The following is a 70968-nucleotide window of genomic DNA, read 5'->3' on the forward strand; positions in this document are numbered from 1 at the left end:
GGGAAGTGATTGAGCTCTCCCCTCCCCGCATTCCGGCTCATTCCCCTAGCAGCCCCCTACTTGGCGCGCCACGCCTGGGGAGCTTTTTTTAGCACGAGGGACAGTGAAACACAACATCTCTAGGCCACACTTCTTTTGTCCTTCAAAATGACAATTTGTGTGTTCTGTGTCGGTGGGGATTTGCTAAGGCTATGATGACCTGCTTGAGAAGAAGGTGCGGGAGGGAAGAGGCGCCGCCGCCTCTTCTGCGGGCCTTGTCGCAGAAGCGGCGCCAGAGAGGCAGGGTCGGTTTCAGCCGGGACGCAGCTCGGTCCCGGCAGCCGCGCGCTGCGGCGCCTTCCACCCTGGAAGCAGTCCCGCGGCGGGCGCCGCTTCCCCCTCCTCCCCTCCTGCATTCCGCCAGTCGAGGCCAGAGGGCTGGCTCCACGTTGCCCGACAGCCAGGGCTGGAGGGGGGGGTCATCGTGTGCCCGGGAACCCAGGCTCCTCTCTCGGACGCCAGGCCCCCGGAGCTGGCCGAGCAGAGCTTGCAGGTTCGGGCGCGGGACTGCAAGCCGGCGGTTGGGCCGCAGGGGGGCTGGGCGGAGGGCGTGGGGCCGCACCGCGCAGGCCCCGTCCGCGCAGGACGCGCCGCGGGCACCACCTCTACCGGCCCCCGCGGGGGAGAGCACCTCCCACCCGCTGGCTGCGGGGCGGAGCTCGGCGCGTCCTGGGGGTCTCACCGCCTCCCGGCCACTGCGGACGCCGGCGGGGGGGAGGGGGAGGGCTGTAAACGCGCGGTGGTGGCTGGCTGGCTGCGACACTGCCCCCTAGCGGGCGGAATGTTTCACTAACCCTCCCGGTTGAGGCCGGCGGGGCAAAGAAGAGAGCCTCCCTCCTTTTCCAAATCAAATGCTTTTGGGAAGGTCTTTAGCAGAATCCCTTCACCTGCGTGCTCCTTAATGCTTCACAGCAGCTCTCTCGTTAAAAAACAAAACAAAAACCCTACTTTGAGATATCGTTTACATACAGTAAATACCAGAAATTTTACATACTGTATACAGTTCTATAATTTTTGACAGATGAAAACAGCAGGCTAACCACTCTCCCAGTTCAAGATATAGCACGTTTCCATTACCCAGAAAGTTCCCTTCTGCCCCATTGCAGCCAATCCTTTACCGTCTCTTCCCTGGCCTCAGACAACCACGCATCTGATTTCTATCTCTATACTTTCTTTAACCTGGAATTTCATAGAAATTGAACCATACAGGATGTGGTCTTTTGTGCCTGGCTTCTTCTCACTCAGCACAATGCTTCTGAGACTCACCCACGTGGTTGTGTGTATCGGTAGTTCCCTCCTTTCATGGGAGAGTAGTACCCAATTGGGTGCATATACCACAAGCTGCTTATCCATTTGGACATTGGTGGGTGGATTGGGGAGGCCCAGCTGGGCTGGTGGGGAGGTATCCTCTGACGATGCTAAAGGACATTTGGGTTATTGCTGGACATCTGGACTGTTTCTGGTTTTGAGATTTAGTGAATAAAACTGCCTTAAAAATTCCTATGAAAATCTTTTTGTGGGGGCGCTTGGGTGGCACGGTCAGCTGGGTGTCCCATGTTGGACTCTGCACCCAGTGGGGAGTCTGCTTCTCTTCCTCTTCCTCTGTTTCTTCCCCTGCTCGCGCATGCTCTCTCTCTCTCAAATAAATAAATAAATCTTTTGAACAAAAGTCCTTGTGTGGACTTACGGGTAAAACACCTGCAGTGGCTGGGATGGCTTGGTCGTACAGCGTCGTTAGGAAGCTGTGTGTCATGAGCACACTACGAAGGCACACACAGGAGTTGTGTGTTTCCACAATGTCAGCTTTTTTCAATCATAAAGCAAGGTTAACAATTATAAAGCGGGTTTAGGATTCCAAGCTCAATGACATTTCACCATGTGATTAAACCTGGCTTCTCACACAGCACACAGAGCAGAGCACAGGACAAGCCACACAACAAGCAAGATAACAGAAGGGGGTAGGAAGTAAACAAACCAACCGGGAAGTCCGTCTGTGGGCGCGCAGTTGAGATAAGGCCTGGGGCTGGTCTGGGCCAGCTCTCCGCACTTACTGCTTCTGATGTTTCAGCAGTGATGGATCTCAGTTCCGAAGGGAGATCAATCGGGGGGAGGCTTGGGCAGGAGCTGCCTTTTTTAAGTGATCAGACATAGAAGTCAGGTCTGAAGAGTCTGACAGTTTGCTGCTAAAATCCTTCCCCTTTCAAAGGGATTTCATGTGCCGGGCTCCTGCAGACTTCCTCTGCTTCCGCTCGTTATCTGTTCTGGGGCCTCAGGTGTTGCTGGTCTCAGCAACACCTCCTAGCTGCAATACCCTTAATGGCTTGCGTCATTGCTTGACACAGGCCCTTGCTTGACATGAGTGACCCCATCTCGCTCTCTATACTGCCAAACTGTTTTTCAAAGTGGGTATACTATTTCATTTTAGAGAGAGAGCGCATGTGAGGCTGGTGGGGGTGGGGAGAGGGAGAGGATCCCAAAAAGGCTCCATGCCCAGCGGGGACCTCAACCCAGGGCCGGCTCCAACTCACGACCCTGAGATCACGACTTGAGCCAAAATCAAGATTCGGCGCTTAACCGACTGAGCTACCCAGGAGCCCCAGTTATACTATTGTAATATTACCACCAGCAACGCATGAAAGTCCATTGTAGTCCATTTCTGCATTTTCTTAAAGGTAAAAAGCCAGTTTCTAATTATGACTGTGTCCAATTTATCAAAAATTTTTCTTGGTGGTTTATGTTGTTTTGCCCTGGGAAATCTTTGCCTACCTTAAGATGAGGTCACAAAGATATTCTCCTAGAATTGTATAGTTTTAGCTTTTTACTTAGGTCTATAATACATTCAAATTAATTTTAATTTTCATATACGATGGGAGGTAAGGATTAAGGTTCATTTTTACCACCCACCCCCCACGTGGATATCCAGCTTCTCAGGCACCATTGAGGACCACTGGTCCAGGATGATGGTAGGTCTTGGAGACTTAGGCAACTGGTGAATGAAGGTTCTAGTCTCTAGACAGGGAATACAGGAGGTGGAGCAGATTTAGGGGGAAGATTTTAATAAGTTTGTTTTTGGCTACCTGGCACTTGGGAGATTTCCAGGAAGGTGTGCGGAAGGTAGTTGAACTTTTGAAGCTCAGAAAAAAAGGTTCGGAATTGGAAAAACGGTCTGGTTGTCCATCAGCACGGGGAACAGTGGTTTCTAACTTGAGGCCTCTGAACCCAGGAAATTATATAGGGAGTTTCGTGTGTATGCATGTATCGGTATTATTTTTCCTGGGGCACAGAATGGTTTCTAGTTTCAAAAGGGTCCCGGGCCTGGTCTTTTGGAGCACAACGCTTCTGTAAGTGGAGAGCTTACTCCTTATTATAGTTGAGAAATTCTATAATTAGTCCTTGCAGAGTTTTAAACCACATGGAAATAACCACACAATTTATAAATGGAATGTTACAGCTGAAATGCACCCAAGAAAACCCCTATTTTTTTTTAAAGATTTTATTTATTTATTCGACAGAGAGAGAGACAGCCAGCAAGAGAGGGAACACAAGCAGGGGGAGTGGGAGAGGAAGAAGCAGGCTCACAGCGGAGGAGCCTGATGTGGGGCTCGATCCCACAACACCGGGATCACGCCCTGAGCCGAAGGCAGATGCTTAACCGCTGTGCCACCCAGGCGCCCCAGAAAACCCCTATTTTGAACCCCTCATTTTCAGATGAGGAAACTGAGCTCCAGGAGGTAAAGGCAGTTTCTCCAAAGGTGGAGCCAAATTAGTCAGGGGAGGCTAAATGCCGTAACAAACAACCCCCGAATCTCAGTGCCTTACCATAATAAAGGTTTATTTCTCCCTGGTTGTCACAGTCCGCTGTGGGTCAGTGGGCAAGGGGGGAAGGGCTCTAATATACCAAAAACTATTACATTGCACACTTTAAATGGGTGAACTCTATGTTATGTAAATTATATCTTAATAAATCTGCTTTAAAAAAACACAAAAAAACAAAACCAAAAACCCCAAAAGGGCCCGGGACCCTACAAAGGCTAAGAACCACTGGAAGACAGTGGTGGATCCATGGGAACACTGTCAGGGCAAGACGAGACCTGGGTTCATGTCTCCCGCTGTGGTCCAGCAGCTGGAAGGTACTGTCTGCCGCGGGGATGTTTGGCTCTCTAGCTGCCAGGGTAATGCTTTGTCATCCTTCAGTTTCTTTGCGTCTCATTGAAGTCTTTCCTGCTTTACTGTACGTTTTTAATCAAAGTAATATACATGTACAGTTTACGAAGTTCAGATGGACACCAAAAGCTTACATGAGAAACAGCAGCCGGTATGAGAGCCTTTCCTAAGCCCGAAGATGTAATGGAGTAAGGCTGAAGCCCTCTCTTCTCTGGGTCAGGGCTCCGCCTCCCATCTTCCCGTTCTCCAGTCCCCTGCCTCTTCCTTTGTCCCCCCTCCTCTTCCATCTCCCTCCTCCTCCGTGCCTCCATCTTGAAACAGGACTAGATTCTGTGGGAAACTGGAAGGCAGGCGTAGCACCTGTGCGGAAACTATCTTCGTTTCCTCTGTTCTTGGTCCGCATGGGGTGGGACCAAAGTTCTCAGGTTGTGCAGGCTCAGGAATAGCTGAGGTCTTGGCGCAGGTCCTCCTTGGTTTTCCTGACTCGAAAGTGGCAGGTCAGCTGTGTTGCAGTGCTCCCCAGGTCCTCGAGGGGCCGGAGTCGGTGCCTGGGGAATGAGCTGGCTCCGGTGCCAGCGAGGTGTGTGACCCTGAGCAGGCTGATGATTCCTCTCTCTGGCTGTCCCGGCGTCCTCCTGACTCTTGCACCCAGCTCGCAAGCCTTCAGCAATGGCGGATGTCCTGTGTCCTCTGCCATGTCCTCAGCTACCTAACAAAGCAGCTCATTCTCCTGCGCCCACGCGTCTCACAGGATGGGAGGAAGCAGCCCCGGCATCAGGGGAAGGAATGTTTGGATCTTGCCATTTGGATATACTGTTTGGTCCAGAGGACATTCTTATCCCCAGTAAAGATTTGAATCAACACATTTAATCTGAATTACACAAATACTGGTTAATGTTTGGACAGAGAATTTTCCAAAGCAAACTTCACTAAGCTGACAATTACTTGATCAATGTTCTTTTTAGCATACAGTTTTCTTTTTTAATGAACTACTCTTTTTTAAAGTTTCCTTTTTTAAAAGATTTTATTTATTTATTTGAGAGAGAGAGAGAGAGCACATGAGCGGTGGGGAGGGGCAGCAGGAGTGGGAAAAGCAGACTCCCCAGGCAGGATCTTGGATCGTGACCTGAGCCAAAATCAGGAGCGGAATGCTCAACGCCTTGAGCCACCCAGAAGCCCCTTAATGAACTATTTTTAATACGGTTTTTAAAAACTACTAATTAACGGCCTGTCTTGGTTCTATTAACATCTTCTGCTCCTGTGTGATACAAAGTACTCAGACATTCGGGAGTGTGTACGTGGAACAGCCCAAGCTGGGACCTCCCACGATTTGTATCTCCAGCGCGGGAGCCTCATCTTCTCTCTAAAATAGGAAGGGAAACCGCCGAATGTGAAGCGCGTGACTCCAAGTCAAGACTCAGCTCAAACCTGGGTGATCAGCTGTGCGATCTTGCTTTACTCACTTCAGTCCCCTGGGCCTCATTTTCCCCACCTCTACAATGGGGATAAATACCTATCGCCCACTACAGAAGAGCTCTTTGTAGCATATCAAAATAAGTAATTATTGCCATAAACCGTAGTAGCGTTGCATAATCACTCATGTAAAGCTCCTGATCGCAGCATGTAGTGAGAGCCCCCGGAACGTTACCCTGTAGTCCTGCAGTTAACCATCATCGTTCAGGAAACGAGTTCTGTTTATCCGCTCTGACCACTGGGTGGCACCACAGATTTGAGTCTGTGACTATTTCCTTCTCCAAGGCAGCTTTTGGGTTTGAACCACAGTTTTTTTTGTAGGTCAAAACCAACCAATTATCAGCCGTTTCATATAGTTCTACCTTAAGCTTGCAATGCGTTTTGCCCTAGGCTGTTTCGTTTTGCCTTTTTTTTTTTTAAGATTTTATTTATTTATTTATTTATTTATTTATTTATTTGAGAACGAGAGAGAGTACGTGAAAGAGAGAGAGATCATGAGCAATGGGGAGGGACAGAGGGAGAAGCAGACTTCCCGCTGAGCAGGGAGCTGGATGTGGACTCGATCCCGGCACCCTGGGATCATGACCTGAGCCCAAGACAGATGCTTAACTGACTGAGCCACCCAGGCACCCCTCGTTTAGGTTTTGTCTCAGCTATACCCTGAGCCTTTTTAGGAACTCGCCCCCTGAAGCTTTTAGGAAAATTGGGCTGTGTCCCTGTTTGAGCCTGTGGAGAACTCGCTGCCAGCTAGGAATTGCTGCTAGACTCTTCGGGGGTCAAAGGACCCATCCAAACTGGAAAGAGAGAGCCAGAAAGAGAGCGTCAGAGTTAAGGACAGAGCCAGACACACAGAGAAGTCATAGGCTGGTGATCACGGGATCTCATTTGCAGAAGCAGAGGTCCCCCATTCTACATTCTACACACCATGCCCAGATGACCCTGACCTCTGTTCCTTGCTTCCCGTTCCCTCTCTCTCTCACGAGGGATGCCGGCCTTGTACCCCCCAGCATTGTGAAAGAAGTTGAGAAACAGAAAGATCTCAGATCATTAACAGAATTGACTGGTGAACCTAAGACGTGGGAGTGGCTCACCTGAAGGCTGGGTGAGGCTCCTGGCTCCATACTTCTGGACCGGGGTGGGGGGTGCAAGTCCTCAGGCAAAAGAGCCCATCCTATCTGACCTAAAGCTAAGCAAGGCTACATATTTGTATGTGTGGGGGGGAGGTCCTTTGGGCCATCTGTCCATGGCTCTCCAGCCAAAGGGACCCCGGGTTTTTCATCTATAGATGAACTTGGATCTGTTGAAGGAATAGGAGCACTTGATGACTAGCTTTTCCATATTTGTGCATTTAACATTGTTTTTTCAGAGACAAGAGTTCAGATGAAAAAGTTTGTGTGTGAAGAACTCAAGTGGATTTCTTAAAAAGTGGCTATCTTCGAGAAATATAAAAATGGTTTCATATTAGGAAATCTATGCATATAATTTACCATACTAATAGATCTAAAGAGAAAAATCATGATCACCGCCCTAACTGCTGACATTTCAACAGTTTCATCTTGATGAACACCCTTCATACAGTAGGAATGGGTGTATACTTCAGTAACATGATAACGGATCTTTATTTTGGTATCAAAGGCAGCATTGTCCTTAATGGGACACACTAGAAGCTCGCCCCAACTTGAAGTCAGGAACAAGAGAGATATGTCCCTTTTTACAGCTGTTATTTAACATTTTTATGGATGTAATAACCCAATATGATTTGATACGAGTAGAACATAGAGCTACAGAAATCAGAGAGGAGGAGGAACCATTATTGTTATTTGCAGATGGCATAATTTTATACCTGGAAAACCCGAAAGATCTGACTCAAAACGTATTAAACACCAAATGCTGGCGAGGATGTAAGGCGGCAGGAAATCTCATTCATTGCTGGTGGGAATGCAAAATGGAACGGCCACTCTGGAGGACAGTCTGGTGGTTCCTTACAAAACTAAACAAAGTCTTACGGTACAATCCAGCAGTTGTGCCCCTTGGTATTTACCCAAACGAGTTAAAATGTACCACATAAAAAGCTGCACGTGGACGTTCATAGCAGCTTTGTTTGTCATTGCCAACACTTGGAAACAGCCAAGATATCCTTCACTAGGTGGACGGGTCCGCAAACTGTGGCATACCCAGACAACGGAATGTTATCCAGAGCTAAAAAGAAATGAGCTCTCGAGCCATGAAAAGACACAGAGGGAGCTGAAATGCGTATTGCAAAGTGAAGGAAGCCAACCTGAGAAGGCAACTGTATAGCGTTCTCAGAAAGGCCAAACTACAGGAATAGTGAAATGATCAGTGTTTCCTAGGGCTGCTGGGGAGGGAGGGAGGGATGAATAGGTATTTATAGGATTTTTAGGGCAGGGAAACTGTTCCGTATGATATTATAAGATAGATACATGTCATCATACATCTGTCAAAACCCAGAGAATATACAACACACAGAGTGACCCCCTAATGTAAACTATGGGCCTTGGTTGATAGCATGTCAATGTTGGTTCATCACTTACAAAAAATGAACCATTCTGATGTAAGAGATTGATGGTGAGAGAGGCTGGGTGTGCTGGGGGAGGGGAAGAGCAGAGGGTTTGTGGGGACTCTATACATTCCATTCAGTTTTCCTGTGAACCTAAAATCGCTCTAAAAAAAAAATCTATGAATTAAGAAGAAAGTATTACATACAGCAAAATGGTTCAGTAAGACGTTGGATTTAAAATTAGTATTCAGTGGGGTGTCTGGCTGGCTTGATCGGTAGAGCGTGCAACTCTCAATCTTGGGGTTGAGATGGGGCCCCACATTGGGTATAGCGATTACTTAAAAATAAAATCTTTAGGGGCACGTGGGTGACTCAGTTGATTGAGCGTCCAACTCTTGGTTTGGGCTCAGGTCATGATCTCAGGGTGGTGGGATCCACCCCATGTTGGGCTCCACGCTCAGCATGGAGTCTGCTTATCCCCCTCCCTCCCCCTCTGTCTCTCTGCACACTCTCTCTTTCTCTCTCTAAACGAATAAATAAAATATTTAAAAAATAAATAAAATAAAATCTTTTAAAAATAATCAGAAACTATAGATTTCACATTTACAAACAACTAGTTTAAAAACTAATGGAAGAAAATAATCTACATATACTAACAAAAACAATAACAGAAACAAACAATAACACCCCCAAAATGAAACAGCTGGGAATAAACCTAATGAGATTTATGCAGTACATTTATGAATAAAATTTTAAAATTCTACTAAGGGATACAAAAGATGATCTGAACAAATGGAAAGACAGCTCATTTTTAGAAAGTCCATTTATTCTAGGTTGTATAATTTTAAGGAGTCCCATAAAAATAGCAACAGGAGCTTTTCTTGGTAACCAAACAACTAAGACTATCCAGGACCAGATTTATTAGAGATTAAAATGTCTTATCTTATCGAGCTAAAATAATTAAACTAGTGTGATGCTGGGCCAGCAATAGACAGATCAGTGGAACAGAAGAGAAAGTACAGGAATAGAATTCGAATACAAGGGAATTCAGGATATGACAAAGTTTCAAATCAGTGGAGGGAAACTATTCAATACGAAACTGCTGGGCAAACAGGACGGTCATCTGAAAAGCAGGGTTCTATCCATGCCCTCTACGTCCCAGCAAAATAATTCCGAGACCGACCAAATGTTAAAAGATGAAACCACAAAATACTGAAGCAGCAATGGGAGAATGAAAAAATAACTTTGGGCATGGGAACACTTCTCAGTATGGCACAGCACCTGTAAGCCTTGAGAGAAAAGGAGAGAACAGCGCTACATACAAGAAAAGAAATTCACTATGCAAAACACAACATAGTCACAGGCAAAGTCAAAAAACGAGGAAGGAATCATGGACATAGCAACAGATTCATACTAAGAGAAATGTAAATTAGAACTCACTGAGGTACCATTTTTACGTATTTGTTTAGGAAAAATCATAAAGTCTGGCAATAGGTTGTCAGAGAGAGGAGGAAATGAGTATTTTCCTATGTTGTTGGTGGTTTTCTCAATCAGGGCAATCTCTGAGGAGCGCAATTCCCTAATTTCCATAACAATGACTATTCTTATTATTTTTAAAGACAAGGTTTGGTTTTATATATATTATTTCCATGCGTTTACTCATCGTTCCCTCCTTTATCTTCTGTCTTACACTGCTCTTCTGAGATCATGTTTCCCCTGCAGTGCAGGTCTCTTGATGGTAAATTCTCAATTTTTACCACCCTCAAACTTGGAAGATAGGCTCTCAGAGTTCATAATGCTACATTGACAGTTACTTTGTATCTCTATTCTCAAGATTGTATTCACCACCTTCTGACTTCTGCTGTTGAGAAGTTGGCTGTCTTCCTGATTGTTCTTTGCAGGTGACCTGTTTTTTCTGGCTGTCTTTACCATCGTATCCTTCTCTTTTTGTTTTCAGTTTTCGGTTTTACTGAGCTGTGTATGGATTTATTTTCATTTATCCTACTAAGTATATCCTGTTTTCCTTCCTAGATCTCTGATATAATGTTTTCTACCAGTTCTAAGGATCTCAACGCCATTTGCTCTTTAAATACTTTTTCCCCTTCATTCTCACTATTCTCCATTCTTGAGGTTCTGGTTAGGCACATAGAATTTATTAGAGCATTGTCCTCTCACCTTCCTGTCTCTTACTCAGTGCCTTCTTTATGTTTCCCCTCTGCTTGTCTCCATGTTGCTTTTTGTTAGTTTATTTACTCCCAGGTCCCCTGTTCTTTCTTTGTGCCTGATTGGTATTTTATTATGAGAATTAGATGTTCATTTCAAAAATATTTTAAAAATCTGTTCATGTCTGATAAACTCTGACTACTTCATTATCTCACCTCTGTGATTGCTTTAAACTTTTCATATATGGTTGTAGTCTGAAACTTTTATTTAGAAATAACTTCACATTCGCAGAAGAATTGTAGACAGAACAGGTACACAGCGACCCTTCGGGCTAACATCTTACGTGACCACGGCGTAGTTACCAAAACTAAGAAATTAACGTCAGTGCAACACTCTTCACTAAACCGCAGATTTTATTCAGATTTCACTCACTATCTGTTCCAGGATCCCATCAGGATACTGTGATGTACTGAGTCTTCATGACTCTTCAGATTCCTACACCTGAGATTGTATCTCAGTTTTTCCTTGTTTTTCATGATCTTGACTTTTGCAGAATACTGGTCAAGGATTTGGTTTTTTTAAAAGATTTATTATTTATTTGAGAGAGAGAGGGAGAGTGGGGGAGGGGCAGAGGGAGAGAATCTTCAAGCAGACTCCCCGCTGAGTGCAGAGCCCAACACCGATACTTGGAGTCTATGCAAATATCCTGCTTCTCCTTAGAGTTTGGCTCACTAACACGAGCCTTTATTTGTGGGTCTTACCTGCAGGAATTATTACTAGTATACTAATGGTGATGTTCTATTTCACTCATTCCTTCTACATCTATTATTTGAAATTCTTCTGTAAGGAAGATTTGTCCCTTTCCTCCCATTTATTTATTCAGTCACTCACAGGTGTGTATTTTACATGGTTATAAAAAAAGGCTTTCAAATCAGCAGGAAAAAAATTGGACTATTTAATCGAAGGGAGGAAAGGAAAAACCAACAATAAAATGTATGGTAAATAGAATATACAAAATAAGATAGAAATAAGTCCTGGGGGCGCCTGGGTGGCTCAGGGCGTGATCCCGGCGTTGTGGGATCGAGCCCTGCATCAGGCTCCTCCGCTGGCAGCCTGCTTCTTCCTCTCCCACTCCCCCTGCTTGTGTTCCCTCTCTCGCTGGCTGTCCCTCTCTCGCTGGCTGTCCCTCTCTCGCTGGCTGTCCCTCTCTGTCAAATAAATAAATAAAATCTTAAAAAAAAAAAAGAAAGAAGTCCTAATATAGCAGCATTAACAATAATTACAAATACAATGTCACTAATTATAATATACATAAAGGCCGTAGATATCTAGACAGAAACTCTTAGTGTTGATACCTTGACTGCAAGGGACACACTTAAAACAAAAAGAAAAATTGAAAAGAGACTGAGAGAAACAGAGATACATCAGGTAAATACAAACCAAAGAAAGTTGGAGTAGCAATATTAATACCTAACAAGATATAATTCAAGGTAAAAACCATCATATTACCAAAGAGGGATATAACACACAGCAAAATGGCCCCAGACATATGCATCGAACAATAGTTTTAAAATATATGAAGGAGCAACTGACGGAGTTATAAGAAGAAACAGCTCAACAATTGCAGTTGGATTTTTTGAAAAAGATTTCGTTATTTTAGGGGCACCTGGGTGGCTCAGTCGGTTAAGCGTATGCCTTTGATGCAGGTCATGATCCCAGAGTCCCTGCTCAGCAGGGAACCCAATGCGGGGCTCCATCCCAGGACCCTGGGATCATGACCTGCACTGAAGGCAGATGCTTAACCAACTGAGCCACCCAGGTGCCCCTAAAATAAATAAAATCTTTTGAAAAAGGATGTATTTTAGAGAGAGAGAGCACAAGTGCTTGGGGTGGGTGGTGGGGAGGGGCAGAGAGAGAGGGAGAAGGAGAGAATCTTAAGCAGACGCCCCGCTGAGCGCAGAGCCAAACACGAGGCTCGATCCCACGACCCTGGGATCATGACCTGAGCTGAAATCGAGTGCTGCACACTTAACCAGCTGGGCTGCCCAGGTGCCCCATAGTTGGATTATAATGAAGCCACCTCCTCAGAAAGAGATGTATGGAAGCAAAGATACAGATGATTTGATTGACTCAGTTAATAATCTTGAAAGTGAAGGTGTATCAAGAGATGGAGGCACCGGTCTCCCTCTCCCGGAGGCGAAAGGCAGGATGGAATCCTCTGACATCGAAACACACAATGGATATGGATTGATTTTTAAAACAGTGTTAAATGAAAGATCAAGTGAGTAGGAGAATGAGATTTATTTGTCGGGGACAAGGTTGGTTAGTTAAAGTTACATGCATATGAAAACATGCCTGCTTTACAAAGATGCAAGGATACCCCTCAAACATATCAGAACGGATGCCCATGGTGGGGTTGGGGAGGGGTCCCCTGGGAACTGGGCCAAGGGATAAAGGGAGGTGATAAATAAGTAAAAGAGGAGAAGGCCTTGGGGCTGATGGTGTTCAACTCCGAGCTGAGGCCCATGATAAGCTCAGCCCTGTCCTTTCTGCACACAAACCTGATTGCAAATCTTGCCTATCAGCAGAAAGGTTCGTGCCTGTGTAAATGATTCTAGTGATCATGTGGCCTGCGGACAGGAAATTCTCCCCACAAAATCGTAAGTAACTGGGGCCCCGAAGGCAGCTCAAGAGGTGGGCACTGCCCATTCCTGGCACCAGGCACCGGGTCAGCTGCCCTCCCAGCCCAGGCAAAGTCCCTTCAAACTGCATCTGTCTGTCTTGGGGGAGCCCCACCTGCTAAGCTGGAGCCTTCCAGAACCTGACTCCAGCTCAACATGAGCCTCCGGATTTTGTAAGCAGTAAGTGTGAAATCCTCCAGGCCAGCTACCCAGGTGGGTGAGGGTTCTTCCTGCGGCTCCCTCTCCCCCTCACCTCCTGTTCCCACAGGAAGGTATGGGAGGGGAGCAGGTCCAGCAAGAAACCTCAGAGAGAAATGGTCCCAAATGGCAACTTGGCAAACTCCATCAAAAAACGGAGTTTTTTGCAAATGTAAAATTGCCAAAGGACTTGAATAGACATTTTTCCAAAGAAGATATACAAATGGCCAGTAAGCACAGGAAAAGAGGCTCAACACCCCATCAGGGAGATGCAAATCCAACCACAATGAGACAGCACTTCACACCCACTGGGATGGCTCTTCCAAAAAAGAAAAAGAGAGGAAAAAAAGTAACAAGTGTTGGAGAAGATGTGGAGAAATTAGAACCATTGTGCATGACTGGTGGCAATGCGGACTGATGGCAGCCGCTGTGGAAACAGTGGGGTGATTTCTCAAAAACTTAAACATAGAATTGCCATATGATCCAGCCATTCCACTTCTGGGTCCACACCCAAAATAGTTGAAAGCAGGGTCTCGAAGAGAGATTTGCACACCCGTGTTCACAGCGGCATTATTCACGATGACTAAAAGGTGGAAACAACCCAAGGACCCACCGACAGCTGAATGGACAGGCAAACTGTATTATCTACATACGATGCAATAATATTTACCCTTAGAATGGAAGGAAATTCTGCAACATGCTCCCGTATGCATGAACCTTGAATGCTGCACGCTAGTCACAGAAGGACAAACACTGTATGGTTCCACTTACAGACGGTGACGAGAGTAGTCAAATTCACAGAGGCAGGAGGTCGCATGGCGGTTCCCAGAGGCTGGGGGGAGAGGGAAATGGACAGTTAGTGTGTAATGTTCATGGAGTTTCAGTTGGGAAGATGGCAAAGTTCTGGACACGGATGGTGGTGATGGTTGCTGAGCAATGTGAACGTGATCACTGCCACAGAACTGCACACTTAAAAATGGTTGAAATGGCAAGTTTTTATGTGTATATTTTACTGTAATAAAAAAATACAAAGGTGACTAAGAGGCGACTGTGCAAAGCAGATGCATTTCCATCAACCACCGCCACCCCGCCCCTTGGGGGTCCTTCTCAGCCTTGGAGGACATCGGAGGTCGGGGCAGGAATCAAGGAAGCCTGGCTTTTAAAAGGTGGTTTAGGGGCGCCTGGGTGGCTCAGCTGGTCACATGGCCAACTCTTGATTTCGGCTGAGGTCATGATCTCAGGGTCCTGGGATCAAGCCCCGTGTCAGGCTCTGTGCTCATCGAGGAGTCTGCTCAAGAATTCTCTCTCAAGTAAATAAATAAATCTTGAAAAAAAATAAATAAAAGGTTGTTTGGCCTCTGATGGAAATGGGAATAGGGAGAAGAGTGAGAGCTTCAAAAGTTGTGGTCTTGGGTGAGGACGTTTCTTGTCGTCCTCTGCTGGGCAGGACCCCGCTCCTCTGTCCTGCTGCAGGAGGAAGGCTGGAAACAGGTGTCTGTGACGTGCATCTGTAACGTATGCACGGGTGCTCGCGCACGCACTCATTCAGAGCTGGCGTCTTACTGGAAGAAATCAGCTTAAACTGCCCTCTGGGTCTTAGGAGCTGGGGCGAGGATCAGCCTGGAGCCATCTCCACTCTCCGCCGTGGGGCCAGAGACGCCCCAGCCAGGAGGGCTGATGGCAGAGCAGATCTGCAGGCAGAAGCTGCTCTCGGCTCTTGGGACCCCCTGCAAGGGGAGGAAGGGACCTTATGCCCTGAGTGGAGCTCCGCTGAGCATCCAGCAGCCTGAAAAAGCTTTGCTTCGGAATTCCTACCTCTCCGAGATAAGCCCCATCCTCCACCCGTCTCTAACCTCAGCTGGGCCAGCACTTCTGTTATCAGTGGCGAGTGCAGGCTCTGACAAGCGCTGACCCCGGCCTCCTGCTCTGGGTCAGGGGCCCACCTGACCAGGGCCCTGAGGAGATGAAGGAGATCTGGAGCACGGGAGATAAGGGTGATTGCACCCGGACTTTGGCCGGGCTGTCCTGCAGGCTGCAGGCAGGCCGCCCAGGCAGCACGGGGGTGGGGGTGGGGGGGCAGCTTCACTCGGAGTGTGGTCTGACCCTTGCGGACTTGCCCCCATGTGCTCTTCGGCTGGCTGGGCCTGCGTTCACATCCCACTGAGCCCCTTGATTCTCAAAGCCTCCCCCTGCCTGTCCCGTAGAATGGAGGCAATACTAATAGCTCCCCTGCGAGGGAGAAGACGAGATGCTGAGGAACATTGGTGACTGATCGTCAGGACAGGGGTGGACACTGGCCAGCCCCCAATGCCAACAGTAACCCTTTCTTTCTCAGCGCCACAGTCTGGGGGTTGCCAGGGAGGACCAGGCCACTGAGCACTCCTGGAGCTCCCCTGGGAGCATCCGCCTTCCAGAATGCAAAATTAACATCTTATCTCATTCACTCATTCCCCCAGCAAATCCCTTATTGGATCCCAGCTATATTCTAGGTGAAGCTTGGCCCTGGGCATGCACTGGGCAGAGGGCAGCCTCAGTCTCTGCCGTAAAGAGCTGTTTGGGGAGGCAGACCCTTCCCAAAGAGAGACAGGTCAGCGGGCGGGGCGGGGAAGAGCCAGGCTAGCTCCCGGTGTGCAGCTGCGGGCTCCGGACACGAGGCTCTGGGTTCCACCCACCCGCACAGGGCGGACTCACACTGCTCTGAGGAATGTGGGGTAGCCGGCTGTCAAAGGCTAACTTCTGTTGGGGCTGGCGGTGTTTGCACTGTGTATTATAATCGTTTTTCTTCGGCAGCCTTCTCAAAGAGACCCGGTGGGGCAATACAGGGGTGATGATAGGAACGATCCTCTGTTTACAGCTCAGGACACCGAGGTGCCTAGAGTCTAGGCAGGGCTCTGCGGAGATCCTGGGGCTGAAGCCCTAGCTTCCTGGCTGGCGCTCCTCTACGGGCTCTCCGCAGACCTGGGCTATGAGCTGGGCTCCTCCAGCCCGGGTGCACTCCCTGAGCCTGGGGGACCGTGAGGGCTTAGAGCAGGGAGGCTGTGGGGCAGCACAGCCCCCAGGCAGGCTCAGCCTCCTCCGTGGGCTGTCTGCACACCAGTGGACGGCTTGTGGAGGTCAAGGTTCACCATGCTCTCCTCTCCGAAAAAACACTCAAAAAAATGCCTGTTATCTACAAGCCCCTGGGCAAGGCACAAGGGTCCAGTTTGTCACTGTGGCCTTATCATGTAGTGGCTCTGGGATCAAACTGCCTGGGCTCAAATCCCCGCTTATCAGCTGAATGACCATGAGCAAGTTACTTATCATTTCCGAGGCTGGGTTTCTTTGTCTGTCAACTATGGCTCTGCTTCTGAGGGTTGGGAGGTGGACCGTGTAACTTACAGATGGTGTCCAGTACAATGTCCAGCACAGTAAACACACCCGTAAGTGTTCGCCATTCACATGATTATTGGGATTAAACCGTGGGCTTTGGCCATCTGGATTCGAATTCGTTCCATCCTTTACTCCATGAGATCTTGGGCACATCGCTTCCCTTCTGTGTCGTGCCCCCTCTCCCTGAACCTGCATCCGCTGGGTGGTCGAGGTAGGGGTATAAACGGCACTCGGCACTCGTGCCTCCCTGCAGGATCGGCTGGGGTCTCCCCTGCTACTGCGTTGCATTTCCACTCCTCTCGGCCCATTCCAGATTCGCGGTCCCTGCTGGAAAGCACTCTCCGATAGACTTGCACCCACATCTCTGTCCCAGAGTGTGTTTTCTGGGGAACTCAACCTATGACAGTGGTCAGTGGTGCCGGGAAGATCCGAGGAATGGCCTCCAAAATAGGGTTTTGGTGCCGGTCTCCTGGGGTGAGCTGGCAGTGAGGAGCCCAGGTACACACTCTCCCAGGGGTGGACTGGGTGGGGTGCTTGCGGCAGGGGATGCACTGGTGGGTGCAGGTCGCTGTCCATGGTGTCCTGTGAGCCAGAGCCGGGAGCCAGACTCTGAGTTTGAGCCTGGAGCCAAGCCCCCGTCAGGAGGAAGCCGTGTCTCCTGCAGGCCTTGGTCCCGAAACAGCAGGGCATGGGACAAACGGACTGGACAAGCTGACTCACTGAGGTCCTTCCCATTCCAGCATCCGACATCAGCCCTGAGCTTCGGATGGGTTTGGGTGGGATGGGAGTTCCTTGGAGCCAAGAGTGTGAATAATCGAGGGTGGTGGGTGGAGGGAGGGGCTCGAGGAGATTTTCTGCAGCCCACCTTGCCTAAGGCAGCCTGCTTGATCCGGGGCCCAGGCCCCCTGGTTCAGCCTCACCCCTGCCCCTCAGCCCTTCTCCTCGCCGGTGCGTTCTGATGCCAGGGCACCTGCAGCTGGCCCCGCTGAGCTTGGATTTTCATCTACGTCCTTCAGGATGACCTTGGCCTCACAGACTTCCCTTTCTTCCCTCCATGCCTATCCACAGCCTGGCAGGAAGCTGTGGGCTCAGGGTCACACGCAGTTGGAAAGGTCAAAACTACGGTGCACACTTCAATCCCAACAATCATACGAATGTCTGATGCTTAAGGCTTCTGTTTCTGGTCGGTGAGGCCTTGGGTTTGAGTTCCTGGGTTGGCCGGGGCCGGCAGGGGCCTCACTCTGTCCTGTCCAGAAGACCATGTGGGCTCTTGACCTGCCTCTTAGGCACGGCTCCCCACCAGCCCAAGAAGAGACTCTCCTGGAGGAAGTGGAGGCTCTGAACGGTTAAGTGGCTTCTTGGAGGTCTCACGGCTCGTGGTAGAGCCACATCCAGGTCTGCATGGCTCCAAGCCTGGCTCCCTCGGCAGCCCTGCGCGGCTTCCTGGTGGGGTCACCTCACAGCTGTATGCACGCGATGAGGAGACAGGAAGCCTCAGGACTGTGATCGAGACAGGGGAAGGTTTTATCTTGTTTTTTGTTTGCTTGTTACGTATTCATTCCCAAGTGAAAATGATTAGTTATCTTGAATGCTTTAAATGTAAAATACAGAGTTTAAAGAAGTAAAAATTACCCTAAATTCCACCAACTGGAGATACTGTTAACAGTTTGGTGAACAGATTTCCAGACGGCTCTGTGTGTGTGTGTGTGTGTGTGTGTGTACGTGTGGTTTTATAATGGGATCATATACTGTTTCATAACCTGCTCTTTTTACTCAACAATATGTCATGGGAATCTTTCCACATCAGTAAATATAGCTCTATCCCTTATTTAATGGCTGCAGACTATCCATTGTATTTCCTTGCAAATAAAAGCATGTACCATCTTTTATTGATCCAACCCAATGCGGCAGGGCATTTAGATTGTTTCCACTATTTTGCTAGCACAAAAACTCTAGGTCGAATGCTATTACAGGTCCACCGACCGTCTTCGGGCACATCCTAGCTTGCCGATCTTACAGAAAATTTCCCACAGCCCTGGCCGTTACTTTGCTGCCTCATTCCAGTAGCACATTCTTGTTTTCCAGGAGCTTCTCCCTGGGGGCCAGGGGCCTTCCCCCGGTGCTCCTCCTGCAGGTCAGCAGACACATGGGCTCGGGAATGCCCCTTTACCGTTGCACAGCCCTGGGGAAGAGGCAGGGATGCGCCCTTGCTTCCTGAGCTGCGAAATTCCAAGTCCAACTCTAAGGACACGGCCAGTCTACAAGAATCAGTGCTGCCAGAGCCTGGTGGGGCTTCTGATGGCCTGCAACTCCGAGGGGCTTAGATCTGCCCTCAGGGAGGCAAATGGGCCAGGCAGGGGCTGAGGAAACTCGGGTGAGGCCTGCCAGGGGAGCAGCGGAGCGCCTGCCAGGAGGGAGGTCTGGGCTCGGTTCTCCGTGGATTCATGCTGTTACTCGTTCTTGTCCACAGCACTAGGGCCGGGACGTGGGATCGAAGAGGACAAGGCTCACAGATGGTAGGGGAGAGATCACAGAGAACCAGAGGGTGACAGACAATTCTCATGGGCTTGGCGGGAGGAAGCAGGGCTGGAGGGCTGTTGGGGGTACTTACTCCATGAACAGACTTTCACCTAAATCTTAGTCGGTCAAGGCCAGTTTTTTAAATCTATTTTTTTTAAGACTTATTATTTGAGAAAGAGAGAGATGCCTCGAGTTGAATCCCACCTGAGTCACCCACGTGCCCCAGAGAGAGAGAATCTTAAGCAGGTTCCATGCCCAGCACCGGGCCGACTCGGGCAGGGGTCAATCTCATGACCTTGAGATCATGACCCGACCTCAAGAGTCAGATGCTTAACCAACTGAGACACCAGGTGCCCTTTATTCTTTTAGTATCTCCCTTTGGCTGGCCACCCATAAGACCCCGGAATGTCACCATTCCCAAGGTGACTTCCTGCCCGGTCACTGGAGTCTCGACCTTATGCCCAGACCTTTCACCTAGAATAGGCTCTGGGTCTTGATTCTGAGCCCCAGAACATAAAGAGACCCTGAAGACTGCGTGATCCATCCCCACAGATGAAGAAACAGGGGCGCAGAGAGGGCCCATGACTTTCCCTGAGTCACACAGTTTGTTCCAAAGCCAGGACAAGTCCCAGGGGCCCATCTTATGGACTTTCCACACCTACCATGGCTATCAGTCAGGAATACTTTCAGCCAAAACAACAGAACCCTGGATTAGCAGTCAGGGAACTGGATTAGGCCAGTCTAGGCCTGGGTGTCACCGCTTGACCCTAGGGTTTCGGTCTTTCTCCTTTGCTCTGCTCACCGCTCCTTCCTCTGTTTGCTTGCTGCCTCACATGGCAAGATGGCTGCTCCGTTTTCCGGCCTTCGCCTCTGCTTTCTGGGCAGGAAGGGGCAAAGCCTGTGCTAGCCCTGTTCCTTTTAAAATGCCTTCCTGAAATCCCTACCCTGGAACTTGCGCTGAGGCTTCACCAGCCAGAACTGGGTGGCGTCACCCGCAGTGAATCTTTGTGGCTGGGCACATTGCCGTCCTGAGCCAAACTGCCAGGAAGGAAGTGGGGAGAAGGACGTGGGGTGGCCACAGGCAGTTTGCCATGAAGCTGCTTGGATTGGGATTTTGCCCAGTACGTCCCCAGGCCCTTGTCTTCGTCCCCCATGGTCCCAAAGGTCGGCTACAGTAGAGAATATAAAGTTGGAGGTTTCTGGGGCCATTAGCAGCTGGGAAGAAGGAGGAGGGGTATTCTGACCCCACGGCGTCCTTACGCTAATCTTGCAGTCTCCTCTTCCGGAGAGCCCTCCCCAGAGATGGCGGGGGCGGGAGAGTGAAGACAGAATGCTGCCCCAGACCCTTAGCTGCCTAGCTGGGACCCCTGGGCAAGGTGTGTAGGGGTCATCCTGCACATCCCACCTCTCCCCATGTCACATGGGCCCGCTCCTTCCTCCAGGGTGGGCCCAGCTTCCTCCGTGAGGACCTCCCCACCACTCACTGTTCCCACCCAAATCCTCAACTTCCCTGGGCAGGGACTTCTTACGTTCTCGTGGGGTGCGAGCTCACGCTGTCTTTAACCGTGGTCTTCCAAGAGAGGTGGCCTGATCAGCAGCACCAGCACTGCCTGGGAATTTGCCAGAAACGCACATTCCCAGCCCTTGGAATCAGGGACTGGGGCGGTGGGGGGGGGGGGAGCACTCTGTGTTTTAACTAGGCCTCCAGGTGATTCCAATGCAGTCAAGCTGGAGAACCATGGGCACATCATGACTCTCAGCCCGTGAAACAGTTCTGGGCTGTTAGTGGCAACCCAAAGGCAGCTGGGAAAGGCAGAGGTAAGGGAACAGCTCTCCTGGCCCCTCTGTGCTTCCACACAGACCAGGAGATAATCCTGCGAAGACGGGGACGTTGAGTCTAAGAACTGTGGGAGCTCAGAACCACTGAGGGGCCGTCCAGGACTTTCCAGGGCGCGGATTTGGGAGCTGAGGTCGAGGCAGGAGAAAGTATTTGTGAATAGCAAGGGCGGAACTAGAAGGCAAGTTTCTTGAACCCTAGGTAAGTGATCCATTCTTTTTTTCAAATTGAAATATCTTTAAAAAAAAAAAAAGCATGGCATTTATACTTAATGCACGTACCTTTTACAAGAACGTGGTCCTAAGGAATCCATCCCCATCATAAACATGTGAAGAAAGCCCTGGAGAGGAGTCTGAAGGTGGAGGTGATGATTTATCTGTGATATGCGGGCCAGGAGGACTTGCCTGTCCATGTGGCGGGGCGGGGGGTCACTCACCTTGTCTCCATCCTTGTTTCCACCACACCAGCCCAGTGGCCTCTCCAAATGAGACCAAAGGCAGGGACAGTGGCCCTTAGCACCCACGGTCCTGTTCTCAGCACTCTGGAAGGTTGACAGCAGGCCGGCCTACCCCAAGCATTTGTTGGGCCCAGGACCAGAGTACCAGTGGAGGCTCGCCTCCCATGTGGCTACAAATTAAGGAGTTACAAATCAAGCTAAAACATTTAAATAAAACGTGTCCTGTCCTTCTACTTTGGCCAAGAAACCTTTATAAAGACTTGGTGGGCTGGACTCTGAGGTGCAGAGAGAACAGGCTCCCGTTCCATCGCTTCCCTGCTTCTCTTCTCATCCAGGCTCCACCCCATACTTTGAGGACCTCGTGCACAGACCCGTGGATGCTGAGGTCCGTCCATCAAGCTCATTCTACACCTCCTCAGCCAGCAGCCTCCTGACCACCCTCTGGAGGCAGGACCTGAAGAAGTCCAAACCTGGAAGTTGGCCCAGGGCTCGCTGGAATGAGAATTCTGAAAGCATGGTCTAAACGATGGGTTATGGGCTCTGGGTGGACACAGCCCTTTTCCCTGGGACTCTTCCCACTGTGGGTGGAGTGTGGTCAGAGGAGGGCGTCAGCAGGGGCCTCTGCAGGCTTGTTTCTCGGAATGTGGTCCCCGGGGCAGCTGTGTGGGCCCCACGCGAGCGCTGGTTAGAGCTGCGGCCTCACTCCACGCGAACGGAATCACAACCTGTTTCTAACAAGATCCCGTGGAGATCCATGGGCACAGCACGGTTTAGAAAGCACTGCTCTAAAGCTCAAAACCCAGGGCCAGGGTCCCTCTTGCCCCCGTCTGGCGGTACTAACAGTAGATATTAATCAGCAGGTGCTCAACAAATGCCAGCTATCGCCTAAAGCAGGCCTGGTAGCTACCAGGTGGGGATGCTGCGTGGCTCACAGTGATTCCATTTCCTCTTGCTGCGGAGCCTCGGTGGCCCGTTGCTGCTGAAGGACCTGATGCTGGCCCGAGCTGAGTGGTCCAGAAGACACCTGACCCACATTGGGCCAATCAGGCGATTCTCCCAGGAATTTGACCCTTCAGCCCCGCCACCAGCTCTCGGAGTAGTAGTAATAGCAGTAGTTATGGTGGCCAGCTTTCCTGCACCTGCGATGCGCCAAGCGCGGTGCGGAGTGTTTTACATACTGTCGAATCCCATCTGCGATCTGGGCAGCAACCTCGCAGGTGCGTGCGAGCCATCCAGCTCCTGTTTCAGATGCGGGGATGGGTCTCGGATGCCGGGTGACTCCCCCGAAGCTTCAGAGCCGGCATGGCAGTGCCCGGAGAGCCATATGGCGGAGACCATGTGGACAATTTCTGAGGCCCAGGTCCCGACCCAGCTTTGTGAGATAGGGCAGACCACCCAGTTACAGGGCTGAGGGCAGTGGGAGTGAGACCCAGCGTTGTGAGAGGGCTGAAGGGATGGAGGGAGGGGGTCCGGGGCAGGGGGGAGCGCAGAGAACCTCCAGGTCCCCAGCCAGCGCAGGGTGCGCGGGACCAAGCCCAGCCCCACCACACACTTAGGACAGGCGAGAGGGAGGAACGGAGGAGATCGGACTTCCCTCCCCTTCCCCCCTTGGGTGAGTTAGCCAACTTGCCAAAGCAAAGGTGTGGGCCGCTTATTTTGGGGACACATGGCAGGGGTGGGGGCAGAAGTCTGCAGCCTCCTCTGTATCTGGTCCCCAGGACTGCTGATCCCCAAGAAGGTATGGAGGCAGCTGAGATGTGCTGGGGGCTGGTTCAGAGTGGAGTAGGGAGGTGGGGGCCCCACTGGCTGGAGGCCCGGGCTGGTCCCCGACTCTGGCTCTCAGGGCACGGGGCTCTGAGTGGAAAGGGCCATTCTGGGCAGGAGAGTGGTGTGGGGCACGTAGGCCTCTGACCACCTAAGGAGACAAATCAATCCGCAGCAAAAAGTTTCTATCAGATTCCAAGCCTCAGCTGGTACAGGGTTGTTTGGCTTTATTTAAAAAACAAACCAATATCTTTTATTAGCACTAACACAGAGGTGCCCCCAGGCCGTCACCTGAAAATCCCACGTCACAGAGCATTCACACAGGTCACACAGTGGCTTATAGTTACTGGTGTCACTCTAGCCCAGGGCAGCCAAACAAATACACTCTTACTGCACAAATCGCCCTTTAAACAAACAATCATCAGGTCAGACAATCATTCACTCCCCTCTGTGAAGAGGGTACAAAGCTTGGCAGCGGGGGCTGCTCCCTCCGGCCCCTTGCAGTGGCCGCGGTCTCCCTCCTCGGGATGGCGGATGGCAGGTCTGTGGCCAGGAGGCTGCCAGGGGCCTCCTTCACGGCTGGGAGATGGAAGGTATCCACCCCCATGGATGGGGGCGAAGCACCAGGAACCAGCCTGTCATCGGCGTCCCCGAGGCCCCCGCAGATCGAGCCACAAATAGCTCCAGACCCACGCAGCTCCCAGTCTGCTGAGAGGGTGGCTTGCTCCTGTTTCTTCTCTTTTTTCTTTTCTCAGGGAGCAAAATTCAGAGGAAGAGAGCTGGCAGTTCCGGAAACTTTTTTGGCCCCCAGACAACCGTGGCAAAAATGGAGTAGAGGAGACCCTCAGCGGGCTCCCTTCTCTGACTCACAGGGGATGGGAAGGAGCCCCCCGGCACAGGCCTGGGTGAGGAGACCCCCTGCTCACACTGAGGAGGTGGCGTCCCCACAGGTGCCTGACCCGGGCCGTGGCCCCTCTGACAAAGAGAACGGCACCTCCCCGTTCCCGGCTCCTCACAGGGCTCTTGGGGCCTCAGAGGCCTGGGCCGCCTCCTGCTCCGGCCGCGAGCTCTCTGGGCGTCCTCAAGGCTGAGCCCTGCGAGAAGTACGGGGGCGCTGAGGAGCGGTGGGCGTCGCATGGGGGGAGGAGGAGAATGTGAGATGGAAACTCAGGGGGGGGACACTTACTGAGGAGCATTTCCTGTGCCTGAGGACCCCGTGAGGGTTTCACCCCTGGGGTCGGCCCGGCACAGTCAGGTGGCCAGTGGCCTGGGCCATGCCAAGCCCCAGAAGACAAGGACAAAGGGCTGTGTCTGGCAGCTTCACCTCCTTGGCAGGCCTGACTGTAGCCTCATCTGGTGGATGCCCCCCTCCCTTCCGGGACAGACCCGTGTCCTAAGGAGGGAGGCCGGTAGAGGAAGTCTAGAGCCCAGAGCCGGGGCTGACAGGAGGTACCGGGGCCTGTCCATTCCCCGAGGGGACGTGGGAACCAGCAGGGGAGGGGCCCCCTGGGTGGCGGGGCAGGGCCGGCTCCGCAGGGAGGGCCGAGTGGGAAGCCGGGCTCAGCCTGTTGCCTTGGTAACTGGCCTTCCCGCATCCCGAGAGGGCTGAGGCTGGGGTGGGGGAGCCTGCCGGCGCAGGGAGGCGGCTGCCAGCCCGTGGGTGGGGCGTGACTGGGAGGCCGGCCAGCGGGCCGCCTCAGGTGGCAGGGGGACAGGTGGTGCCGGGGAGGCAGAGGCTGGGTTCACGCAGGAGCGCTGCTCACGTCCAACTCAGCTGGAGGTGGGGGCACTTTCCGTTCGCTTGCATCTTTATTCCGGTTTGAGGCAATCACAGCAGCTTCTCTTCGGTGTCAGAATCGCAGCCCGAGGAGCTCCGGGCTTTCTCACGCTTCCTCTCCCAGCACACGTGTCCCTGCGAGCAGCCCGCCGGCCTCACCCAGGAGAACAGCCTATTCATAGAGATTTCCCAGTAGGTTTCCATTCCGAGGGAGGCCTGGCTTGCCCGGGCGGCTTCAGAGGCTGGGCTGGAGGAGGCCGGCCGGGAGGCACAGCAGGAGCGGCAGCAGCAGCTGGGACAGCCCGGGGGCCGGGGCCGCTGAGGGAGCAAACACAGGCAGTTAGGGCTTCCGAACGCCTGGAACAGCGTTTGCGGGCAGCTGGCACGGGCACTCAGGACGGGACCCAGGGCATGTTTCTCTGCGCTCGACTCACTCAGGCTCCCTCCTTCTGCCCTATTAGAATTCTTTCCCCTGCTTTCTTTCCATAGTCATTCCTTTCAAAAGGAGACTTCACGTATATGTACGTAGCTGCCTCAGTCCTCTCTGGGCCATCACTTGCAGCATTCATATCCTTCATCCAGGTCTGTCTGGGTGACACGGCCAGGTCTGCAGCCTTCCCGTTCAGACCACCCTCCCACCCCCCACCTTACCTGGATCGTCTGGAACCAGCCAGAGCATCCCTCAGTGCACTCAAGGATTGGGGGTGAAAGGCTGGGAGGGATGCTGGGGGAGGGGGTGTGGCAGGACACCTGCTCTTGCTCTGTGAGGTGTGAACCTGCCTGCCCAGCGGGCCAAGCCCTACCTGCGCCCGAGCACTGCTGAGACAGCATCCCTTCGAGAGCAGCCACGTAGTCGGGGCCCAGCCAGTCTCGGTACGTGGTTTTCTCGCCGACAGGCACCACCCGGATCGTGGCATCCTTGAAAAGCAGGTCTTGGCCATGATAGTTGGAGGAGTCGAACATTTTGAAGCCATTCTTATTGTGGTCGTCTCCAAACAGGTCCTGAAAGCACCCACCGTCACCCAGCTGCTTTTATACATTCGTGGCTTTTATACGGCGAACCAAAGAGCAAGGAGTTTCACGGCACCAAGACTGACTTGACATTGTAAGCCCCACAACTCATCAAGCTGTCATCAAAGGGGCTCTGGAGTAAAGCTATGATGACAAAGTGGGGCGCCTGGGGGGCTCAGTCGGTTAAGCGGCTGCCTTCGGCTCAGGTCATGATCCCAGGGTCCTGGGATCGAGTCCCCCGTTGGGCTCCTTGCTCAGTGGGGAGCCTGCTTCTCCCTCTCCCCCTGATTGTACTATCTTTCTCTCTGTGTCAAATAAAATCTTAAAAAAAAAGGATCAAAGTGGCCACCAATCTTTGGATCTGAGGGCAGGTCAGCCTTCTCTCCAGGAAAATGCTCACTGCCACAGGGTTCTTCCCCATATCACTTCTGAGGGGAGAAGGGGGGATGAGGAGGTAGGGGGGGTGGGTGGTGGTTGGGAACCAAGGGCCCTGTTGTCAGACAGTCTGGGTTCCTTCCAGATGTCTACTGAAAGCACAGCTAACATGACTTGCGGAGGGGCTAGATGTAGAATACGAGAGAAAGAGTAGTCCGAGATGACTCCTGAGGAAATGGGAAGCCTGCAGTTGCCGTTCAGAGCCCTGGGGGAGTCTGAGTGAAGCGGGGCAGGCCAGCTGTGGGCTTGTTCAGGCCGAGGAGCCTGTTAGAAATCCTAGTCAAAATGTCAAGCAGGCAGTTGTTTGAGATGGAAGGGTGGGCTGAAGGCAGGGCTGAAGGTGTGTTTGGAAGCTGTCAGTGAATAGGTGGCTGTCAGGTGATGTCAACAGGAGTGTAGGGGCAGGTGAAGAGGGTTTAGAATGGAGCCCGGGGGCTCTCCGTGCTTACAAGCCAGGAGGAAGGAGTGGCCACCGAGCCTGGGAGGAAAGCCAGACAGGTGTGGACCCAGGAGCCAAGGGGAGAAGCTCCTCCAGCAGGCCGGAGCTGTGGCCAGTGCTGCTAAAGGGTCAGGAGATGTGGGCTGAGAAGCAGCCACTGGACTTGGCACCACGGGCCACTGCGATCTTGCTCAGGTTCAAGGCCCTGCTAGGGGCCCGTCCAGAGCAGAGAGACCAGAAGGAGAGGAGTTGGTGACTCGAGTAGAGATGACTCTTTGAAGGAATTTTGCTCTAAGAGGGTGGGATTAGGGCTACAACAGGATGTGGAACCAAGAGGGGGCTCGTCTTTTAAAGGTGATGGAAACAGCAGCAGGTTTGTACGTTGGTGACAACGGGCTGGCTGAGAAGGAAACATTAACAATGCAAACACAGAAGGGACAGCTGGAGGAATGGCTTGACTAAGTGAACATCTCCGAACTTTCCCTCAGCCTTCCTCGGTTTGCTCCAGGTAGACTGAGGCACCCGGGGCCCTGGCTCACCTCGTTGCTCATCCCCCCAGTGCCGACGCCCCCGCCCTGGCTCACCTGGGCCTTGTCCAGCAGTCCATACACGGTGAAGATGTTGGTGTCTGGCCGGACCATGACGGCGTGGGACGGTATCTGCGCCAGATTGCAGGCTGCGAACTGGGACACCTCGGCCCGGGCCCCATTGGGACACAGCAGCTCATAATCCTCCGACCTTAGCTCAGCGGCCCAGGGCTCAGAATTATGGCCTGAGGGGAAGCAGCAGAGGGACAGAGGAAGAGAGAGGCTGCTCTCCTCCTGGGTCCCCAAATCCTTGACCGGGGCGGGGGGTGGAGAGGTGGCCACGTCTGGGCAGCTTCCCAACTCCATTCCCCAGTCGCTCTGCCAACCCTGGTCGCAGCCTCGGAGGGTGGGGAGAAGGGAGCGCCGAGAACGGGGCAGGCATTTCACAGGCACCTGTTCCAGCCTCAAGACAGCAACGCCAGTGAGTGTGATCGCCCCATTGCACAGGTGGAAAAACTGAGGCTCTTGATCACTCCCAAGGAGCCCCATCTGTGTGTTCCAGGTCTCGGGCCTGAGTTGGGGATGGGCTTCTGAAGGTGGTGGTTGACATTTTCCCCTAACGGCTGAAGTTCTCAAACCTGACCAGGTATAACATCATGTGTTGATCTGCGGGGGGCAGTTTCAAAGGTACGGCTGGGGTGGGGCCCAGGAATCTGTGTTTTAAACCAACAACCCACTGAGGCTGAAGCAGGGCTTCCGCAGGGCTTGAAGTTGGCCCAAGGGCTTCCTGAGAAACACTGCTCCTGGGAATTTCATTATCTTTATGCCTTCAGGTATTTACTTAGTATCCACCCTCTTCTCATTTCCAGAAGGAATTCCAGGTGGGCCCGCAAGTAGAGATAAAAATAAAGGGAATGGAGCAGCCCTGGGAGGTGAGGGCCCCCGCTGCAGGTGAATCTTGAAAGGGCCCCTCCATGAGCCGCCCTTCCCTAACCCTATCCCAGGACTACAGAGGGCCGGGGCCAGACAGGGCTCACTGGCTCCTCACAGCTTCCTCCCCCGGGGGATGATCCCAACTGTTCTTCTTGATGGGAGCTGGGCAGGGGTGAGGGGCTGTGGCAACAGGGCCTAGGAGCCCTCCCAGCCGTGGTGACCTTCCCAGGCACGGTGGGATCTGAGTTTTGAAATCCTAACTGATGTTTCTTCCCTGCGCATCTTGCTGCTTCTCCTCCAGTCTCCATCTCCCCTTCGGACCACATTATGCCTTTCTGCACTGAGTTTTTGGGAAGAATTTCTGAATGGAGAAGACTGAGCCTCCAGCATTTGGGGTTTCAAAGCCTGGGTGGAGGCAGCGTATAGAGAAAGAACAAACAGTAGGTGTTGGAGGCAAAATGGAATAGGAGCGGGGAGGGAAGTGAGGCAGGCTAAAGGGCCCTGCACCCTGACAGGACCCAGGTGTGGGCTTAGGGGAGTCTGGGGCATAGAGGTTCAGAGCTCTTTTTCCCAGGCAGGGCCCAGGAAAGTGACTGCAGAGAAAAAGCCACCCATGTGATGTGAATGGGGGTGTGCCCTGCCTCTCATGGCTTAGGGGTTGCAGACCGATTTCCCCGCACGAGGCGTTGCCCAGCTCAGGACCAAAGCCCAGATGCCCACGGGAACCGATGATGCTGCCACGCCCTGCACCACGCACCTCGGTGCTACGTAAACGCCCCAGAAGGAATCTCTCCAAACTGACTGAGGTGGAGTTTCTAGCCCAGTAAAGACTGTCATGTGTCCTCTGCACCTGGACGTGTGGCCTGGGGTCTGATCTTACTGAGAGGACCTTGGAGCCTCTGGGGTCTCCCAGGGGGCACAGCCTTCTAGCCTCTGTCCTTCCCAGCTGCTGCTCCGCCCCAATCCCAGCAACACCCAGGGCCTGGACCATGTTGGAGATGGGGAACCCCGCCCCCCCCACCCCGAGAATCTGGCCCCAGCCCCTCCTCATGTACCATTTGTGTTTTCAAAGACAGTCGTGTGCTTGACAAAGGCCACGTCCCCTGCATTCTCAGCCAGGCACCTGCCACGAGAGAGGCCGAGGCCGGTGTTGGCAGGAGGGCGCAGCCTCCGCGCTGGCCCCGGGCCTACCCGCCAGGCCAGCCGAGTACCTGAAGGCGCCGCTGTAGCCGAAGTACCTCTCCTGGCTGTTGCCCACACACTTGTTTCGGCCCCGCTCGTCCCCCACACAGAGCGCGCACAGCGAGGCTGGGTAGTTCTTGGCGTTGTTCACGGGCACACAGCTGGCGCTGAAGAACTCGCTCACGGCTGGGGCAGGGGGGCAGGGCCGTGTCAAGGGGCTGGCAGGAGCAAGACGGGAGGGCCGCCCTATCCCCACAGGTCTGCCCACTCTGCCTGGCCCTGCGGCTCTACCGCCCACCCAGCTCACAGGGCACATCTCCTCCTGTGAGAATTGCAGGGATGAGGGGAACACAGAGGCTGTCCAGATACAGGAACCCCATGGACGACCTGTGGTTAGTAGTCACGCAGCCTTCCCTTGGACTCCCTCAGGGATGGGGAACTCACTACCTCATAAGCTATTCTGTTCCAGTCAGGGCACTGCCCCTGTGTAGGAGTGGGAGTAGCCAACTCTAACACTCTCTGTGTGCTTGTGGAGGTGGTTAGAGAAAAATGTGGTTTCTTCCTGAGGTGCCAGACGGGACAGAGGTGTGTGTGCAGTCAGCCCGGGATCTTGCCAGCTTCCTCCCGCCTTCCTTTCACCATGACTGCGTGTGATCTAACACGTGGGGAGGGCCCTGGGTATGGCATATGGCAGCTGCTCGGTAACCGTGTCTTCTTCAGCAATACACAGATGGCGGCCACTTTCCATAAAGGTCCCCCAGACGCCCCGTGGCTGCTGGGATGTGGGGACAGCCCCATGACTGGACGGTGATCCGGCCGGGCCCAGAGCCCATGCACGCCCCCTGCTCCTCATGCCACTGGAGCCAGTTACACTCTGGGTAAGTGGGTAAGTGCCTGGTAAGTGGGTAGGGGGCACCACGGCATCCTCCACAGAACCACCAGACAGACCCCCCCAGACTGTTACAAGTGTGGCCAAGACTATTTCCCAACCTTCTCAGGAGAACAGGGTACATCAAGGAGGACGAGGAAATCTCTCTGGGCTGCTCTGTGGGATCCTGCTGGGGGACAGCTCCCTGACCCTCAGATGACTCCCCCCCCAATGCAGCAGACCCTCCCCCCCCATAAGAGCTTGCACGTCTGTGTCCCTGCAAGGGTGGTACCTGTGAGGACATCGCAGTCCTTGGGCCGGAGGAAGCCCCTCTGCACCAGGGCGCCCACGGGGATGTCCCAGCCCGCGGGGCTGCGGAAGCCGGAGTGGCAGGAGCGCTTGCCCCGAAGCTCGTCCAGGGTGAAGGCGTAGGAGCTGTTCCGCTTCACCACGGCCACCACGAAGTATGAGTTGCTACTGTCCTCCGCTGCAGGCGGGGGACGCCCGTGAGGCCCCTCGCCTGTGCTTGCCTGGCCAGGCCAGAGCCTGGGGCAAGTCCCCTCGTGCCCTCAACCCATTCCCTCAGGCGGCTCCTGCGTCAGAGCTGTGGTCCCACCCCGAGCGCCTCTCCCCACTTAGTGTCCTGGCCCCAGCCGCACATCCAGCAGTGGGACCCCTGCTTGACCCCCCAAGGCTGAGAAGCAGCCCTTGGCTCTGCTTTTCAGAGTTCTGTCTCCCCCAACCTATCCCCCATCATTCCTCACCCAAAGGGATTTTTCTTTTCTTATACCCAGGTGGTATTTTTCTCACATCCTGGGAGAAAGGTGGAGGCACAGCTGAGGACTGCAGACGCCATTTTTCCTAAGCCCAGAGATTTTTCACATCCAAGTGGAAAGACCTGAGGTCACCACTTAGGAGGACAGAGCACCAAGGCCCCAGCCCAGGCCACTGGAATGAGAGTCCCCAGGGCCACCTTCTAGGAGCCACAACGGGTAGGCGGGAAGAGCAGAGGAGGCCCTCTCTTTGAGGGGGTGGCAAATAGCCTGTTTTTGTACGACCTGGCTTAGAAGCATAAAATGGTTTTTATATTTTTAAAGGGTAGTAAAAACAAAAAACAAAAAACCTAACAAGGAACATGTGGCCTGCAAAGCCTAAAGTGTTTACTCCCTGACCTTTTACAGCAAGTTTGCCCACACCTGCCAGACTTTTAATGACTCGATGGGAGAACTGAGGCCTGAGGCAGGAGGGCTTGCCTGTGACAGAGAGCAACCAGCCCCGGGAGAGAGACCGTGATAGGGAGCTGTGGAAAAGGGCCCGGGGGGAAACTGATACCGAGAACCTATCAGCTGCCTCCTCGCAGCAGCCAGGGCCCAGCCCCACACTCACAGGCATAGTGTTCCCCTGCTGCTGGGACCAGGCCGTATTTCTTTCCTGCTGTGTAGATGTCTTCGCCATTCAGGGTCACAGCATCGATTTGTCCAGCCTGAAGGGGGATAGAAAGGGTCATCGGGCAGGGGGGTGTCGGAACCTGACAGAGGTGCCAGGGTAGGGTCTTTTGGGTGCTTTGGCCTCTGGCTCTCTTCCCTGGGGAACCCCCACCCTTGTGGGCCAGAGAGCTGCTTGCGGGACCCGAGGCCTGAGATATCCGGCGCTCGCACTCCATCCGTGGGGGTCTGCTGCTCCTGTTGCCGGGCCCTGTTCTGGGCAGAACGGTGCCCTACCCCTGCCCGCCCAGGGACTGCCAGCCCACAGAGGCCCGGGGCACCGTGCTGTCCCCCCCACCCCCGGCCAAGGGCTGGCCCACCGCACAAATGCGATATGTATTTGTTGAATGTGTATGTGAATGTATGAACGAGCCCGGCCTCTAAAGATGACAGTTTCATGGTTAAAGCTCTGCCCCAGGAGGCTCCCTTCTCTTGACCCTCCTGAAGTACCCCAGGTCTCCCCTGCTCCCCCCCATCTTGTCCATTCTGAAGCCTCTGGGCAGGCGGCCCCTTGGACCCGAACAGGGGTTACCTAACAATCAAGACACAGTAGTGTGACAAGGAAAGGGGGTGGGGTGGGGGAGAGAGGGGACACCCGCCCCCTGGGAAGGTGTCCCCCCGCCGATCAGGCCCAGAGGCATGGAGTTGTGATGCTGGAATAACAGGCAGGTGGTACTGAGTTTTGAGCCTGGAGCGTCCATCTCTGGGGGCCCTCTCCCTCCCACCCAGACCTCCTAGCCACTGTGAGGGCCAGGCAGAGCCCAGTCCGGCTGACACCCCCTTCCCTGGGCCACTGCGGCTGGGAAGGAGACAGGGGTCAGAGTTCCACTGGACACCATCCCCCAAAGCCTGAGAACTAAGCATCTCTGAGCCTTTGCTGGGGTTTTTGAGGAACCCCCAAGTCTGCTCCTCTTCTGCTGGGGAGCCCCTGGGCCCTGTTTGAGTTTGGACAGTGACAAGCTCTTGCCTGTAGGGAGCTGAACCCTCCCTCCTGCATCTCTCCCTGTTCTGTAGCCCGTGGACCCAGCCACCCGCACAGGACAGCCTGCCCTCTACCTCCAGTCTCTCCTTCCTCCATTCCAGCCGAGCGCCCCTTCCCTTAGCACTGCCTCCTTGGGTCCCTGGGGCGAGGGGCTGCCCCACCCTGAGCTGGGTGACTCTGGGCAGGTTGCTTCTCCAGCCTCTCCCAACTTCGGTTTCCTGACAATGATCACACCCACCCCGGAGTGCTGCTGTGGGGGTTGAGTGAAGGTGTCCACCAGAAGTCTTAGCACCGCGTGCAGCACACGGCACTCACACGCTTGTGAGCCTGTCCTCTATCGTGATCCTGGCCTCCTGTTATTCCTGCCCACTCTCCTCTTCCTGGCCTTTAAGTCAGCGTGGTTGCCTGGCTGGGGCAGGGCGGACCCTCCTGAGAGGCAGTGGTCCGGCTTGCACTCAGGGATTGCCCTGATAAGGGCTCCTAACCATAGGCCCTACCTACTTGCTCTTAAGAAAGAGGAGGGAGGGGGCACCTGGGTGGCACAGTCTGTTCAGTGTCCCACTCCTGGTTTCAGCTCAGGTCATGTTCTCAGGGTCGTGAGACCTAGCCCCGTGTGGGGCTTAGCACAGAGTCTGCTTGAGATCCTCTCCCTCTCCCTCTGCCCTTTCCCCTGTTCTCTCTCTCTCTCAAATAGAGTCTTAAAAAAAACAAAAGAGGAGGGAGGAGTCCAGGAACCCAGGGGCTGCTGGGACATCTGTGACCAGGCTGGCACCCTTGCCTGCAGGGCCCCGGGGCCACCTCCAAGCTCTGGCCTCAGTCTCCAGTCAGAGAAGCTAAGCAGGGCAGGGCCCTTCACTGCAGCGGTGACCAGGTTAGTGGATGCCAAAGCAATATATGGGGCCATGATGAGCTTAGAAACAAAGACCAGGACAGAATACAATGGAAAATATCAGGGGATGTTGTACTTAGGGGGCCAACACTGTTTCATGCCCCTCTACTGAAGGCTACAGGACAACCAGTGCCTAGCCGGGCCGGCCTCCCGATGTTCCTTCTGCTCTCAGCTCACCCACTCGGCGAGGAAGGGTTCCTGGGTTCCCTGAAAGGAAACAGCCCCCCCTCCAGCCCCGTCCCGTGGGGTGGGGTGGCTGGTCCTTGCCGGTCCTTCCTCCTCCCTTTTCTCTGTGAGGTTGTCACAGGAGACTGCCGCCCCCGGCTGCCTTGTAGGCTTCAGACCAGGTGGCTCAGGGGGAGGGCTGGCAAGGACCATCCCGGGCACGGCCACCGCCTGCCCACCTGGCCAACTCCGCTCCTCTGGGTGCGGCCCCACCTGGATCCACTCCATGCAGTGCTGGGGAGACTCGGCCGACACACACTGGATCTCTGGCTTGAGCCTCTGCCGGCTGAAGGCCACAGCCATGTCTCCACACTTCTGGATCTCGGGAGTGGACAGCACACACCAGCGTAGGTAGTGAGGCAGCCCTGTGTGTGTGCGAGCTTGTGGTCACCACCACACTCACCTGCTTCGGGGGCTGGCCCCGAGCATGGCCTGTGGGGTGGGGTCATGGGGGCTACTACCTCAGTAGGAAGAGCTTGGAGTCAGACCCAAGGGAAATTCTGGTTCTTTCCCTCATTAGCTACGAGAAGTCATTTAACCCTCTGATCCTGTTTCCTCTCACAGAAAGGGGATAACTGTGCCTCTTTCATGGGGCTGTGAGGAGGCTTGAGGCAGATCATGGCTGTCGTGTGTGTAACTGAGTGGCGCACCATCTCCCTGGCTGTAGGGGGCAGGAGGCAGGAAGCCCATCTGTAGACTACTGCAATGGTCCAGCCAACACACAACGCCTGAGCCAGGGCCCTGGCTGTGGGGTGGGGAGGAGGAAGAGTAAGGCACTGAGGAGAGAGCATGCTGGGACTTGATGACTTCTGTGTGGAGGGGCAAGGGGACTCTTCCCAAGACCGAGCCTGATGGTCTAGATCCCACCCCTTGGAGCAGATGGGGCAGCCAGGGTACAGTGGGCCATGCAACTCTGGAGAAGCTTCCTCCCCAAACCCCCTGAGGCAGGGAGGTGGAAGAAACTGTTTCTCATGGTGGCCGAAGGGCACCGCTCTTGGGGTGAGCGTCCTTTCCCAGCTGCCTGTCCAGAACGCACTGTCACGCCTGTGGTCAGGCTGGGCTGGAGCCCCTGGACAAGAGACGGGCGGACTTACGGTTGGGATCGCAGAGGAGACCCTTCATGGCATGCAGGTACTCGCCGCCCAGCCAGGCCTCATAGGTCTGTGCGGCGATGGGCACCAGCTCGGACGTGGAGTCTTTGAAGAGCAAGTTCTTCTCGCCATAGGCCTCGGAGCTGAACATCTGGAAGCTGCTGCTCTCATGGCTGAAGAGACGCTGTGTGGCAAGGGATGGGGGTGGGGGCCGGTGAGGTGCTGCCGGCGGGGGGCGGGAGCACATCCCTTCCTCCCGGATCAGCCAGCAGCACCTTCTTCCTGTGCCCTCTGGCCAGGCGCCCACTCTGAGGAGGGGTGAAGCACCACCGCCCTCCGTCCTCTGTGCTCCGCCTTGTCACTCTCACAGCCCAGGCGTGGAACGGGACTGAGGACACGTGATGGGGCTGGCCGTGGTGGCACGGATGGGGCAAACCTAGCTAAAGCTGGGGTGTCCAGTCAGAAATGTGTTGTTCTTGTAAATAGTGACGTCAGCACATCATTCACATTTAACTAACGGCGTACTTTGAAATTGGCTTTGTCACATTGTTTATTTGCTCATATAGTCTGGTTTTACTTTTAAGCAGCTTTCTCTGAGGGGTGTCCGCATTCCCGGTCTCGCTCTCTGGCTGGCCCTCTTCGCTTCCTGAGGCCTCGGTCTCCCCTCTCTGGCTGCCAGCTCACACAGTTGGTCCCTCCTTCACACTGAGGTTGGACACCACGGAGACCTCCCCAGCTGTGGTCTAGCCCAGGGGAGGGTCTCTCAGTCCTGCCCCTCTTGGCCTGGCTGGCCCAGCCCCATGATGGCTCTAGCCTGAGCTCCTACCCTCGCGAGAGACAAGGTTTGGTACCATCTGGGAACCTGTGCGGCGGGGGTGGGGGGGTGCCTTGAACTCACCTGGCCTTCATTGAGCAGTCGGAACATGAGGCCCCCGTCTGTGTCAGCCCGGACCACCACCGCGTGAGCAGGCACCCGGGCCAGGTGGCATCGCCTCCATTCGGTGACATCAGCCCGGCTGCCATCCCGGCACAGCAGCTCGAAGTCCTGGGACAGCAGTGCCTGGCCCCAGGAGGGAAGAGTTTTCCCTGGGAAGATGGAAAGCCTGTAGTGAGCCTCAGGGGTATGGGGAGGACCTCAGGAAGGCCCAGGAAACGGAGCTGGGCAGAGGCTAGGATGGAGAGGGCCAGAGACTCAAGGTGAAAAGAAACTCTTCCAGGAGGTGAAGACCCAGAGCTGGGAATGACAAGGAGCTTGGGGGCTGCACTCCACATGACCAGGTATCTCAAGGGACTCTTTATTTACTTGCATTTCCGACCTCTCACCAATTTCTCTAAAGAACATGGCTTGGAGGTATCTGACAATAGTACAGCACATATAAACATTTAACTGTTCATTAATATTAAAAAGAGTAAGAGAATCAGGGGAGCTCAAGGAGAGAGAAAGTTACCAGGAGGTCCCTGCTGCCCTTGGGCACTCAATTTGGCTCTGAGCGGCAGGCAGCGGCCACGGTGGGAACACAGTCAGACGGAAAGGACCAAGAACGGTAGCCCAAGAGAAAAGGGTAGCTCTCCAAAGCTTTGCCCATGCACTAATCCAATATTACTCTATTCATGTTTTGGGATATTTCCTCCAAGTTGTTTCTTCTATTTTCTTTTTTTTTTTTTTTTTTTTTGTTTCTTCTATTTTCTAACCATTTGTAACATGGTTAAGGACATACCTGATAGGCAATCCCACATCCTACTTTCTTTTTCTTAAGATTTATTTATTTACTTGAGGGGCGCCTGGGTGGCACAGCAGTTAAGCATCTGCCTTCGGCTCAGGGCGTGATCCCGGCGTTATGGGATCGAGCCCCACATCAGGCTCCTCCACTAAGAGCCTGCTTCTTCCTCTCCCACTCCCCCTGCTTGTGTTCCCTCTCTCGCTGGCTGTCTCTATCTCTGTCGAATAAATAAATAAAATCTTTAAAAAAAAAAAAAGATTTATTTATTTACTTGAGAGAGAGAGAATCCCAAGCGGACTCCCCGCTGAGCATGGAGCCGAATACAGGGCTCTGTCCTACGACCCACGAGATCATCATCTGAGCCAAAATCACGAGTCAGACACTCAACTGATGGAGCCACCCAGGCGCCCCACTACTTAAAGAAAAAATTATTTAAGTAATCTCTACACACGGTATGGGGCTTGAACTCATGACCCGAAGATCAAGAGTCACAGGCTCCACCGACTGAGGCAGCCAGGCGCCCCTCGCATCTTCTTCTTTTTTTTCCCACTTGTCATTTTAAAGTATTTTCCCCACCCTTTTGGAAATTTTCCATAAAACTCATAATAGAAAGCCAGATTTATCTGAAAGAGTGAATATCGACACCAATAGGAATATTAAGAAGACTAATTCTAAAATTGTAACGCAACAGATGGTCTTATATAACAATATTTTTATGACTTTTAAAATTTTCAATTGAGGAGGACAAGTTTCTGCTAGGAAATAGGAGGGGTAAAAATAATCTGTGGGGTCATGAAAGCTCTTCACTCCAAAGCTATTTCAAAACGAAACCCCAAAACTGAGAGTCACAGTGTGGAAACCTGCAGGAAGGTCAGGCTTCACGACCGTGGGATGGTTTACAGTGCTCTCAACAACCACACTGTGCCATGCTCGCCTCCTCCCCCGCTCTCGACTTCTCATCTGCTGCGAAGCCTTGTGTAGACTCCGGGAGGTCATCTCGCCTTCCCCGAGACACAAACGCACCGGTTAGGTGTTCAGTCTGCCTCTCCTGGTCTTCGTTGGCGAGGGACAGTCAGAGCCTCCTCACCACTTTAGACATTTCTGTCAATTCCCGTTTTTGCTCTTACCAATCTTTTGCATGAAGACAGTCTTTAAAAAATTATATCCTTAGACTTCCTTAGATTGCCAGCAACATTTTATTCTACTTAATTAATTTTTTAAAAAGATCTTATTTATTTGTTAGAGAGAGAGAGAGCACAAGCAGGAGGAATGGCAGGCAGAGGGAGAAGCAGGCTCCCCACTGAGCATGGAGCCCGATACAGGACGCGATCCCAGGCCCCTGGGATCATGACCTGAGCTGAAATCAAGAGTTGGACGCTTAACCGACTAAGCCACCCAGGCGTCCCTACCATCAACATTCTAAAAGAGTCAATTTTAGGGGCAGTTGGGTGTCGCAGTTGGCTAAGCATCCGACTCTTGATTTCAGCTCAGGTCATGATCTTGGGGGCCTGGGATCGAGCCCTGAGTTGGGCTCCACACTCAGGGGAAGTCTGCTTGAGATTCTTTCTCTCCCTCTCTTAAAATAAATAAATAAACAGCTGATTTTAACCCAACACATCCCTATTCTTTCTCCACCTTTAACATTTTCCTCTGCTTGGTCTTGAGGCCCAAGTCCCAGCTGCCCATTTTCACAGGATCATCTTGCTCTGGAGATAATCCTATGTGCTTCCTCCTTACTCAAATCAGTTTTTTTTTTCTTTTTCAAATCTGGTTCATATTGTTTGCCTTTTTGAATGTCAGATCACATGATGGACCTTCGGCTTTTAAAGGTAAAGGTTGTGATAAAAAAGAGATTATGATAAAAAAAAAAGAAAATGATCAGACATTATTGAACAGGCAAAACTACAGAGACAAACATGATTGGTGAATGCCAGAAAGGGGCATCAAGGAACTTGTGGGGTCAAAGGTCAGTCACAATCGCTACCTTGATTGCGGTGGTCGTGGTTATACAACTCACAGAACTGTACTTCAAACAGGGTGCATTTTGCTGCGTGTAAATTATACCTCACCTTCAAGAAACAAACAATCCTTACGCAAATCCGAATTAGGGGATGTTCTAGAAAATAACTGGCCTGACTCTTCCAACATGTCAGTGCCACAAAAATAAGGAAAGTTGGAGACACTGCTTAGCAGTTAAAGGAAACTAAAGAGACCTAACAACTAAATACCACGTCTGATCGCAGATGAGGTCCTGGGCCTGAAAAAAATTGCTACAAAGGATAGAATTGGGACAATTAGGGAATCTGGAATACGTGCTGTGGATTAGATAACGGTGTTGTGTCAGTGTCATAGTTCCTGAATCTGATAACTGTACTGAGGCTAGGTACACGCTAAAATATTAAAGGGTGTGATGCAGGCAAGTGTATTCTAAAGAAAGAATACATACAGGTATAGAAAGAATGATAAATCCAATGTGGCAAATGCTAATAGTTGGAATCTGGGTAAAAAAATAAATGGAGGAGGTGCTGGGGTGGCTCAGTTGGTTAAGCATCCAACTCTTGATTTCTGTTCGGGTCACGATCTCAGGGTCAAGAGATCGAGCCCCGAGTCGGGCTCTGGGCTCAGCGGAGAGTTTGCTTGAGATTCTCTCTGCCCCCTCTAAAATAAATAAATAAATCTTTTGGGGAAAAAAAAAAGGGGAGTTCCTTGAATTATCCTTGCAACTTTCCTAAAGTTCAATTATTGCAAAATAAAAAAAAAATGTTAAATGACAATGATACAAGGGACCTGCACCTAACACTAGCCGTCTTACTAAGACCTCATCCAGGGTCGGGACGGCTCCTACAGATAACAGGAGAAGGAAGGGCAGACGTGCGTTCGGGCAGACTTGCGAACGTTCTGCACAATCAGAACCCAATCTTACAGTGGAAGGCAGCACCAGACACAAACCAGAGCAGGGCAGACGTGTTCAGCAGCCCCCCTCACCCCACAGAGCTGTTTGAACACTGCTCATAAGACCCATCTCTTCCTTCCAGGGGCAGTTACAGGGCCTGAGACCCCGCTCCCGGGGGCCAGCCCCTGCCACGCACCGTCCGTGTTCTCCAGCACCGTGCTGTGCTTCACAAAGGCCACGTCTCCTGCCCCCTCCGCCAGGCACCTGCAGAGGAGAAACCAGTGAGCCTGGGCAGGGGTCGGTCATGGTGGGCACAGATTTCACAGTCAGGCTGTCCCAGGGTTGAGCTCCCTGGTTTGTGTCCTGTGTGGCTTCGCCAAGTTGTGGAGTCTTCCTAGGGCTCTATCACCTGTCCAGTGGGGCTGAGAAAGTAGCTCTCCATGGGGAGAGACGCTTTATGGTCAGTACAGATCCTGTATGGACGAGCTGGGGGCCTGACGGTACAGGTGCTCCCAGGGCAGATGCTATGATCAACAGCTTTAATGCTTGGGGTGTTTGGAAGAGGAGTCTGCCCCGAGGCAGGGGATTAGACAAGACCTTCTCATATCACACCAAACACCCCTGAGGGGAAGGGACCAGGCAGGACTTCTCTGGATCCTTTATAGGTCACTGCCTGTGAGGGAGGCAGGCCAGGGCCTACTGGGCAAAGGGCTGCCTGGGTCCCCACAGGCAGCAGAGAAGCAAGGCCTGGACTGGGCGAACACCAGGAGAGTGGGGTGGGCCAAAGTCTCTGGTTTGGAGGACCGAGGACTGTGCTTCTCTCTGTGCCCCAAACTGCATTTACCCGGATCCCACCCTGAGGCATGGGGCCGCAGCCGGCTCCCCGCTTCCAGGTGGAAACGCTAAGGCCAAGGCGGTTAGAGGGGCTCCGGGGGCTTCCATTCCAGGCCCTGCTGAGCGTGTTCCCTCATCTGTGGACAGAGGCAGCTGTCCCACAGCTGCTGGAGACTCTCTTCTGGCTCTGCGGAGGGCTTACCCAAAGTGCCAGCCCTTATCAGGTGCAGAGTTGATGCCAGCTTTGAGTGTCGAGACTTGGGGGTTCCTGCCACACACCCCCCCCCCACTGGTCTGAGACACCAGAATGGGGACCTAAAAGTGGCAAAACACTGTTTTTGTCATTTTCTTCTCTCTAAGCCCTCACCTCTCTAAATATACTAAACATGTTGACTTTGTGAGCAAACCCAGTCTGGCATGTTCCAGTTGGACGGCTGTAAACTAACCAGGCACACGAACTATATAAAGGGAGCTTTGATGAGGTGCAGCTAACATGCCACTCCCGTAGGGGCCCTCTCAGTGCCCTGCTGTTTTCCACCCACTCCGTGGCCTCAAAGTCCCCAGACTTGGCTCCTCCCGCCCCCACCCTCTCACCGGAAGGCGCCGCTGTAGTCATAGTATCTCTCCAGGGGGCTCTTGTCACACACACCCTCCCCAGCAGTGTCGCCCCTGCACAGGCGGCACAGGGACTCCGAGTAGCTGGTCTCTCCTGCCCCGGGGACGCAGCTGCCCCCAAAATAGTCGCTGACAGCTGCGGGAAGGAGGAGGGAGAGGGCGGTCGGTCAGCCACACGGCAGGCCCCCAGGCGCCCAGCCACACGCAATCTAGCCGGGCTGGGCCCTCCAGGGACACGCTGGACCCTCCAAGCTGCAGACTGAGCAAAACAGGGGAACTGGACGTGGTCACTGATTCCCAGACTGGGGCCACAAAAGCCCCGTGGAGCGGTGGGAGTGATGTTGTTATTTTAAAATGGCTCAAGGGAAGAAAACGTTTATTCCCAAACGGCCACATATGACAACTATCAAATACATACTGTTCTCATCGTGGGTTTCCCTTCGAATCAGTTATATGTAATCAATGCAAGTGGAGAAAGAAAGAAATTATTACGTTATGCCTATAATTTCATAGACAACGCTTTTCAAAACACAGCAGAGGCCAGGGGAACGGGGAGGAAGGCCTCATCGGGGAAGTGGTAGGGATCTGCATGGCTCTGGGGCCCCTGCCAGCACCGTGGCCCAGCGTCCACCCTGCTGGCAAATATTTATCCTGCGCTAAGGTCACCTTCGTGCCACACAGGGTTGAGCGGGATGCTGGCGCATCACCCAGCTAGACCAAGCTCTTCCAGAGTGGGCTCCCTTTCCTGGTCTTTTTTGCATTCTCCCAGGGGAGTAGAAATTTAATCAATGTGCTGACTGACGGTCAGACCACGCGTATCTGGCCACCATCCGAAAGCACCTGGCTTCCAAGCTCCTGGGGGTCGTGCTGGTTTACACGGAAGCTGCGGCTGTAGGCAGCAGTGTAGGACTGTGCATGCGTGCATGTGTGCACATGCGCACAGAGAGGTTCGCATGTGTGTGCGTGCACGTGTCCACCCGCAACAGCAAGGTGCCCCCGCGAGGCTGAGCTCATAGCAATAACGGCTCCACGCGGTGAGGCCATACTCCGTGCCACGCGTAGAGATGTCCTGTGAACTATCTCAGCGCTTCATTGTCCCATTTTACAGACGGGGAACTGAAGTTCAATGAGGCAGAGCCGCGTACTTGACGGCAGACCATGCTGAGCCAGGGTTGAAAGGTACCGCTCTCTGACAGCAAAGACCGGGCTTTCAAAGACCATTATGTTCTCCCGAGGGCTCTCCCACCGGCCCCCACTCCCCGAAGTACTGGTCACCTGGGGGACAAACCGGGAGGCAGCACACTCACGGAAAACTGTTGGGGGGGGGTGATCCCAGGAGGGCAGTTTACAAATGTGGTGTCAAAGGTCACGGGCCACATCATAGTCCTGAGCTCACTGTGGGCAGACTGTCACAGCGGGGTGGCCAGGAAAAGAAGCCCAAAGCATGAGAAGCAGGACTTCTGGCCAGGCCACCAGAATGAGTGCTGGGGGCTCCAGCCGGGCACGCAGAGCTTCACCTCACTCCCTCCGCACGTGTTCTATTCTCAACAACCCCTCTCGGATCACTCTCAACTCCCTTCCACGGGGGAACATTCTATTTGCAGGACATCCCTCTTCTCACTATAAATGAATCAACCGGGGAGCCGTAGGTCTCTACCCACTTGTGAGCTTTCTGGGTGCAAGCCAGCAGCTTGTTCGGGGTTCTGAAAAAATCGTTTCTCATCTGTCAAGCTGAGGACACGTGTCTGGAAATAGGGACCTACGCAGGTGACAGCTGCTCCCTGGGCATCATCGCCTCCCAACTGTGGGTGGGTCTTGTGCTTGGCTGTGTTCTGGGGTACCATGCGGAGCGAGCGAGGGTCATGCGTCAAGTGCCCTGGAGGGGCCCATCCCCCAGAACTTACATGGTAGCAGCACCAGGCCGGCCGGCACCAGCAAGGAAGGGCTGATACCACGAACCAGGAAGGCCCTGGAGGAGCTGCGCCGGCGCTGCTCCTTAATTACGGGAGGCTCAAGGTGAGCCCAAGGGAGGTCACCCGTTGGGGGAAGGCAGGGCAGTGGAAAGGAAGGGAACCCAGCGCTCCTGCAGGAGAAGTTCCTGCCTGGCCTGAAGCCCTTACCCTTGAGCACGTCGCAGCCCATCACGGACAGACGGCCGCTCTCCACCAGGTAGCCCACTGGCACGTTCCAGCCCACTGTCCTGTTGATGCCCGTGTGACAGGACTTCACACCTTTCAGGGTGTTGATGGTCACGGGGGAGTTCCTCTTGACCACAGCGACGGCATAATAGGAGGTACCGACCTCTAGGAGGAGGGACAGGAGAAGAGTGAGGGTGGCAGGGGAGAAGCCATGAGAGGCTGGAACCCTGCCTAGGAAGGCTGTGGGACCCGGGGGTGTGTGGGTGCATGCATGCGCATGTGAGTGTGTGCGCACAGGTACCTGGGCACGCATGCACACGTATGTGTGAGTGCACACGTGTACACGTGCGTGTGTACACGGTCTACCTAGTTGCCGAGAGAGCAAGTGGGAACAATCCACATGCCTTAGCACGAGACCCTGGCCCCCTCCAGTCACATGGTAGGTGTCATCCCGAGGGGCTCATTTCTCTCTTTTCCTTCTCAAGTCAGCTGGCACTTAGCTGAGTCGATGCTGGTGCCTGTCAGGGGAGCTCCGCAGCTACACTGAGAGCGGAAGTGGCCTGCAAGTCTTGTGCTTTCCAAAATCCAGGCCCTCTGGGGGAACGGAGAGGGACTGAGGGGATGGTACCATGGTTATGGGGAGAAGAGTGGTGGGAGGAGCAGGAGACGTAGACAGGATTTCACCCAGATTAGGTGCTGAGAAGGTAGGAAGAGTGAGGGAAGGAGTGAGAGGAGGGGAAGGGGGGAGAGAGAGAGAGAGAGAGAGGGAGAGAGAATGTATGAAACTAGTAACGTCCCAAATCACTCAAAAACGTCAATGGGATGCATGTGAGTGGGCAGCCTTGCCTGGGCCAAATGGGGCCTACAAGGGGCCATTCAGACAAGACAGGGATGACTTTATCTATGGGGGACTGATGACCAGAAGGTATCACATCCCCCTACCCACCCCCACATTCACCTCCCCCTCGCCCCCACCCCGACTGCCCTGTAGTGGTGGGATGCCCACGGTCAGAATGAAGTTGAGTTCTAGCAAACAGAGCCAGTGTTATTTCTTGCACACCTGAGCTAGGCCCTGACAACCTAAGCAGCCAGGCCTGGCCCCACCCTCTGATTTACCCCCGTGCCCTTTCTCTCTGGTTCCTTGAATACCAAATTCTTTCCCACCTGGGACCCTTGCCAGGGTTCAGCTTCAAGGTCACCTCCTCAGAGAAGCCTCCCTGTCTGCTCTATTTCAGAAGGGCCCCCACATTTCTTCTCTTCTTCCTGAGGCATTTACTTCCTCCACAGCCCCTACCGCAGTGCTAACTACACTTCTTTGTGTGTGTTTGTTCACTATCTGACTCCGGCTCTCTGAGGGAGGAACTGGCTCTCTTTTGCTTCCGACTCTGTGCTCATGACTAGCACGCCAGCAGGTGCTTGGTAAGTGTGCTGAATTAATCAAAGAGGGCCAATGAGGCAGGGCAGTTTCTGGCCTTCGAGTGGAAAGGCTGGTGGGGTTGCAGGGTTAGGCTCTGTCCTGTGTCATCTGATGGTCATCAGTTCACCAGGTAGCCACGTGAGGCCCTGTGCTGGGTACCAGGTACCTGGGGCTTTACAGAGATGAGGACCTGGCCCTCTTCAAGGGACTCACTGTGGTGAGGACAAAGACAACAAGACAGAAGAGGACAGGATCTTAATAGAGTGAGTCAGAGCTCCGGGAAAGCAGGAAAGAGAAGCCCTTTCAGGGATGGGAGGGGCCAGGGGAGCTCTTGGAGGTGACAGCTGAGCTGGGCTGTGACAGGGGCTAGCCCTTTGGACAAGTAGAGGTGGTGGGGGAGCTCCCAAGGCTTGGCTGAGTTAGAGGCATGTCTGGCATGAGGTGCAGGGACTGGGGCGAAGGAACTCACATTTCTAAGCACACACCACGTGTCAGGTGTGCCATGCTGACTCATTTAGTCTGTGTGACAGGATGAGGGTCATTACCCCCATTTTACAGTCAGGAAGGAAGGTTGTTCAAGGCCACAGAGGCTCGCAGGAAGGCTATGGCAGAACTGGGACGTGTTCTTGCTTTGTTGGGCTCTGCGGGTCCTGGTCAACTCTCTGGCCCGACCCCATTCCTCCTCCCTGCTGCCTCTGACAGGGGCCCACTGAACTTAGGCCTAACAACACTACGGCAGACATGGGGCAGCCCCTCAGTAAGAGTTTGTGGGTGCAAGTTACAGGGGTGATGGGCTCCCCAAAAGGAAGAACAGACTCCAGTCAGCCGTCTGAGGGTCTGGCGCCCCTGCTCGGAGGGGCGTGTCAGGAGAGACTTACGGGCCGGGGCCTCTGTAGGTTTGTCTGGCCTGGACCCCAGGACTATTGTGGGGACGGGGCTCCTGACCAGCTTGAGGGCTGTAGGGTGTGGCCAGGCCCAGCAAGGACACACTGCAGAGTGACATCCTTTTCTCCTCCCGCCCCTCCATCCCGCTCAGCCCTCTGACCTTGATCATATACTTCGCCCACCACGGGCTTCAGACCGTGCTCCTTCCCTGCCTCATAAATGGCTCCTCCATCCAGGGTGATGGCATCAGCCTCCCGGGCCTGCTGGGAACATGTGGCCCATTCAGCCCCGAGCTCAGGGACATCCAATAGTTGGCCTAGAGCCCCTTGAAAAGCCACAGAGCTCCATACTGGTCCTCTCTGTCTGGCCCGGGAACCCTGCCCTGGCTCGGCCTTGTACCACCAAGGCCTAGAGGGTATCCTTTATCAGGTCCTAGGGGACAGCTCTCCTAGGCCAAGGGCTTGCCTTGTTTTTCTAATTATGTTATTTAAAAATTATTAATTTTCTAGGGCTTCTATTGGCTTTACATGGTAAAAAAAAAATCATACTGTACAAAATGGCACGTAGTAGAAAGTGAGTCTCCCTCATTTCCCTATTTCTCAGCGCCCTGACTCCACTGTTAACCTGTTTCTTGGGTTTTCTAGGATGCAGATGGAGTCCCATAAGTGCCCTCTTCATTTTTTCCCTTTTTATTTTCAAACGCACATGGCAGTATGCTCTCAGTGTCCTGAGGTGCGTGATAAAGTTCTAGTTCAGTATGGTTTCTTTCCTCACCATGGAGCCTGACTTAAACCCACAGACCATGTGGGACTTGGATTAGGTCTGGGGAGAAATCAAGGGCTGCGCTGAAATTTCCCATTCTGGAAAATCGCCACTGAGGGGTCTGCTGTCTGGGCTCCCGTTGACGGGGTGGGTAATGTCCCTGCTCTAGCAGGGGCCTTGTGGAAGGAAAACTCTGCCTCTTTGATACCCTTCCCTACCGGCGCGCATCTGAGCCGGGGCCCTCCCTGCGGCCTCCCAGTGCCTGGCCTGGGCCCTGGCAGGAAACAAGCCGGCCGTTGTTGCCGGGGAAACTCAGGAGCTCCTGGGCCTGGTCCTGGCGGGGGAAGCCAGCACCCTTCTCCGTGAATGACGCTGTTGTGCACTCCCTCCTGAGTCAGAGCCCTCCGGTCTGGCAGGCGGCAGTGGCAGAGAGAGGGGAGAGGACTCACCGCGATGAGCTGGACGCAGTGGTCGGCGGAGGTGCCCTGGATACACAGGACGGACGGCTGGATACCGGCTTCCTGGAAGGCTTTGCTCATGTCACTGCATTTCTGCTGCTCGGGGTCCGAGGTGGTGCACCACCGCACCTCCAGCCCGCTGAGCGCTGGGGGCGGGCGACAGTGAGGCCCAGGGCCCCCGGCGTCCCCTGCCCTCCCCGCCCCCCACGGAGGGTGGCTCCAGAAGCCCTGTGGGACCCCAGGAACATGCAGAGCCAGTCCTGTGCAACAGCCCTGCCCTCCCACTCGGAGGAACGGAGGCAAAGAGAGGTGTCCCAGACCAGAAAGGGGCCGGGCTCATAGGCAAAGCTGTGTGTGGGGACATGCATATGGCCGCACTTGGGGCAGACGTGCAGCTCAGAGCCTGGCACTTTACAGAGGCCAAGGTTGGGGGCGTCTCCTAGGGTAGCACTCAGCTAGCCCCAGCCCTGCTCACTGGCAGAGAGCAGCCTGCTGGGGGGAAGAACGCTGGCTGGGGAGTGCTGCCTGGTTCTGTGAGGAGGCAAGTTCCTGCCCCTCTGGGGCCTCTGTGTCTCCAACCAGAAGGTGATAAATTCTCTCCCTCGGTGTCCCTGAGCCCTCCTCATGAACGGGGAACTGAGACTGGGAAGGGGCTGTGGCTGCCCTTGAGGAGCCTTGCGCCCTCTTGGAGCGTCTGTGATTACAGATGTGCAGACACGAGGAGACCGGCAGGGCCCCATCCTCCTCCCCGCACCTTGGAGGGCGCCCTGGGGCCGGCTCCCCGTCGCATCTCGCGCCCCTCCCCTCCAGTCCCTGAGAATCTTCTCCCGCGAGGGCTTGGGAGAAACAGAGGCGCTCTGGCCCCCAAACCCTCCTGGAGCTTCCAGGCCTGTCAAGAGCGTTCACCCTCCCAGCTCTCCTGACCCTCTAAGGCTCTCCCCTCCGCGCCTCCTCCTGCCGCTCTCCTTGGCCTGTCAGAAGGCCCGCTTTTCCAAGGCCCAGCTCAATGCCGTTTCCTCCAGGAAGCCCTCCAGACGTCCCGGTCAGCTGGGGTCAGTGTTAGTTCCCTCCGTCGCCTTCAGCGGCGCTTGGCGCATTTCTCCGCCTCCCCCCTTTCCGGGGAGATACGGCAAGACTTCCCAGCTGCCTGAGACCCTGCACCTCCCCAGCTCCTTCCAAGGCCGGGCGGCCGGGCCTCACCTGTGCGCAGAGCGAGGAAGAGCCACAGAGCCACTCTCGGGCCCTGCATGGCGCGGTCTAGAGCTAGCGGGGGCCGGGTTGGGTGCGGGTGGGTCAGCAGCAGCCGAACTTTCCCCCTCACCTCCCCAGAGCGGGCCTGCGGCTACTTAAGTGCGGCCGGGGCGTGCCTTGGCGTGTCCACGCCCCTCGGGCGCACCCTCCCACCCCGGGCTGGACACCTGGGCTGACCACGCGGGGCTTAGCCTTCTCTCTGGCGCCCTCTGCTGGAACCTCGGCCGCCCTGACCGAGTCGAGCCGCCAGCTCTCAGGGTCTCAGGTGCTCCTAGCCTCTGGGCACACGCGCTTATCTGCCCCTGAATGTCAGGTACCCATTGTCTGGGGTCTGATGACCCCAGCTCACAGGCTGTTCTAGAGGTCTCTCCCCTCAACTATCCGCCCCTCCCCTTGTTCTAGAAAGATCCTAAATATCACGTGGAATTGAAGAGGGAAAAGATCAGACTTGGAAGGAAGAAGTCAGAATCCAGGAGTCTGAGCTGCAAGGAAGCTGAAAGGCCAGCGAATTCATTCACCAGCCTCTCTCCGCAAGTACATATTGCACAAAGTGTCTGGGGATACAGGGATGAGCCCGGGGAGATGTGGTCCTGGCTTGGGAGGGGCTGGGAGGGTGGGGGTTTCTCTCCTTGGGCCTATGCTGGGAAAATGATTTCACCCTATGTTCACACATTTAGTCAGTAACAGATCTGGAACTAGAACCCGGATCCCTGGCAGACTGGCTCATTCCATCCTGTTTTGAAAGATGGGAAGAAGACCAAAAAGAGGGAGGAGGAAGAAGCAGAAAAGGACAGAGAGGGACATGAAAGGAGAGAGAGAATGAAGAAGGTGAGGGAGGAAAGGCTGGGTTGTCTATTTTTCTAGGCCTCAGGGTCTCAAAGTGTGTCCCCAGACCCCACAGCATGGGCACCCACGGGAACGTGTTAGATATGCACATTTTCAGGCCCGCCTCTGAGGCGCTAGATCAAAGCTCTGGGGGGAGGGCCAGCAGCATATGCTTTTGATTCTAGTGCACAACGCCGTCTGAGAAGCACCGTTCCAGGTAGACCAGAAGTGCAGTTCTCCACGTGTGCTGGGAATGTGGGGAGTGGACCGCCGGGATTCTTACTAACTTCTCTGCTTCCGTTGGTGTCCTTATTTTTTTGTCCTCGCCCTCTCACGAGTACCCAGGAATGAGAGCTGTCTTGGGTAGAGGACACATGTAATAAAAACACTGAGTGCTAGAGAAGGGATCCCTGCGTCTGAATCTGTCAGTCCTCGAGCCTGCTCTGGTCTGCGGGGAAGGGAGCCCTGGCTCCTCTGAACGGGCCAGGAAGCTGCTGCTTATCACACCCTGAGATGATCTGTGGCAATTCCACCAGCCGGACTGCAGGAGACCTGAGCTATATACTTTCGTTATCACTGGCTCACTGTGTGGCCTTGGGCAGGTTCATTCTTCTCTCTCTGGGTTTCAGTTTCTCCATATGTAAAAGGTTATGATGGCTCTGATATGTCATTTTTCTTCTCCCAAAAGATGTCTGGAGAATCGGAGGGGGACATATATGGTAGAAGCTGTTTTTCCATTTTGAGCTGGGTCCATCAGGAAGGGGCACCTCCTTCTGATTCATACAAACCGACTAGCAGGTGGCCCTGGCAGAGGGGCTATGGCCTGTCCTAAGAGGATGAAATAAATAGAAGCATCCTTAGCAAGTCTCACCCTCCTGACCATGAGGATGAAAAGGCTCATTCTGTTACACTCCTGAAGCAACCAGAAAGTACTGGCAAGATTTGTGTTCATTAAGTTATTCCTCTAGCAGAACTCCAGGTGACACTGATAAGGTGTCAGACAGCTACAACCTAAGAGCTTGGGTGAGCAATTTCACAATGAGGTCCTTTCCCTATCTCTGGGGAGTCATTCCCCAACTGTGACTCATCATTGAACTTGCTGTCTCTGGGCTCCAGAGGCTTCTGTGTCTGACTCATTTGCTCGGCCTTAGCATGGACATAGCTTTGGCCATGGACATTACACACATAGATATCCATATGTAATGGGGAGCTCTTGATTTGGGTTGAGGCTGGATCCTGCCATTTCTGAGGTATCAGAGGAATGGGTGGGATGCAATGAGAGAATAATGAGCCAGTAATCTCACCTAGAAACAGCCATGTAGAGGAGCAGAAGCGCTGAGGATGGTTTGGTCCCTATTCTGGATCATACTGAGGAGAGGAAGAGTGCCTTTGAGCTTCCTTCTAGAAACAAGAACTAGTTTCACTAAGACTCTATAAGATGTTGGGACCTAAACAACACTGTTTTGGGACCCCGACTCTATTCCATAATACGAAATACAAAGAGCTCTTCTCCACTCTGCCAAAGACCCAGTTCTGGCTCTCCAAGGATTCAGGGTGCCCCCCCACACATGGAGCTTGCTTGCCAGGGAACTGAGGAACGGTAGCAGGTGCTATGGGATGGAACACGTTAAAGATAGTCTCTGGGGACTCAGAAAGAAGAGGGGGCCTTTGATGACAGGGGATAGAGAACCTGTTTGGCTCATGAGCCAGCAAAATATGGATGCCCAATTTTTTTACCCAGAATCTTAGGAAAATTCATTTTTTTTCATCTCAACAAACCATGGTTTGTATTTTTCTATTTCTATGAGCCATAATATCTTTGACTAATTAAGAACAAGCCCAAACAATTTTTAACTGGGGAACACTTGGAAGGACTGGTATGCACAGAGAATATTAGCAGTGGTGAACATTTGCAGCAGTACATGTGCTATCAAAGGCTTTACATTCTTACTCTTGACCTCATCCACCATGTACTTGCTAACTGGTTAATATATCTGAATTGGTTTATTGAGATCAATGGTAGATATATTGAGCAAGTTTTGTTAATACAAGCTTTTGCCTCTTTCAAAGTGTTTTCCCTATGAAGCTTCACTTAGGGAAGCCCTGTTCACTTGGGCTGCACGATACTCTGTGTGTAAGCTTTTCAAAGGCAGATTTTATGCTTGTGCTTCTCTGTACTCGTCACAGGCCTTGAGCATGGAGGACAATTTCTATTATGTTTTAGGATGTTATTAATTGCTGTTCAAGTGACTGATGCTGCTGAGGGGGAAGGACTGAGAAGAGCCACAGAATTTGGGGAGTAGGAGGTCCACAGACAGCTTTGAGCAGTTCCAGTGGCATGGCAAGGGCTGAGGCTTGGCCAGGAGGCTGAGCTTCACGAGGGCAGGGTGGTGTCTTGTCTGCCATCATTCCCGATGTCTACCTTCCTGTCTAAAATGCAGCAGGCATTCAACAAATTATTATTACAAATGAATGGAAAACGGACAGAGTGTCTTTTCAAAGATATTTGGCTTAAGAAAGGCAGAGGAGGGAGGTTGCTTCAAAGGGATTAGGAGTCAACAGAAAGTTTTTATAGGATAGGAGAGATTTGATCATATAATCAGAGCACAAGTAGCCCATGCAGGAAGGAGACTAAAGATACAGGAAAACGGGGAGCGGTAATTGAAGAGGATGTAAGAAATCAGATCAGGAGGATAAGCAGAGAGGGTAATCTTAAAGGAAAAGGAACAATGCTTCCTCCTTGGAGATGGGAAAGAAGAGGGGTGGAGAAAACTCTGAGCCAAACCTGCGTTCAAATGCAAGTCCAGCATCCCAGAGCTTGGTTTATTATTTTAATATCAAACCAAGAAATATTTTTTTTCCTCCTGAAAACTTTCCTTGCAACCCAGAATTTAAACTGTAAAGGATTAGAAGGCTCCAAGATTAGTCCTGGAGAGAGAGTCTTAAAGCCATTAATAAATCTCCATCTGTTTCACTTAATATAAGATTAAACGAGTGGGAACCAGTGTAAAAGGAGCTACAGAATAAAGAAATAAAATCAAGAGTACTGTGTTTGGCCCTGTCACTAAGACTTTACAGAGAAATTATTCCTACCCCAGCTACTTCCAAGGAGGGTTTCAGATGACTTATCATGAAAACATATTCAGAAGGAAGACAAAATTGACACAAAGAGAAAAATCACAAAGCATTTTCAGGAAGGAAGATTACTGTACCAGGGACCAGAAAGAAAAGGACTATAATTAAATTAAAAAATTGGCTGACTTAGAGATCTGTAGTCAGACTGTTTTACTCACTCCCATCCACTCTTCCATCCCAACTCTACCGATTTGCAAATGAAGTCACCGCTAACACTTACACAATGAAGTTTTCAGGTCATGAGAAGCCAAGACCGTGAAGACAGTCTTGCTGTACGAGAGGCCCGCAAGCTGTGTGCTCTCTGATCACCTGCCATAGGTGCCTTACTGGGGCAGACGAATACAAGACCACCCAATGGGAGACAAACCAAACACCTAGAGGTAAAAGCACCAGGGAGAACATGCTCGGTGTTAAGTGGACACGCAGTGTATACTGCAGGCGTTCAGTCTTCACGGGCTGTAACTGGGGAGTCTTCTGCAGGAGGAGGGACTGAGGGTAGGCCTTGAGGAAAGGTAGGGCTTTGCATGACCAACAGCCACAGACAAGAACTGCTGAGGTATGGCTGGTGAGGTAGGTGTGGGAGATGACTGACTGACCTCATACTATGTTCCAGAACTATACTAGACATGTAAGTTAATTGGTTTGGATTTAGGACCCATGAAGGTCACTGCGGAGAAACACAATCCAAGCTGCCTTTTAGGAAAAGTCATCTGGTGATGGCTGGGTCAGCAGGGGGGTAAATTAGAGGCTGAGAGATGAATTAAGAGGCCACCTCAGTAATCCAGGCCTGGGGTTGAGGGTGGGTTAAGGATTAGAGCGATGACAGTGGAAATAATAGCAAGTAAAATGACATTAAGGAATAACCAATAGTATTTGGTGACTGAATATTTGGGGAAGAGAAATGTCAAGAAACATTAAGGTTAAAACGTGGGTGATGGAGAGAATATTAAGTACAACCATTATTAGCTACTGGTAGAAAGATAGTTAAAAGGTTAGTAAAGTTTTTTCCTAGTAAGAGTAGGTAAGGAACGTCAGATAAACTAGACCCGAAGCAAGCACTGAACTTTCAGAGAGAAAGAAAGGGGTCTGTTATTAAGACATATCTTTTCTAGTCTTAAATACCACCAGGGAAGTAGATATTTTTGATCAAATGACTGTCACAAGATTTAGAAAACCTTTCGTAGAGATTCATAGTGTGAAACATATGGGACTTTCGTCGTCTTTAGCCCTCCCATCTGTGAGGTGAATGAACCTGATTTTAGACGTCCGAAGAAAGATGACATCACTTGTTCTAATCTTTCCTTCCGTCAGAGAATTCACCATGTCTTGTTTCACATGCTGATTGTTTTGTGCATGGACTTCTATATGGTTTTTAAAAAAATCTTTCTACTGTGGGTAAAAACTGTCCAAATGATATTGGTCGTTAACAGTTGATTTGCAGAAACAGGGAAGAATAAATGCTCAATTTGAGTAGCTTATTCCCATTTTGGGTAACACCAGTAGCTCCTAAGATTTAGTTAGCGCCAATTAAGAATGACCTGTTGTTGTTGTTGTTTTTGAAAACACACACGAGAAATCGAGTCATATTATGATATGAATGGAAAACACGGACGAGGCCAATTGCGCTATCGGCATGCAATTAATGAAGGGGATGGGCAGCTCTGGTTCAAGGATTCCTTAAATATGCTGCATTGGAGTTAGCTTGCTGTTAATCTCAGAATATTAGTAATTCTTAAGATACACAGACATTACCAGCTAAAGGAAACTGGTAGTCATTAATTTAAAAAAACAAGCTACAATCCTTTTGGTGTTCAACAAACTAGATTTTCTTGAAAGATTAGGACTGTCTTCATGGACTGTTTTCTAAATTGTAAGGCTGTTAGTCTCACGTTTAACAAATGGCTGTTTTCATTGGTTGCTCAGACTATTTTCTTCTCATTTACTACTTACTGTCCTAAGTAGACTACATTTATTTCCCTTTGGACACTAGCAATGAGAATCTGGCACGGGTCACTAGCACATCCAGCTTTTGGACCATCTATTATTCCTGAGAATTTGAAATTCTAAAAATTTGAAATTGTTTGTTCTCGTACTCTCCTACTTTAGACATAATTTTGTTCTGTAAAGAGTCTCTTAGGATATATTTTTCTGCATTTAAAGTTTGTTTTGGGATAATAAGCTCCTGTACAACTGCCCAAATGTGTGAATGCTCACAGTAGAGAGGGAGGTGGAGTGGGGGAGGGCCTGTCACAGCTGTCCGATCAGAAACCCATTTCTGGTTTGATCCTTGCTCCTGCAGATCTAAAGTTGCAAAGAAGCACAAAAATATAGTGGAAAAGACTGAAAACAACCCAAAAGTCCTCCAGTGAAGGGATAAATGAATTATACATCCAAAAAATGGACTACTACTTAGCAATGAAAATAACCAACTTGATTCCTGCAGCAACATGGATGAAGCCCAGGTGCATTTTGCGAAGTCCAAGAAGCCACACCCCAAATGCTATATAGGATATGGTTCCATTGATAGGACATTCTGGGAAAGGCAAAACTATAGGCACTGAGAAAATATCAGTGGTTATCAGAGGTTGGGGGTAGGAGGAGGTATGGACTAGAAGTTTTGGGGGCAATTCCATGCTATATACATGGGCCCAAACTCACAGAATTGGACACCATAGAGAATTTTACTGTACATAAATTAAAAAGATATAAAAGAAAATTAGGGGGGCACCTGTATTGCTCAATCGGTTAAACATGGGACTCTTGATTTTGGCTCAGGTCATGATCTCAGGGTTGTGAGATCAAGCCCTGCGTGGGGCTCCATATTCATCAGGGAGCCTGTTTTTCTCCCTCTCCCCACTCTCTCTCTTTCTCTAAAATAAATAAATAAATAAATCTTAAAAAAAAAAAAGAGGATAGTGGCTTCCCTTGGAGTAGGAGTAATGACTGGGAGGGAGATGAGGTGGGGTACCTGGGCTGCTGGTCACGTTGTTCGAGCTTCATGCTTATAGTTACAATGGGTCTTCATTTATAAAAATTCATTGAGGTGTATGTACACTTATGATATTCATATTTTACATATGTATACGTCAATAACAAGTAACAACAACAAATGACAGTAGGAGAGAATTCCAGCCTTCACCGTCTTCTAGTCTCCTCTGGCTCATCTTCTCCCATCTGTATACTCTACTATACATAATAGAAACTGCTAGAAAAATTATTAGTGTGAAACTCTCCCTGGTCAGGTTTGGTACCTGTTCCTAAAAGTTTCAAACATCAGTTTACCTACCAATTCCGTTCACAATGCTGTTTGGCAGACCAGGATTTGTTTTGCCAACTCTCAGGTAACCATATTTGGGGGTGGAATGAAGAAAGAGCTGGTAGCGGAAAGTCACTGAGAAAGCAATCACGGGTAAGTAATGACTATTCTAAGTCAAATTGAATAAAAGAAAATGTATCTTACCTGGGTGATTTAAGTAATCTTTTTCAGGCCTGTTTCTAGACTCTCAATAGAGAGAGAACTGCTAGGGACTGTTGTATCTAGCACTGCACAGCCGTGAGGATGGCTTGTGAAATCTTGATGTCTTCCAGTTCCGTGTTTAAGACTGAGGTAGAGTAGGCAAAAGTCACATCTCTAACAGAGTAGGGATGCTTGGAAGAGACGTACACATGATTCTAGGGACTGAAATGTAAATAATGTCTTCACTGAAAGTCCATCAGAGAAAATTTCTCTGTAGTTGACGAAGAATGGTGGACCATATTATTCTGTTTTCTGCTACCAATCATAAACACACTCCAGAGCAAGGTAGTAAGAGTCAAGTATCAAAGGCTGTGATCAGTGTTTTGTACATATTACTTTATTTAACCCTTAAAACAATCCTGCAAGATAGTCATAGTCAAATTCCATTTGAAATGAAGACTCAAGGTAATCTGTACAAAGTGAGATGCAACAATTCCAGGCTTCTGATTCCAAAGGAAAAGGAAATTAACTTTTGGAATGTACTATGTGCTAAGCTCCTTTATGATCTTCTCCATTTTATTTTTTTCAACGATTTTGTGTATGTGCGAGTGTGTGTGTGTGTGTGTGTGAGAGAGAGAGAGAGAGAGACAGACAGACAGACAACACACGAGCAGGGGGAGCGGAAGAGGGAGAGGAGCAGACTTCCCACTGAACACGGAGCCTGATGCGGGCTCAACCCCACAACCCCAAGGTCATGACCTGAGCTGAAACCAAGACTTGGGACACTTAGCTGACTGAGCCACCCAGGTGCCCCCAAATATCTCCATTTGAGAGATAAATAAACAGAAAGAGGGATGGCATGACTTGTCCAAGGTTAGTTACATAACCAGAACCAGTGAGTGGTGGAGCTGGCACTGAGTCAAGCTCTGATTCCATAGCCTATATTCTTCACATTACAGTACTCCACTGCCAAAGCCAATGGGAGCTATACTGCGCAATTCTGGAGGGAGATAAATGGAATCTTTGACATTGGACCAAAACACCAGATAATCTACACTTAGGTCAGAAAAGTGACATTCCTGTTTTTCCCTATCTTTCAAATTGAAGCACCTCAATAAAATCTCTTAAGTTTATGGATATTTATTTTCTTTTAATCAGTAATTCAAATCTTGAGGGACTGAATAATCCACTAAATTCAGCTTACAGCATGGGAAGAAAAGGAACTGGATGGTAGAAAAACCACTGTCCCAGGAACCAGAAATCAAATGTTCTAATCCTGGCTCTGTTCCTGATTTGCAGTGTAATGTTGATAAAGCCATGGGGATCTCTGGGCTTGTTTTACCCCATGTAAAATAGGAGTATTCAAGACAGAATTTTGGAAGGTAAATTGTTTAATACTTTAGAAAACAAATTTTTCTCACAAGTCAAGTCCCAAATTGCCATCTTAGGAATTTAAATGCTATGTAGTGGGTTACCAGGTGTTTGTGAGTCTGTTCTGCAAGCTTGCTTCCATCATTTTTGAAGAGCCCAGAAATGTGTAGTCACATAAGAGGCATCTTAATTTTTGCCAACTTAAAAATATTAAGAAGTGTATTAAAAATATGGAATATCTCATAAAAGATTTGAAATATTATTCCCTCTGTATCAGACTAATGGACTTTTCTAATGAACACTGTTCCATTTTTGTTTTTTTTAATCCCCACCTCCCCCCATTTCTGGTTCCAAAGAAGGTTTTTGTATGTCACTGTGATGGTGCTAGGCTGATTTATTTCCCAGAAACATTTCTTTCAGCTGTGATAAAAAGTGACTTGTTCTATGGGTCTATCCTTATTTATTGTGTGACTCGGCAAGGACCTTCTTCTACGTTTGTCTCTGTAAAGGGGCAGTAACATAACATAATTTAAGTCATAATGCCTTACATAGTAGGGGCTGAGAAAAACAAGGCAGCACATATTAGAACTTGGGGCAGAAAGACTTGGATACAAATACCAAGCGCTGCCGCTTACTAGCTAAGTCATCTTGGGCAAGTGATTTCATTTAAGCCTTATAGTGGGGCTAGGAACTCTTAAATTCTTGTCTTTTAACATTAAATGATAATATACTAAAGTGGCTGTTACACAGTACTACTAAGCAATTAGTACTTTTATTAATAATTCTATACAATCTAGAAAGCTGCACAAAAGTATTTTCTTACAAAAACATCACTTAACAAGGACATCCAAAAGCAATGTAATACACATTGTAACAGATAAATGGCATCGTTTTTATAAGCTCTTGATATTTTAGAACATGTAACCAGTAAATACTTCAAAATGGCTTATGCTGGGGTCTTGCTGTAGAGTGATTTCTGGGACTTTTGAGATCATTTTACAATAATTTTCTTCTAGTTGTTTTATGTTTGGTAACAACCTACTATAATTATTGTCATAGCCATAGTATATATTTCAATGTGTTAACATATTCGATTTCAAAACCTACAGAAGAAAATTTGATTAGGTTCCCTAATGGCCCATGAATCCAGTTTATAAATCACATGATGCTCCAAGTTGTTTCAAGAAAATGTTCGCTTGTAAACAGTATTTTCTTTCAGAATTCAAGACACATTTAACATATGGATTTTACAACAAAGTTTATTAGCTGTTCTCCTCTTTCTTATAAATGGAATGGATAATGTTGATAATCCTTTACAAACCAGTACTCATTTAAGAAACTGTAATGAGGAGGCTGTCAAAAACACACGTTTAATAAACAACTCCAAAAAAGCAAAGGGAAGCCAAACAATATTATTAAAAGACCAGAGAAGTTGATTTCTGAATCATATCTACCTTTCACTAAAATTTCTTAAAATTGCTCACCACGAAGACCTGTGCAACTCTAGTGCAGAGCAGCTACGAGAGGTGAAAGTGTGCAGTCTGAGGGGGAAACACACACACACGAGGCTTTTGCTTATTTGCCTATTAGTGAAAGAAGAACTGGAAGGAGAGGCAGAAGACCAAATCCAAACCCAATGACAAGAACAACAGTAACAAAAAAAACAAAAACAAAACCAGGAACCATTTGAAAACTTTTGTAGAAAAGAGGAGAACACGCCTATACTTCTGTATGTAATCTAATTTCCCTAAAGGTTTCTTTCCACAACCACCATACCCCCATTTTCAGTTCACATGATTAAGGAAGATAAAGTCTAATCAATTAATATTTAATTTAAAAACCAAACAAAAAGTTAAGAGTAGGTGGCAAAAGAAAAAATATATTTTAAATATATATATATGTTTGCGTGTGTGTGCAACTATGTAAAGAAAATAATTCCCATAGTTACAGAGTTTAAAGAAAGTTTTATATATATTTATATATATATATATTTTATTATAACAAAATAGGCAGTTACTGTGGGTAAAATATTCATTAAAATCTGATCCCTAAGAATACATTTAAAGTTTTAGACTATGAATTGGACTCCTTTTCCATTGCCATAATGATTACTACATCACCACTATAATGTCTCTTCTGTCTGTATTTATGTCTATGAAATTTTCTCAGCCTTATGTGTAAAAAGGTGAGATCCCCTAGCACCTAAACATGGCCTCAATTCAGAAAATGTGATCATTATGTATGAACGACTTTTGTAAAACACTATAAATAGTGCTGCACAAGTAGATTAAAAACATTTATAACACTGCTATTCCTAGCAAATGTATTGAGAAAAAACCCTCAAACAATAAAAGACATGAAGAACTCTTATGAAAAATGAATATCCTTTGTGAAACCATGAAGTTAATGCAGACATTAATTTTGAAATTAAAAAACATATTTTCCTTATTTGTCTATAATGAAATATTTGCTTTGATAACACAAGTCAATTGAGAAAAGGACTTGAGAGTTAGTATATTGGCCAAACCATGCTATTAAAGTTAAGCGTGCACTGTTGCTCAAAGTTTACTAAATCACTGATTAACACCACTTTTCTTTCATTTATACTGAAATTTGAAAAGAATGTATATAAAGCTTTTCTGAAAATCTCTTAAAGTTACTTTCCCTTAAACATTAAGGAATTTTACCACAATTTCCCAGTCTCCCCAAATCCTTAATAGCTGGTCAGGCCATTCCATCTTCAGTTCTGAAAAATGGCCACAAACCAATAGTGACATAAAATAATACAGATGCTACAACTTGAAGGAGACCCTAGATGTCAAAACTAAGCACAACTGCAGACCATGATGAGTGGGATATGATTCAACGTGGAAGGAGCATTGTAGACAGACTCCAAAAGGAAAGGGCAAAGAAGTGTCAGAGAAAATAAGATTGTGGAAAAGAGAAACAGAGAAACATCAGTCCTCATAACTTTTCTTTAGCTGGAACCCAGATGAAAGGACCAGACTGTTCTTCTATGATCTGCTTCACTTGGTTATAAATGTCTTCCAGCGTATCTCCCTGTACAATAGCTGTAATAATAGAAGCAAAATTAGAAACCTCCATTAATTGTCTCCCTTTACCATAACAATTATTGGTGAAATACAAGCTAAATCTTAGAACTAGTTAATCATCCAGCAAGAGACCATTTACATATTGTTTGCTTAGTAATAGCTGCTCATTTCATTAATTTTCCTACTTGAAAAATATAAGGATTCTTATTTTAAATATGGATCAAAAAGTGAGATTTGGTGATTTTTACTTAGTTTTGTGTATTTGGTAGGTACACTGAAGTACTTAGAAGCAAAAGGGCATCTGCCTGCAACTTACTCTTAAATGTTTCAGAAAAAAATGAAATGTGGTAAAACGTTAACATTTAGAAAATATGGGTGAGAAATGTATGAGAATTGCTGGTACTTTTCTTGTGAATATTCTGTAAGTCTGAAATTATTAAAAAAAAAAAAAAGAAAACAGCACATGGGTTACAACACCATGGCATTTGACGTAGTGTGACCACCTGAAGAATAATTTAAAGGAAAAATGAATGAGAGATTGTTTGGGAATTGCTACCCACTCTTTTTTTTTTTTTTTTTTAAACAAACAATATCTTAAAATGGATCGAAATTTATAAAGCATAAGATCAGAAGTCATTTTCACAGAAGAAATCAAGTTTGAATCTATTCTTCTCCAGTTTAGTATGTCTTACTGAACCACTTAAGAAACACTTTTAGGATTCCTCATCACCACTACTTAGGTTAGATAAATTATTCTGAAAACCACAGTATTAATAACATAGTATTAATACATAGTATTGACCATAGTGATTAATTACTGGTAGATGTGGGCATAGTTCAAAGTTCAGTGGGTCAGTTCATATGGCTCCAAATCAAAATTCTGTCAGGGCACTGACACTCATGATGCCAACCTGTGAAATGTTCAGTAAATTCTTGTTCCAGTTTCATGGCTCTCTCAAATGTCTTTCTGGCTTGTTCTTCTGTTAGACGCTTATTCATTTCCCTATGCAAATAAATTTAGAAATTAACTATCAGTACGTTTTAAAAAATGACAAAAGAGACACATAAAACATAAAATCACGAAAAGTTGAGCTCTGTTGAGAATACGTCATTAAAAATTAGATTCAGTCACTAAATACATCAAGCTTTATGCTTGGACTGACAGAGGGTTTCAACAGATTTTTGCATTGGCTCAAGGCAAAAACCCCCTAAGCATTAATTTGATGTTTTTCACTTTGATGAAAATTTCAAATTAGATATAGCTTAGAGGTCTACCTACCAGTATATGGATAACAAAGATAACACCATAACATATCAAACAACATCATGAGAAGGCAATCAGCAAAATATAGTCTGGGGAGAACTCTGTAGAAGAATGACGTGGTTTCTTTAACAAATAAATTGGCAAAAAAAAAAAAAAGATATGGAGGGATATTCTACAGATTAAAACAATTAACCAATTGTCACAAATAGATCTTATTGGGAACCTGATTTAAGCAAATAAATTGAAAAAAATATGCAAAACTGATGAGACAATCAGGAAAATTTGCACTATCTGATATAAAAAATCATTTTAAGTGCGACATCAGATGTTTTCTAATAACATAATTCTTATCTTTCAAATATATACTGAAATATATGGATGAAATCATATAATGTCTGGGGTTTGTTTCAAAATAATCTGGTGTGGATGGGTAGGGGGCAGGGGTGATAGATGAAACAAGATGGGTCATAGCTGATAATTATTGCTGCAGCTGGATGATGGGTATATGAGAGTCTGTTTCCAACTTAAAGGGAAAGCTTCCAATATTTCTTCATTAAATATGACATTTGCTGGACAGCACTGGAGGAGATAATGCTAAGTGAAATAAGTCAAGCAGAGAAAGACAACTATCATATGATTTCTCTCATCTATGGAACATGAGAACTAGGATGATCAGTAGGGGAAGAAAGGGATAAAGAAAGGGGGGGGTAATCAGAAGGGGGAATGAAACATGAGAGACTATGGACTATGAGAAACAAACTGAGGACTTCAGAGGGGAGGGGGTGGGGGAATGGGATAGGCTGGTGATGGGTAGTAAGGAGGGCACGTATTGCATGGTGCACTGGGTGTTATACACAACTAATGAATCATCGAGCCTTACATCGGAAACCGGGGATGTACTGTATGGTGACTAACATAATATAATTAAAAAATCATTAAAAAACAAAAAAAAAATAAAAATAAAAAAAAAAATAAAATAAAAAAAAATATGACATTTGCTTTGATATTTTATAAGTGACCTCTATCAGATTAAGGAAATTCCCTCCTATTCATAGTTTGCAAAATGTTTTTTGTCATGGATGGATGTTTATTAAATGCTTTCTCTTCATTTATTAAAACGATCATATACTTTTACTCCTACAATCTCTTGATGTGGCACACTTACATGGATTTTAAAAGATTCATTAAAAATTGTGGAAAAAATGTATATAACATATAAGTTACTATTTTAACCATTTTTAAGTATACAGTTCACTGGCATTAATATCTTCATGCTGTTGTGCAACTATTACCACCATCCAACCCTACAACTGTTTTCGTTTTGTAGAACGAAAATTCTATTCCTATTAAGAATAGAACTCCCCGTTGTCATCTCTCCTCAGCCCCCGCTAACGACCATCATACTTTCTGTCTCTATGATTTTGACCACTCTGAGTACCTCAAAAAGGTGGAATCATACAGCATTTGTCTTTTTGTGACTGGTTCATTCCACTGAGCATAATGCCTGCAAGGATCATCAATGAACAAACTGCAGAATTTCCTTGCTTTGTATGTATGTATCATATTTTGCTTATCCATGCATTCCACTGATGGACACTTAGGTTTCTTCCACATTTTAGTTACTGGGAATAATGCTACCATAAACATGAATGTACAAGTATCTCTTCAGAACAGCAGCATATACCTAGAAGTGGAATTGCTGGATCATATATTAACTCTATGCATCTTTTCATGTGCTTATTGGCTGTATCTTCTTTGGAGAAATGTCTATTCAAGTCCTTTTCCCATTTTTGAATTGAGTTGTCTTCTTGTTGTTTTAGGGGTTCTCTAAATATTCTGCATATGAATCCCTTATTAGATATATGACTTGCAAATACTTTCTCCCATTCTGTAGATTGCCTTTTTACTCTGTAGACAGTGTCTTTTGATATACAAAATTTTATTATTTTTAAAGATTTTAAGTAATCTCTACACCCAATGGGGGCTTCAACTCAGAACCCCGAGATCAAAAGTCACAGGCTCCACCAACTGAGTCACTCAGGGGCCCCTGCTATACAAAACTTTAAAATATGGGGCTCCTGGGTGGCTCAGTCAGTTAAGCATCTGCCTTCATCTCAGGTCATGATCCCACGGTCGGGGGATCAAGTACCACATCAGGCTCCCTGCTCAGCTGGGAGTCAGCTTCTCCCTCTTCCTGCTTGTGCTCTGTCTCTCAAATAAATAATTGAAATCTTAAAAAAAATATTCATGGAATTTTTGTTGCTGTTACCTCTGTCTTTGATGTCATATCCAAAAAACCAATACCAAATCCAATGTTGTAAAGCTTTTGTCCTATTTTCTTCTAAGACTTTTGTTGTCTTACATTTAGGTCCTTGATCCATTTTGTGTTAATTTCTGCATATGATGTTAAGTAAGGGTCCAACTTAATTCTTTTACATGTAGATATCCAGTTTTCCCAGCACCATTTGTTGAAATGACTGCCCTTTCCCCCACTGAATGGTTTTGTATCCTTGTTAAAAATAAAAAATCATATATGTAACAGTTTATTTCTGACCTCTCTATTCTACTCCATTGGTCTTTTAAATTTTTTTCATGAAAATGTACTGTTTAATCCCCATCCCCTATTTCCTCCATCCCACTACCCACCTCCCCTCTGATAACCATCAGTTTGTTCTCTGTAGTTAAGTCTGTTTCTTGGTTTGTCTCTTTTTCTTTTACTTGTTTGTTTCTTAAATTCCATATGAGTGAGATTATATGGTCTTTGTCTTTCTCTGACTGACTTATTTTGCTCAGCTCTATCCATGTTGTTGCAAATGAAGAGATTTTCTTTTTTACTGCTGAATTGTATATACATTCCATTGTATATACATGCCACCTCCTCTTTACCCATTCTTCTGTCAGTGGACACTTGGGCTGCTTCCATAGTTTGGTTACCGTAAATAATGCTGCAATAAATATAGGGGTGCATGTATCCCTCTGAGTTAGTGTTTTGTAAGATTTTATTTGTGAGAGAGAGAGAGTGAGCGAGCACACAAGCAGGGGGAGCTGCAGGAAGAGGGAGAAGCAGGCTCCTTGTTGAGCAAGCAGCCCGATGTGGGACTCGATCCCAGGACACTGGGATCATGACCTGAACCGAAGGCAGACGCTTAACTGACTGAGACACCCAGGTGTCCCTGAGTTAGTGTTTTCGTATTTTTGGATAAATACCCACGTAGCGGTGATTCCTGAATCATAGGGTAGTTCCGTTTTTAAATTTTTTGAGGAACCTCCAAACTGTTTTCAAAAATGGCTGTACCAATCTGCATTCCCACCAATAACGCATGATGGTTCCTTTCTCTCCATATCTCTGGCAACACCTGTCTTTTGTTTTAGCCATTCTGTCAGGTGTGAGATGATATCTCATTATAGTTTTGTATTCCACTGGTCTTATATATCTGTCTTTACGACAATACTACAGTTTTGGTTATTGTAGCTTTGTAGTGAATTATGAAATTAGGAACCCTGAGTCTTCCAGTTTTTTTTTTCTTTTAAAATATTGTTTTTGGCTATTTGGGGGTCCTCTGAGATTCCATATTCTGAGATTCCATATTCTAGTATTTCCAGTACTTGTGTTGAATAGAAGTGGTAAAAGCAGGTATCCTTGCCTTGTTCCTGATCTTAGAGAAACAGCCTTCAGTCTTTTACCATGGAGTATAATGTTTGCTCTGTGTTTTTCATATGTGGCTTTATCATACTGAAGTAGCTTCCTTCTATTCCTATTTTATTAAGTATTTTTAATCATGAAAGGGTGCTGTCAAATGCCTTTTTAAAAAAGGTAATCTCTATGTCCAATGTGGGGCTCAAACCCATGACCCTGAGATCAAGAGTCACATGCTCTACCGGACTGAGCCATTCAGGTGCCCCTGTAAAATGCTTTTTCTGCACTGAGATGATTTGTGTTTTTTCCTTCACTTTCCTTTATTTTGTTGATACAGTATATTATGTTGATTAATTTATATATGTCAAACCATCCTTGTATTCCAGGAATAAAACCACCTGGTCATGGTGTGTAATCCTCCTAATATGTTGGTGAGTTCTGTTAGAATTTTGTTGAGGATTTTTGCATCAATGTTCATAAGAGATACTGGTCTGTAGTTTTCTTGCAGTGTCTTTGTATGGCCTTTGTACGTTGGTAATGCTGGCCTCATAAAAGGAGTTAGGAAGTGTTTCCTTCTCTTCATTTTTTTTTGAAAAGTTTGAGAAGGACTGGCATTAGTTCTTTAAACGCTTGGTAAAATATACCGGTGAAACCACCAACTCCAAGGCTTTTCTTTGTTAGGAGGTTTTGATTACTGATTCAATCTCCTTAGTCATTATAGATCTATTAACATTTTCTCTTTCTTTTTGATTTAGTTTTGGTAGCTTTGTGTTTCTAGGAGCTTGTCCATCTATGTTATACAATTTTTTGGTGCACATTTGGTCATAGTACTCTTATAATCCTTTTTACTTCTGTAGAATCTGTAGTAATGTCCCCACTTTCATTTCAGATTTTAGTAATTTAAATCTCTTTTCTTAGTCCATCTAGCTAAAGGTTTGTCTTTTTTATTCCAAGAATCAGCTTTTGGTTTCATTGATTTTCTCTATCACTTTCTATTCTGTCTTTTGTTTGATCTCTGCTCTAATTTTTATTGTTTCCTTCCTTTTGTTACTTTTGGGTGTAGATTGTTGTTCTTTTTCTAGGGGTAGGGACTTGCAACAATGACAATGGCTACCTGCCTCTGTGTCTGCACCTCCACAACCAAAAGAAGCAATCAGCTGTTAGAGCACAGTTGTCTGAAATTTGGAGAACCAAACCTTATTGCCCACCTTGGCCCCCACAAACCGCTCAAGAAAGGCATGCATGGCTGCCTGCTATGGGCTGAAAGTGGGGAGATAAGTAACTGCTACCAGGCTAAATGCTGAAATTAACCAAAATTAACCACTCAAACCTTCCCCTAGAAGCTGCAAGCCTTCAACAGACTCCTGAGTTCCAAAGTAGTTACTTCTGACAGATTCTGTTAAGTCCAATTGTGTCTAGGTGGGGAAATGGACTCCTGGTGCTTCCTACTCTATCTTCTCTCTAGCTCTACCACTGATTAATTTTTAAATGTTTAACTACTCTTGCATTCTTGAATAAACCCAACTTGGTTATTTTATCTTGTTAAAAAAATTCTTGAACTCAATTTATTTGTATTAGGGTAAGGATTTTTGCATCTGTATTTGTGTTAAGATTGGCTTATCATTTTCATTTCCTACGAGGTCTTTCTTAGTCAGGTTTTGGTATTAAATTAATGTCCATAAAATTAGTTGAAGAATTTGTGTAAAATTTATATTACTCAGCTTTTGGTAGACTTCAGTAAATCCTGTTGGCCTAGTGTTTTATTTCTGGGAAGGTTTTTCATAGGAGAGTTAAGTTCTTTAATAGGAACAGGATTAGATTTTCTATTTCATTTTTTCCTTTTCTGTTTCTTAAGACTTTTCTAAAGTTTGGGGCTCCTGGGTGGCGCAGTCGTTAAGCGTCTGCCTTCGGCTCAGGGCGTGATCCCAGCATTCTGGGATCGAGCCCCGCATCAGGCTCCTCCGCTGGGGGCCTGCTTCTTCCTCTCCCACTCCCCCTGCCTGTGTTCCCTCTCTTGCTGGCTGTTTCTCTGTCAAATAAATAAAATCTTAAAAACAAAAAACAACCCCCCCCTTTTTTAAAGTATAACTTTCAAACATAGGAAAGGAATATTGTAAATATACAGCTGGATGAATTTTAACCAACTTAAACTTACTTGTGTACTATCTAGTACCTAGATCAAGTTCTAGAACATTATACCAGTACCCCAGAATCTGGGTGTGCTCATTCCAGTCACCTACTTACCTTTAAAGAGTAACCTCCATTTGACTTCTATATGCAATGATTATACTGGAATCATAGAATATGTATAAAGGAATCTAGACTATATATACTTTTAGGTCTGGATTTCTTTTTTACTCAAATTATGTTTGTGAGATTCTTCCATACTTTTGTGTGTAGTTGGAGACTGCTCATTCTCATTATTGTAGAATATTTCACAGTGTGAGTATGTCATAATTTATGTATTCCCTAATGGACATTTGGATAGTGTTTTTGGTTATTTAAGCAGTACTTCTGTCAGCAATATAGTACGTGTCTTTGGTGAACATATGTAAACATTTCTGTTGAGTACATATCTAGAAATGAGACTTCTGGATCTTTAGTTATGTGTATGTTCAGTTTTAGGAGATACTGTAAACAGTTTACCAGTGTGGATGTACCAATTTATATTCCCCTCAGTGCTATGAGTTTCAGTTGTTCCATGTCCTTGCTAACAATTGATATTTTCTTTTTCATTTTAGATATTTTTGGTGTGTGGGTGGTAGTATATGACATTAGGGTTTTTTTGTGTTTCTTGTGTTTTTTTAAGTAGGCTCCACATCCAAAGTGGGGCTTGAGGGATGCCTGGGTGGCTCAGTTGGTTAAGTGGCTGCTTTCAGCTCAGGTCATGATCCCAGGGTCCTAGAACTGAGTCCTGCACAGGGCTCCTTCCTCAGTGGGGAGCCTGCTTCTCCTTCTGCCTGCTGCTCCCCCTGCTTGAGCACTCTCTCTCTCTGACAAATAAATAAAATCTTATTTAAAAAACAAAAAACAAAGTGGGGCTTGAACTCATGACCCTGAGATCAAGTGTCATGTGCTCTACTGACTGAGCCAGCCAGGAGCCCCGACATTATAGTTTTAACTTGTGTTTCCATGTTTAATCGAGTGCCATCTCATATGTTTATTCACTATTTGGATATCTCCTTTCTTGAACTAAGTCCATTTTTCTATTGGGTTGCTTGTGTTAACCTTTTTAAGGTCTATCTGATGTGCGGTGATATCCCATTTTCATTCCTGATATTATTTATGCCTCCTGTATTTTCTTGATCTTTCTCACTAATGGTATACAGTATTTTTAAAGAAAACATTTTTTATTTTGTTGATCCTGTCTACCATATTTGTTTCCTCTTTCACTGTATTTCTACTTTCTTTGAGTTTCACTGACTGGTTTTTTTCTAATTTATAGACTGCTAAAATTTATTTGACTTCCTCCTACATTCTTTCCTAATATTTAGGGCTGTGGATTTTCCATCACCAAGCCTACTATAACCAAATTCATTTACTTGACAATTTCGTTACCATTTAGTTTAAAACATTTATTAACTTATGCTGTTATTTCTTCTTCTTCCCATCCAGAAGTAAAATGCTTAATTTCCAAATATATTGGAATTTTCTAGTGATCTTTTAATTATTGATTTCTATTTTAATTTCACCATGGTCAGAGAATATTTGTTTTCAATCACTGAAATTAGTGGTTTAGCATATAATCAGTTTTGATAATTGTTCTATGTGCATTTGAAATTAATGTGTAAATTTTGCAGATGTTGAATGCAGTGTTTTTTACATATGTTAATTAGGTGAAGTTTTTACTTTGTATTCTATATCCATACTGATTTTTTGTTTGTTTTCTTATTCTATTACTTCCTGACTGTTATGTTAAGTTCTCCCACTGTGATTCTGGAATTATTTTTTTCCTGTATAATTATCAATTATGCTTTACATATTTTGAGACTGTAGTAAGTACAAATGTATAAATACACCTTCCTGATGGAGTGAACCTTTCTTTCATTTTTATGAAATGTCCACTTTTATGTCTAGAAGTAATTTCTTGCCTTTAGATACACTTTGATAGCAATATAAACAAACTTACTTTTGGTTAATGTTTGTATGGTATATCTTTTTTCTAGACTCTCACCTTCAGCTTTTCTATAGCCTAATATTTAAGGTGTGTCTTATGAAAGCAACATATAGCTGATGCGTATCATAACACACTATTCTAAAATATGGCACTTTGGCATACTGAATATTTTAAGCTGAAGGAATTTGAAAAATGGCGGGTATATATTAAGAACTCTGACCTTCCCTGAGGCAGGTCCAAGATCCTCATGTGAGAGGTGGCATTGTTATACCTGGAGGAAACAAATATCCTCACCTCAGAAGATGGAGGGACACGGAGAAGAATTTGAACAAAAAGGCCTTGCTAAGTTTCCCGAGTTTGCTACTCTTAGCTTATGTTCTTTGGTACTATCGCATTTTCCCATGACTGTCCATTTGTCACCAAACCTATAAAAATGCTCAAGTTTAACTGATTTTTTGGGTCTTTATTTCCTTATAAATGCTCCCACGACACATGAAACTTGAATTAAATAAATCTCTATGTTAATCTGTCTTTTGTTACACAGGTCCACGTGAAAACCAAAGAGAGAGAAAAGAATTTTTTCCTCTCCTACAAAAGCAGCATCTAGTTTATTTTTTCTTCAACTATTCTGACAATCCTTGTCTTTTAATCAGACCACTTAGTCTAGCATTTAGTTAATGAAATATTTGGATTCATTTAAACCATCTTACTATCTGTATCCTTTTTGTTCCATCTGTTCTATGTTTCTATTTGCTTTCTTATCTTCTTGTAGTTTATATTTAAATTAGATTTTTGCCCTCTATTAGTAAGTAGTTATACATTATTTTATTCTTTCAGTGGTTACCCATAGCTACACTGCCTCCAGTCAGTAATTGCTAGCCACATGTCACTACTTAGACTTAAAATTCTAATACATGTTACCTTATACACTTTAGTATATTAATGTTGATAATGATGATAGCCAATATCACAGAATACTTATTTAATCCTCACAATAACCCTTGAATTGAGTATATGATTACTATCTCCATTTTACAGATAAGAGAACTGAGATGCAAGGAAGGTAAGTAAACTATCCCATCTAGTAAGTGACAGACTCTGTATTTGTACTTACACACTTGTGCCTTAGGCATTTACACTTACATGATATTTTCCATGGATTTGGGTTTAATAAAAATGGAGATTGGGTAAAGTTGTGCAATCTGTAATCTCTTTATGGCATTTCCAGATACATCGAGGATACAGTGTTTGCCCTAAAATAGAGGAAATAAAGAAGAAAAACAAGTGAACCAAGTATTTTCAATTATATCAAAGGTACATTTCCTATAGGTACAAAATCTGGATTATGATATGTTTGGATCCTGTTCACTTTAAGCAAACTTGTCATTTCTGTTAGCAAATTTCAGAGGGGAAATGAAGACAATGAATAATGACTATGAATAATTAATTTCCATTTTCAAATATTACATTTAAAAAGGAATGAAAATACAGTTCCCTTACTCCTAGCTTTCATAGACCAGTCTCAAAATGGCAACCAATATGGGGCTTTTAACTTTTATTTTGCCAAGAAAAACCACCACCCCAAGCTACCATCTTACCATAACTATCATTCCATAAAAGAATATACAATCAACAAGAAGGTAAAAAACCTTTTTAAATGAAGGAGAATCTTTAAAATGGAATAAATTTAAATTTATAAAACCTCATTATTACTAATCTATTTCTCATTTTATTGGGGACTAGCAAAAACTTTATCACAAACTGGCAATTGGGAACCCCGCTTCTGGATTTAAGACATTTTTTCTGACATGCTTAAATTTACTTACAAAGGCCATTTGGATTTTTAACTTTATGAAAAGTGTTTCCATGTTAAATAGGGTAGTAATCATAACTTATCAAATAGATTTTATTATAACATATTTTAAATCAGGTACTGCCTCATAATGCTTTTTAAAAAAATTTATTTTAGAGAGCGAGAGCACGTGAGCCCAGGGGGAGGGGCAGAGGGAGAGAGAGAATCCTCAAGCAGACTCCCCACTCAGTGCAGAGCCTGATGCAGGGATCGATCTCCGGACCCTGAGATCATGACCTGAGCCAAAATCAAGAGTT

General features: G+C 48.6%; 2 protein-coding genes across 9 annotated transcripts in view; both read right to left on the minus strand.

Annotated features, from left to right (window-relative positions):
* Positions 1 to 24978: 24978 nt before the first annotated feature.
* On the minus strand, positions 24979 to 48071 carry MELTF (melanotransferrin). Its single transcript, XM_040621401.1, has 16 exons — positions 47950 to 48071; positions 46741 to 46895; positions 45690 to 45789; positions 43210 to 43392; positions 41069 to 41225; positions 39837 to 39904; positions 35925 to 36112; positions 35030 to 35210; positions 34149 to 34300; positions 31742 to 31838; positions 30648 to 30842; positions 29517 to 29673; positions 29361 to 29428; positions 27430 to 27617; positions 25764 to 25962; positions 24979 to 25278 (listed from the first exon to the last, which is right to left on the minus strand). The coding sequence occupies exons 1-16, from the start codon at positions 47996 to 47998 to the stop codon at positions 25196 to 25198; spliced, it is 2220 nt and encodes a 739-aa protein (XP_040477335.1). The 5' UTR covers positions 47999 to 48071; the 3' UTR covers positions 24979 to 25195.
* Positions 48072 to 58752: 10681 nt separating this feature from the next.
* The window catches only part of DLG1 (discs large MAGUK scaffold protein 1), a 272209-nt gene continuing 259993 nt past the window's right edge, over positions 58753 to 70968 (minus strand). For all 8 annotated transcript variants that reach the window (XM_040621402.1, XM_008708348.2, XM_008708351.2 and 5 more), the window contains 3 exons: positions 70003 to 70112; positions 60753 to 60844; positions 58753 to 59859 (listed from right to left, as the gene is read on the minus strand). In XM_040621402.1, coding sequence (XP_040477336.1) covers positions 59753 to 59859; positions 60753 to 60844; positions 70003 to 70112 — 309 coding nt within the window. In that variant the 3' untranslated portion in view covers positions 58753 to 59752. The remainder of the gene's footprint in view (positions 59860 to 60752; positions 60845 to 70002; positions 70113 to 70968) is intronic.

Source organism: Ursus maritimus, unplaced genomic scaffold (assembly GCF_017311325.1).
Source record: "Ursus maritimus isolate PB19 unplaced genomic scaffold, ASM1731132v1 scaffold_4, whole genome shotgun sequence".
Classification (NCBI taxonomy): domain Eukaryota; kingdom Metazoa; phylum Chordata; class Mammalia; order Carnivora; family Ursidae; genus Ursus; species Ursus maritimus.

Bases quoted from the DNA above. Each gene is read 5' to 3' on its own strand.
- MELTF (XM_040621401.1), bottom strand. From the start codon at position 47,998: ATGCAGGGCCCGAGAGTGGCTCTGTGGCTCTTCCTCGCTCTGCGCACA. The intron at 27,618-29,360 runs GTACATGAGGAG...GCTTCCCCTCAG, and splicing joins TGTCTTTGAAAACACAAATG to GCCATAATTCTGAGCCCTGG. The intron at 25,279-25,763 runs GTAGGGCTTGGC...TTGCTCCCTCAG, and splicing joins TCAGCAGTGCTCGGGCGCAG to CGGCCCCGGCCCCCGGGCTG.